The following is a 54725-nucleotide window of genomic DNA, read 5'->3' on the forward strand; positions in this document are numbered from 1 at the left end:
GACAGGGTTTGTTGAGAGGAGGCTAGGGGGGAGGGGAAGAGGAGACAGGGTTTGAGAGGAGGCTAGGGGAGGGGAAGAGGAGACAGGGTTTGAGAGGAGGCTAGGGGAGGGGAAGAGGAGACAGGGTTTGAGATGAGGCTAGGGGGAGGGAAGAGGAGACAGAGTTTGAGAGGAGGGAAGGGGAAGAGGAGACAGGGTTTGAGAGAAGGGAAGGGGAAGAGGAGACAGGGTTTGAGAGGATGTTAGGGGGAGGAGAAGAGGAGACAGGGTTTGAGATGAGGGAAGGGGAAGAGGAGACAGGGTTTGAGATGAGGCTAGGGGGAGGGGAAGAGGAGACAGGGTTTGAGATGTGGCTAGGGGGAGGGGAAGAGGAGACAGGGTTTGAGATGAGGCTAGGGGGAGGGGAAGAGGAGACAGGGTTTGAGATGAGGCTAGAGGGAGGGGAAGAGGAGACAGGGTTTGAGATGAGGCTAGGGGGAGGGGAAGAGGAGACAGGGTTTGAGATGAGGCTAGAGGGAAGGGAAGAGGAGACAGGGTTTGAGATGAGGCTAGAGGGAGGGGAAGAGGAGACAGGGTTTGAGAGGAGGGAAGGGAAGAGGAGACAGGGTTTGAGATGTGGCTAGAGGGAGGGGAAGAGGAGACAGGGTTTGAGAGGAGGGAAGGGAAGAGGAGACAGGGTTTGAGAGGAGGCTAGGGGGAGGGGAAGAGGAGACAGGGTTTGTGTAAACAGCAGTAAGGAGAAGGAGAAGTGAGATGGTGAGCAACTGTTGTTATCAGGACTACTTCCTCATTGTTGCCAGTGGCTCTGTCTGCATCCCAAATGGCACCCTACGGTCAAAAATGAGTGCACTACATAGAGAATGAGGAATAGGGAATATCATGCTTTATAGAATGTACCCTATAGGGAATATTGTGCCTTATAGAATGTACCCTATAGGGAATATCATGCCTTATAGAATGTACCCTATAGGGAATATCGTGCCTTATAGAATGTACCCTATAGGGAATATCGTGCCTTATAGAATGTACCCTATAGGGAATATCATGCCTTATAGAATGTACCCTATAGGGAATATCGTGCCTTATAGAATGTACCCTATAGGGAATATCGTGCCTTATAGAATGTACCCTATAGGGAATATCGTGCCTTATAGAATGTACCCTATAGGGAATATCGTGCCTTATAGAATGTACCCTATAGGGAATATCGTGCCTTATAGAATGTACCCTATAGGGAATATCGTGCCTTATAGAATGTACCCTATAGGGAATATCATGCCTTATAGAATGTACCCTATAGGGAATATCATGCCTTATAGAATGTACCCTATAGGGAATATCATGCCTTATAGAATGTACCCTATAGGGAATATCATGCCTTATAGAATGTACCCTATAGGGAATATCGTGCCTTATAGAATGTACCCTATAGGGAATATCGTGCCTTATAGAATGTACCCTATAGGGAATATCGTGCCTTATAGAATGTACCCTATAGGGAATATCGTGCCTTATAGAATGTACCCTATAGGGAATATCGTGCCTTATAGAATGTACCCTATAGGGAATATCGTGCCTTATAGAATGTACCCTATAGGGAATATCGTGCCTTATAGAATGTACCCTATAGGGAATATCGTGCCTTATAGAATGTACCCTATAGGGAATATCGTGCCTTATAGAATGTACCCTATAGGGAATATCGTGCCTTATAGAATGTACCCTATAGGGAATATCGTGCCTTATAGAATGTACCCTATAGGGAATATCGTGCCTTATAGAATGTACCCTATAGGGAATATCGTGCCTTATAGAATGTACCCTATAGGGAATATCGTGCCTTATAGAATGTACCCTATAGGGAATATCGTGCCTTATAGAATGTACCCTATAGGGAATATCGTGCCTTATAGAATGTACCCTATAGGGAATATCGTGCCTTATAGAATGTACCCTATAGGGAATATCGTGCCTTATAGAATGTACCCTATAGGGAATATCGTGCCTTATAGAATGTACCCTATAGGGAATATCGTGCCTTATAGAATGTACCCTATAAATATCGTGCCTTATAGAATGTACCCTATACTGCCTTATAGAATCTATAGGGAATATTCCTTATAGAATGTACCCTATAGAATGTCATATAGAATACCTATAGGGAATATCGTGCCTTATACCCTAGGGAATATCGTGCCTTATAGAAAATAGGGAATCTATTCCAATTCTTATAGAATGTACCCTATAGGGAATATTGCCTTATAGAATGTACCCTATAGGGAATATCGTGCCTTATAAATACCCTATAGGGAATATCTGCCTTATAGAATACCCTATAGGGAATATCGTGCCTTATAGAATGTACCCTATAGGGAACCTGTCTTATAGAATACCAATAGGGAATATCGTGCCTTATAGAATGTACCCTATTCTACCTGTTAAATCATTCCTTATAGAATTCTACTGGAATATCGTGCCTTATAGAATGTATTCCATTTATCGTGCCTTATAGAATGTCTCGTGCCTTATAGAATGTACCTGTGCCTTATAGAACTAGGGAATGGGCCTTATAGAATGTACCCTATTTTTTCTTATAGAATGTTTATAGAATGTACCCTATAGGGAATATCGTGCCTTATAGAATGTACCCTATAGGGAATATGGTTCTTATAGAATGTACCCTATAGGGAATATCGTGCCTTATAGAATGTACCTATAGGGAATATCGTGCCTTATAGAATGTACCCTATAGGGAATATCGTGCCTTAGAATGAATGAATATCCCTAGAATAGTAGGGAATATCGTGCCTTATAGAATGTACCCTATAGGGAATATCGTGCCTTATAGAATGACGTGCCTTATAGAATGTACCCTATAGGGAATATCGTGCCTTATAGAATGTACCCTATAGGGAATATCTGCCTTATAGAATGTACCCTATAGGGAATATCGTGCCTTATAGAATGTATTAGGGAATACCTTATAGAATGTACCCTATAGGGAATATCTGCCTTATAGAATGTACCCTATAGGGAATTGTGGGTAGTTATTTTCTGTTTAGTGTTTTTTTTGCACCTTACAGAATGTTCATTTGTCTTATAGGTTTGTTGTTTTTGTTCCAGTATTCATCTTTAGAATGTACCCTATAGGGAATATCGTGCCTTATAGAATGTACCCTATAGGGAATATCGTGCCTTATAGAATCTAATTACCCTATAGGGAATATCGTGCCTTATAGAATGTACCCTAGGGAATATCTCCTAGAATGGGAATATTGCCTTATAGAATGTCTACCTGTCAGGGAATATTCTATAGGGAATATCTATGTACCCCTAGGGAATATCATTCCTTATAGAATGTACCTAGGTCATATCATTCCTTATAGAATGTACCCTATAGGGAATATCATTATAGAATGTACCTAGGGAATATCATTATAGAATACCCTTCCCGTGCCTTATAGAATTACCCTATAGGGAATATCGTGCCTGTCATATCATGTACCCTATAGGGAATATCGTCTTATAGAATGTACCCTATAGGGAATATCGTGCCTTATAGAATGTACCCTATAGGGAATATCATGCCTTATAGAATGTACCCTATAGGGAATATCTTATAGAATGTCTATAGGGAATATCGTGCCTTATAGAATGTACCCTATAGGGAATATCGTGCCTTATAGAATGTACCCTGTAGGGAATATGCCTTATAGAATTCCTATAGGGAATATCTACCTGTCAGGGAATCATTCCTTATAGAATCTACCTGTCAATATCATTCCTTATAGAATTCTATATATCTGTCAAAATTCCCTATAGGGAATATCTACCTTATAGAATCATTCCTTATAGAATGTCTATAGGGAACCTGTCAAATCATTCCTATAGGGAATATCTACCTGTCAAATATTCCTTATAGAATGTCTATAGGGAATACCTGTCAAATCATTCCTTATAGAATGTAGCCTATAGGGAACCTGTCCTTATAGAATTCCAGGGAATATCTGCCTTATAGAATGTACCCTATAGGGAATATTGCCTTATATTATAGGGAATATCGTTCTTATAGTCAAATCATTCCAATTCAACCTGTCATTTCATTCCAGTTCTACCTGTTAAATCATTCCAATTAGAATGTACCTGTAGGGAAATCATTCCTTATAGAATGTCAACCTAGGGAATATCATTTCTTATTCCTATAGGGAATATTCTAGAATGTACCCTATAGGGAATATCATTCCTTATAGAATGTACCCCTAGGGTATATGCCTTATAGAATGTACCCTATAGGAATATCGTGTCTTATAGAATGTACCCTATAGGGAATATCGTGCCTTATAGAATGTACCCTATAGGGAATATCGTGTACTTATAGAATGTACCCTATAGGGAATATCGTGCCTTATAGAATGTACCCTATAGGGAATATTGCCTTATCACCCTATAGGGAATATCATTTGCCTTATAGAATGTACCCTATAGGGAATATCGTGCCTTATAGAATGTACCCTATAGGGAATATGTTTACATACACTTAGGAATTGCCTTATAGAATGTACCCATAGGGAAAACTTAGTTTACATAGGGAATACGTGCCTATAGGTTGGAATCATTAAAACTAGTTTACATACCTTAGGTTAGTCATTAAAACTAGTTTAGGGAATACACTATAGAATTGCCTATAGGGAAGTCATTAGGGAAAAACCTTATTTACATACACTTAGGGGAGTATTAAAATAGTCTTATAGAATTAGCCTATAGGGAATATCGTGCCTTATAGAATGTTAGGGAATATCATCCTTATAGAATTACCCTTCAGACTACCATTCAGAAATGTTCTCATAGAATAGCTGCTCCGGAGGTTTCGAGTTTAAAATTTACGTCATTTCTATCTGCAGACTATTAATTGTGGTTAAGAGTCATTAAAACTAGTTCTCAGGCTTTAAACATTTCCATCACGTGTAGCCAATGTTTGGAATAGTCATTTGGTCAAGTTGTAGTTTACTTCCCACACACGATGTTCCAAGTAACTGTTAAATCAGTTTGCCTAGGTCTCCCTGTCAAATCATTAAAACCTGTTTCATTCCAATTCTACCTGTCAAATCATTAAATTCTACCTGTCAAATCACATTCTCCCTGTCAAATCATTCCAATTCTAACTGTCAAATCATTCCATTCTCCCTGTCAAATCATTCCAATTCTACCTGTCAAATCATTCCAATTTAACTGTTAAATCATTCCAATTCTACCTGTCAAATCATTCCAATTTAACTGTCAAATCATTCCAATTTAACTGTTAAATCACAATTCTACCTGTCAAATCATTCATTTAACTGTTAAAACAATTCTACCTGTCAAATCATTCCATTCTAACTAGGTTAAATCATTCCAATTCTACCTGTCAAATCATTCCAATTCTAACTGTTAAACATTAGTCATATTACATTCTAACTGTTAAATCACATTCTAGGTTATGTCATTCCATTTAAAACTAGTTTATTTTTTTCTACTTTAGGTTGGAGTCATTAAAACTGGTTTCAATCAGGGACAGCTGTCTGTAGTTTCTGATTGATAACCAGGTTTAGTCATTAAAACTAGTTTTACATACATGGGGTGGGTAGTTATTTTCAGTGTTTTTTTGCACCTTACAAACTGTTCATTTAGGTCGGTTTGTTGTTTTTGTTCCAGTATTCATCTTTATTAAAATAATTATATACGTTTACCACATTGCACTTTGGTCCTCTTCTCCTTCCCCAACGACAATCCTTACACGGTCAAATCATTCCAAATCTACCTGTCATATCATTCTAATTCTATTCAAAATTCTAGTTTACATCAAATCATTCCAATTCTACCTGTCATTTAAAACTAGTTTCATATCATTTCAATTCTACCTGGAGTCATTCCAAAACTAGTTTATCATTACAATTCTAGGTTCATATCATTCTAAAACTAGTTTCATTCATACACTCATAGGTTCCAATTCAACCTGTAAAACTAGTTTACATATCATTCCAGGTTACCTGATATCATTCATTTACCTGTCAAATCATAGTTTACCATCAAATCATTCCAATTCTACCTGTCAAATCATTCCAAATCTACCTGTCAAATCATTCCAAATCTACCTGTCAAATCATTCCAATTCTTAACTGTCAAAACATTCCAATTCTATCTTTCAAATCATTCCAATTCAACCTGTCATTTCATTCCAGTTCTACCTTGAAATCATTCCAAAACCTGTCAAATTTACATTCAACCTGTCATTTCATTCCAGTTAAACCTGTTAAATCATTCCATTCAAGGTTATCATTCCAAATCTACCTGTTTACAATCTACACTTATATTTAGGTCATTAAAACTTGTTTACATACACTGAGGTTTGAGTCATTAAAACTCATGTTTCAACCACTCCACATATTGCTTGTTAACAAACTATAGTTTTGGCAAGTCAGTTAGGACATCTACTTTATGCATGACACAAGGCATTTTTCCAACAATTGTGTACAGACAGATTATTTCACTTATAATTCACTGTATCACAATTCCAGTGGGTCAGAAGTTTACATACACTAAATTGACTGTGCCTTTAAACAGTTTGGAAAATTCCAGAAAATTATGTCATGGCTTTAGAAGCTTCTGATAGGCTAATTGATATAATTAGAGTCAATTGGAGGTGTACCTGTGGATGTATTTCACGGCTGACCTTCAAACTCAGTGCCTCTTTGCTTGACATCATGGGAAAATCAAAAGAAATCAGCCAAGACCTCAGAAAAAAAAAGTAGACCTCCACAAGTCTGGTTCATCCTTGGGAGCAATTTCCAAGTGCCTGAAGGTACCACGTTCATCTGTATAAACAATAGTACGTAAGTATAAACACCATGGGACCATGCAGCCGTCATACCGCTCAGGAAGGAGATACGTTCTGTCTCCTAGAGATGAACGTACTTTGGTGCGAAAAGTGCAGGTTCAAAAGTATCTATATTCAAAGTAAAACGAGTCCAATATCGACATAACCTGAAAGGCTGCTCAGCAAGGAAGAAGCCACTGCTCCAAAACCGCCATAAAAATCCAGGCAACGGTTTGCAACTGCACATGGGGACAAAGATCGTACTTTTTGGAGAAATGTCCTCTGGTCTGATGAAACAAAAATAGAACTGTTTGGCCATAATGACCATCATTATGTTTGGAGGAAAAAGGGGAACGCTTTCAAGCCGAAGAACACCATCCCAACCGCGAAGCACGGGGGTGGCAGCATCATGTTGTGGGGGTGCTTTGCTGCAGGAGGGCCTGGTGCACTTCACAAAATAGATGGCATCATGAGGTAGGAAAATTATGTGGATATATTGAAGCAGCATCTCAAGACATCAGTCAGGAAGTGAAAGCTTGGTCGCAAATGGGTCTTCCAAATGGACAATGACCCCAAGCATACTTCCAAATGGCTTAAGGACAACAAAGTCGAGGTATTGGAGTCGCCATATATTTTTTGACCCACTGGGAATATGATGAAAGAAATAAAAGCTGAAATAAATTATTTCCTTCTACTATTATTCTGACATTTCACATTCTTCTTAAAGTAAAATGGCGCTGACCCATAACGGATGCAGGCAATGAGGCGGTGATCACTGAGATGTTGGTTGAAAACAGCTATGATACTATGATATCTATGAGGGTGCCCGTGTTTACGGCTTTCAGGTGGTACCTGGTAGGTTCATTGATAATTCTATTTAAGACCGAGAAAGGGGACAGAAGAAGTTAATGGATTGGAGTCTCCGAGGGAACGGTAGCTGAAAGTGTCGGCTGGAGATGACATTCCTGCAGGAAGTTGAGGTCTTCTCTGTTGCCAGGGTAAATCTACACGAGACGCAGACCTTGTATGAAGTAGTTCAAAAATCCAAGATGCAAATATGTATAGGGAAGAAAAAAACAATGATTGGAACCATCAGGATTTTGCATTAAAAATAAAACTGTGCCATGGTTCGTCGGACAAAGGCAATGAGGAAAATGAATGATAAACGCAGAAATTATGTAATAAATACAAAGGCTTCATAATTCATAAAGGTTATGTTAACCAACTGCTATTATCTCATAGAACAAAACATACAATCTCCTCAGCCCGTTTACCTCAGATCAGATCCCCTCAGCCTGTGTTTACCTCAGATCAGATCTCCTCAGCCTGTTTACCTCAGATCAGATCTCCTCAGCCTGTTTACCTCAGATCAGATCCCCTCAGCCTGTTTACCTCAGATCAGATCCCCTCAGCCTGTTTACCTCAGATCTCCTCAGCCTGTTTACCTCAGATCTCCTCAGATCAGATCAGATCCCTCAGCCTGTTTACTCTCAGATCAGATCCCCTCAGCCTGTTTACCTCAGATCAGATCCCTCAGCCTGTTTACCTCAGATCAGATCCCCTCAGCCTGTTTACCTCAGATCAGATCCCCCCCCTCAGCCTGTGTTTACCTCAGATCAGATCCCCTCAGCCTGTGTTTACCTCAGATCAGATCCCCTCAGCCTGTGTTTACCTCAGATCAGATCCCCTCAGCCTGTTTACCTCAGATCAGATCCCCTCAGCCTGTTTACCTCAGATCCCCTCAGCCTGTGTTTACCTCAGATCAGATCCCCTCAGCCTGTTTACCTCAGATCAGATCCCCTCAGCCTGTTTACCTCAGATCCCCTCAGCCTGTGTTTACCTCAGATCAGATCCCCTCAGCCTGTTTACCTCAGATCCCCTCAGCCTGTTTACCTCAGATCAGATCCCCTCAGCCTGTTTACCTCAGATCCCCTCAGCCTGTTTACCTCAGATCCCCTCAGCCTGTTTACCTCAGATCCCCTCAGCCTGTTTACCTCAGATCTCCTCAGCCTGTTTACCTCAGATCTCCTCAGCCTGTTTACCTCAGATCAGATCCCCTCAGCCTGTTTACCTCAGATCAGATCCCCTCAGCCTGTTTACCTCAGATCAGATCTCCTCAGCCTGTGTTTACCTCAGACCTCCCTTTCTGCATTTCTTCCAAAACCCCATTAATTTCCCCCAACGAGCTGTCAGTAAGACTTTGAGAGCTGGTGTAAACCCTAACCCTTGTGTCTGGCATCCTCTGGTAGTCTGGACATGACCTTGAAAGAGGACTTTGGTTGAAAATATTAAGACAATTCTCTTAACGAATTTACTTATCACGATGCATCCTTAAAACCATTCAGAAATAAAACACGACACTTAATTTTGTCAAAACTGTAATGTTTTAATCTTTCTGAACGAAAGATTTTCACAGTATCAAAAGTGAATAATAATCAAAAAAACAGAAAGGCCGACTTGTCTTAGGCCGACATTAACGGTATATTGTACATCTACATTCCACACATTTCAGATCATGTCCTCTAGTTGAATATAAACTGGGATACAAAATTTCAGAAACAGATTTTCTGGAAGGAAAAAAATAAAACGAAAAACAAAGTCACGGAAACTTGAGACGTGTTTTTTTTCATGACCAACTTGGAATCATCGAAGCACCACTTCTATCGGAAACATCACCTAAACTATTGATCGTTTTCTGATCAGAAAACGGAACTCAGAAGAGTGACAGCAAGAGGTTCTTATTGAGATGTAATGACCCCAGAAGAGTCAGAGAGCATTGTGAATTTTTGTACCATGGTTGAAATCCTCACCAAACCTCAGCGAGACCAGGTTATCATTGCGGACTTGTTTAAAATGCCCCCCAAATCACTTTTATGTACAAAAAAATGTTCAAGAGAAAAAAGAAAAAGAAAAACAGTTGTTAAAATGGACAAGTAAGAGTCGTCTGTTATCGTCCATTGGATACCTCATGAATTACAATCCTGTAGGTGAAGGAGTTGAGAGATCAAAACAACAGTATGAGGCAGCCATGGTGTAGCGGCCCAAATAGCACCCTATTCCCTATATAGTACACTACCCTATGGGCCATGGTCACAGGTAGTACACTACCCTATGGGCCATGGTCACAGGTAGTACACTATATAGGGAATAGCGTGCCGTTTGAGAAGCAAAGACTGTTGAGAACATGGCCACAGTATAGAACCATAATCACAGACCACCATAGGGGAAGATATCAGCTCTGATTAGCAGTTACATCAACAACCAATGGGAGATATCAGCTCTGATTAGCAGTTACATCAACAACCAATGGGAGATATCAGCTCTGATTAGCAGTTACATCAACAACCAATGGGAGATATCAGCTCTGATTAGCAGTTACATCAACAACCAATGGGAGATATCAGCTCTGATTAGCAGTTACATCAACAACCAATGGGAGATATGAGCTCTGATTAGCAGTTACATCAACAACCAATGGGAGACATCAGCTCTGATTAGCAGTTACATCAACAACCAATGGGAGATATCAGCTCTGATTAGCAGTTACTTCAACAACCAATGGGAGATATCAGCTCTGATTAGCAGTTACTTCAACAACCAATGGGAGATGTAACTTTGAAGCATAAAGAGAAGTATGGAGGCTCGATATCAGAACATGGCTCGATATCAGAACATGGGGAGGCTCGATATCAGAACATGGGGAGGCTCGATATCAGAACATGGGGAGGCTCGATATCAGAACAGATATCAGAACATGGGGAGGCTCGATATCAGAACATGGGGAGGCTCGATATCAGAACATGGGGAGGCTCGATATCAGAACATGGGGAGGCTGACCACTGAAGATAACCATGACTTATATAGAATATACAGGGGAGAAATCAATCAGGTTTCATTTAACCACATCTTGTGACGATGTGATTCCAAGTGTTAAACACAGTAACCAGATAAATATTTAGTTTATTTAAAAAAAAAAAGATTGAGTTTATATTAGTGTTGTTGATAACTTTCCAAACGTTCATTTTTGTTAAAACACAACCATTTGTCACAATTTCATACAAAATAATAGCATTGTACAAGAGGGGTAAATGAATCTATTGGTCTGTGTCATCCACTGTCGTTGACTCCTACAGTTTGAGGAACATTGATAAACTACACCATAATGACTTACTCAATGGGACTCTATGGTTGCACCCTATTCCCTATATAGTGCACTACTTTTCACTATAGCCCTACGGGGTCCGCTAAGGAGTGCACTACATAACGAATAGGGCACAATCATGAACTCAGACTTGATGTTGAAGCTACAAACCGTTAAATGAACGAACAGTGTTGGTTCAGCCTGTGATGTCATAATGAGGGGTCACGTTGGCACAATCAGAGCGGTACGAGTCGGGGTCATGAGAGCACAATACCAGGATAGATAACCAACCCACACATGGTGAGGGGTGTCCATGACAGTATAGATAACCAACCCACACATGGTGAGGGGTGTCCATGACTGTATAGATAACTAACCCACACATGGTGAGGGGTGTCCATGACTGTATAGATAACCAACCCACACATGGTGTCCATGACAGTATAGATAACCAACCCACACATGGTGTCCATGACAGTATAGATAACCAACCCCACATGGTGTCCATGACAGTATAGATCACATGGTGTCCATGACAGTATAGATAACCAACCCACACATGGTGAGGGGTGTCCATGACAGTATAGATAACCAACCCACACATGGTGTCCATGACAGTATAGATAACCAACCCACACATGGTGAGGGGTGTCCATGACAGGATAGATAACCAACCCACACATGGTGTCCATGACTGTATAGATAACTAACCCACACATGGTGAGGGGTGTCCATGACAGGATAGATAACCAACCCACACATGGTGTCCATGACTGTATAGATAACTAACCCACACATGGTGTCCATGACAGTATAGATCCATGGTGTCCATGACAGTATAGATAACCAACCCACACATGGTGTCCATGACAGTATAGATAACCAACCCACACATGGTGTCCATGACTGTATAGATAACCAACCCACACATGGTGTCCATGACTGTATAGATAACCAACCCACACATGGTGAGGGGTGTCCATGACTGTATAGATAACCAACCCACACATGGTGAGGGGTGTCCATGACAGGATAGATAACCAACCCACACATGGTGTCCATGACTGTATAGATAACCAACCCACACATGGTGAGGGGTGTCCATGACTGTATAGATAACCAACCCACACCTGGTGTCCATGACAGTATAGATAACCAACCCACACATGGTGTCCATGACTGTATAGATAACTAACCCACACATGGTGTCCATGACAGTATAGATAACTAACCCACACATGGTGTCCATGACAGTATAGATAACCAACCCACACATGGTGTCCATGACAGTATAGATAACCAACCCACACATGGTGTCCATGACAGTATAGATAACCAACCCACACATGGTGAGGGGTGTCCATGACAGTATAGATAACCAACCCACACATGGTGAGGGGTGTCCATGACAGTATAGATAACCAACCCACACATGGTGAGGGGTGTCCATGACAGTATAGATAACCAACCCACACATGGTGTCCATGACAGTATAGATAACCAACCCACACATGGTGTCCATGACAGGATAGATAACCAACCCACACATGGTGTCCATGACAGTATAGATAACCAACCCACACATGGTGAGGGGTGTCCATGACTGTATAGATAACTAACCCACACATGGTGTCCATGACAGTATAGATAACCAACCCACACATGGTGAGGGGTGTCCATGACAGTATAGATAACCAACCCACACATGGTGTCCATGACAGTATAGATAACCAACCCACACATGGTGTCCATGACAGTATAGATAACCAACCCACACATGGTGTCCATGACAGTATAGATAACCAACCCACACATGGTGTCCATGACAGTATAGATAACTAACCCACACATGGTGTCCATGACTGTATAGATAACCAACCCACACATGGTGAGGGGTGTCCATGACAGTATAGATAACCAACCCACACATGGTGTCCATGACTGTATAGATAACCAACCCACACATGGTGTCCATGACAGTATAGATAACCAACCCACACATGGTGTCCATGACTGTATAGATAACCAACCCACACATGGTGTCCATGACAGTATAGATAACCAACCCACACATGGTGTCCATGACTGTATAGATAACCAACCCACACATGGTGTCCATGACAGTATAGATAACTAACCCACACATGGTGTCCATGACAGTATAGATAACCAACCCACACATGGTGTCCATGACAGTATAGATAACCAACCCACACATGGTGTCCATGACAGTATAGATAACCAACCCACACATGGTGTCCATGACAGTATAGATAACCAACCCACACATGGTGTCCATGACAGTATAGATAACCAACCCACACATGGTGTCCATGACAGTATAGATAACCAACCCACACATGGTGTCCATGACAGTATAGATAACCAACCCACACATGGTGTCCATGACAGTATAGATAACCAACCCACACATGGTGTCCATGACAGTATAGATAACCAACCCACACATGGTGTCCATGACAGTATAGATAACCAACCCACACATGGTGTCCATGACAGTATAGATAACCAACCCACACATGGTGTCCATGACAGTATAGATAACCAACCCACACATGGTGTCCATGACAGTATAGATAACCAACCCACACATGGTGTCCATGACAGTATAGATAACCAACCCACACATGGTGTCCATGACAGTATAGATAACCAACCCACACATGGTGTCCATGACAGTATAGATAACCAACCCACACATGGTGTCCATGACAGTATAGATAACCAACCCACACATGGTGTCCATGACAGTATAGATAACCAACCCACACATGGTGTCCATGACAGTATAGATAACCAACCCACACATGGTGTCCATGACAGTATAGATAACCAACCCACACATGGTGTCCATGACAGTATAATGTGCGTGAACCTGACATCCCCCATACCATAAGACCTATTCTGATCTTAAAATCAACGTAAAATCCTTTAGAGACGATTGATTATCTAAAAGAGTGCCAATAAACAGAGCGCTGTGTGTTGAGGGAGAGATGGGGGAGATTACCCTAAACTAAAGACAGTAAAAGTTCATTGTGGGTCGTGGGTCAGTACCTTTAGAGACCAGAAGCACCAAATAGAACCAACCAATAACAACCCAAGGTTTCTACAATGTTAAAATGTCCCACAATTACAATAAAAACACATTTTTTATTGTAAAAAAGGTAACTGTTTTCACAGTAGATCTGATCTGACAGACGGAGAACCAACACCTGTCTGTGTCTCACCCTGGATCTCTCATCTCCCTCGTTGTGAAACAGCAAAGAGTCCAGTCCTCAGTCGGGCCCGTGTGTGTGTGAATGATCCCTGGCTGTCAGCCAATAGCATCGCAGTCCTGACCAATGGAAAATGGTGTTGCACCAGGGTTCCTCGGCTTGGTGAGGAAGAAGAGGAAGAGTGGGAATGAGAGAAGGCCTCAGGCCGTCAGGGGTTGTATGGACATAGTTGTGTTGGGGGAGGGGGTTCTGCATTCTAGAACCCGTCAGTTACTGGGCTGGTTCTGCATTCTAGAACCCGTCAGTTACTGGGCTGGTTCTGCATTCTAGAACCCGTCAGTTACTGGGCTGATTCTGCATTCTAGAACCCGTCAGTTACTGGGCTGGTTCTGTATTCTGGAACCCGTCAGTTACTGGGCTGGTTCTGTATTCTGGAACCCGTCAGTTACTGGGCTGGTTCTGTATTCTGGAACCCGTCAGTTACTGGGCTGCGTTGGAAGGAACCTATTTGAGGGTAAAGTTGGACCAGTTTACTGCAACCTTCTGGCGGGTCTGTTTAGCAGAGTCGAGGCAAAACCTACAGAGAGACGAGAGAAATATCACAACATGGTTTTATTACCAGGAGGCTGGTGGTGCCCCCCCCTCCCCAAAAAAAGTCCAGTTTCCCCAGACAAAGACTAAGTCTAGAATCACTTTCAATGGAGAATGTCTGTTTGGTAAAGCGGCCCTAAATGTTTCGGATTGTCACCGAGGCTGAGCGTTACCTTTTGAAATATTCCACCTCACGATCAATCTCATCCATTTCTTTTGGGTCCACGTCTTTAGGGAGAAACACATCGTCTTGGGGAAGAAAGAAACAGGACAGAAACATCACAACCAACGAACGGTCACGCTGTCTGATTGCTTTATCATTCACACTGGCGTCTCCCTTCCTACATGTATAACAACATGTATAACACAAGAGACAGACAACTAGAGGGTTATCTAAACTAACGTACCTGTCTCCTCTCCTACAACATGTATAACACAAGAGACAGTCAACTAGAGGGTTATCTAAACTAACGTACCTGTCTCCTCTCCTACAACATGTATAACACAAGAGACAGTCAACTAGAGGGTTATCTAAACTAACGTACCTGTCTCCTCTCCTACAACATGTATAACACAAGAGACAGACAACTAGAGGGTTATCTAAACTAACGTACCTGTCTCCTCTCCTACAACATGTATAACACAAGAGACAGACAACTAGAGGGTTGTCTAAACTAACGTACCCGTCTCCTCTCCTACAACATGTATAACACAAGAGACAGTCAACTAGAGGGTTATCTAAACTAACGTACCTGTCTCCTCTCCTACAACATGTATAACACAAGAGACAGTCAACTAGAGGGTTATCTAAACCAACGTACCTGTCTCCTCTCCTACAACATGTATAACACAAGAGACAGACAACTAGAGGGTTGTCTAAACTAACGTACCGGTCTCCTCTCCTACAACATGTATAACACAAGAGACAGTCAACTAGAGGGTTGTCTAAACTAACGTACCTGTCTCCTCTCCTACAACATGTATAACACAAGAGACAGACAACTAGAGGGTTGTCTAAACTAACGTACCCGTCTCCTCTCCTACAACATGTATAACACAAGAGACAGACAACTAGAGGGTTGTCTAAACTAACGTACCCGTCTCCTCTCCTACAACATGTATAACACAAGAGACAGACAACTAGAGGGTTATCTAAACTAACGTACCCGTCTCCTCTCCTACAACATGTATAACACAAGAGACAGACAACTAGAGGGTTGTCTAAACTAACGTACCTGTCTCCTCTCCTACAACATGTATAACACAAGAGACAGACAACTAGAGGGTTGTCTAAACTAACGTACCGGTCTCCTCTCCTACAACATGTATAACACAAGAGACAGACAACTAGAGGGTTGTCTAAACTAACGTACCGGTCTCCTCTCCTACAACATGTATAACACAAGAGACAGACAACTAGAGGGTTATCTAAACTAACGTACCCGTCTCCTCTCCTACAACATGTATAACACAAGAGACAGTCAACTAGAGGGTTATCTAAACTAACGTACCGATGTTGCGGCTGGTTTTCTCTCCCTTGTTCTTGTTCTTCTTATTCTTCCCCTTGGGTTGCTGCTGCTGCTGGGCTTGGTTGTGATTGGTTGAGGTGACAGAGTGACCTTTGGCCTCTTGCTCCTCCCCCTTCCCTCTTTGGGTGCTGGGAGCACCGGAGCTACTCGCTGTCCCGTTGGTGGCCTGCTGCCGGGTGGGTCTGGTCTCCTCCGCCCTCCTTGCCCCGGTTCTCTGGCTCTCAGCCGAGTGAGGTGGTGGTTTGGAACCAGAACCAGCCTTAGAACCCACAGCATCAGAACCAGTTTTCTGCGACTCCGCAGCTGCTTTGGATCCGGGTCTGGTCTGGTTCTGTTCTGGAGGCAGCTGGTCCTGACGTTGCTGCTTCTTGCCCTTCTTCAGCTTACCAGCCCCAACATTAACCCCAGACCCAGGAGTAGCAATGTTCTTACCAGCCCCAACATTAACCCCAGACCCAGGAGTAGCAATGTTCTTACCAGCCCCAACATTAACCCCAGACCCAGGAGTAGCCATGTTCTTACCAGCCCCAACATTAACCCCAGGAGTAGGAGTAGTCATGTTCTTAGGCTCTGCTGGGGTCTCCTCTTTAGGCTTAACTACCTTAATAGAGGCCTGGGTCTGGATCGACGCAGGGGCCTGGTGTTTATTCTCAGGCCTAGCAGAGGGGCACCTCTCTGGGGAGCGCACCCGGATCAGCTTGGAGAGGCTGGGGGTGGTGTGGAGCCTGTGAACATCCTTCCCCCCAGTACCAACCCCTGGTCCCCCTACCCCAGGTACAGTAGTACTAGCAGGGGTTGAGATGGGGCCGATGGGGGAGTTGTCCCGGGGATGGGCCTCCTCCCAGCCGCTGACCAGGTCCAGATGGCTCTTGAAGGTACCCAGGGAGAGAGGGGCCAGGTCGAGGTCTATCTGCTGCAGGTCAGAGCAGGAGGAGCCGTTGAGGTGGGAGAGAAGATGGTTGCCCTCCAGAGTAGCAGCCTTCTTCGGGAAGTCATTCACATCCAGGTTGAGGTCGTACATGGAGAACGACGCACGGATAGAGTCCTACAAGGTCGAAGGTCAACGTTGTTATTTTAGAAAAGAGAAGAAAAGCAGCAATAAGTTTAATAAACCAACATTTAAAACAGCTCAACTCCCTTAAATCAGGGTTTCAACTGTTTATCAGATGACCCATAATAGACTCACTGAAACACTGATATTAACAGATTGAGGACTGGTTTCCTGGACACAGATTACGCCTCGCCTGTTTTAGACGGAGACACCATTGAGCTTGATGTTTTTGGTCCAGAACTATGCTTGACTTGTGTCTGAGAAACCGCCCCTAAAAGACCCCAACCCCAGATAACATTGGACGGGGTCGCAATCAACTGGTCGACCTTGAGTTCCTATCCCCCCTTCGTTTAGCGCTGTTGGCGGTAGGTGCACTTGATTCAACAGCCCTAGTGGCCCGGGGAAGACAAAGCGTTCCCTTGCACAGTTTCCTCGAGCCATAGACCGACAAGAATCCCGGAGCGCACAGCAAAGTTGATAACCTTAAATGATGCCAGAGGCAGAAATGATGCAGTGGGACTTGAGGTTACGCCATCAGCTGGAGCGGCGTCCCCTCTCCTCAGCGGAGGGACGGCGTCCCCTCTCCTCAGCGGAGGGACGGCGTCCCCTCTCCTCAGCGGAGGGACGGCGTCCCCTCTCCTCAGCGGAGGGACGGCGTCCCCTCTCCTCAGCGGAGGGACGGCGTCCCCTCTCCTCAGAGGAGGGACGGCGTCCCCTCTCCTCAGAGGAGGGACGGCGTCCCCTCTCCTCAGAGGAGGGACGGCGTCCCCTCTCCTCAGAGGAGGGACGGCGTCCCCTTTCCTCAGCGGAGGGACGGCGTCCCCTTTCCTCAGAGGAGGGACGGCGTCCCCTTTCCTCAGAGGAGGGACGGCGTCCCCTTTCCTCAGCGGAGGGACGGCGTCCCCTTTCCTCAGCGGAGGGACGGCGTCCCCTTTCCTCAGCGGAGGGACGGCGTCCCCTTTCCTCAGCGGAGGGACGGCGTCCCCTTTCCTCAGCGGAGGGACGGCGTCCCCTTTCCTCAGCGGAGGGACGGTGAGTCAGGTGAGAGGCAGCCTCACCACTGATCCCTCCCTCAGACTGAGTATCAGTCGCAGCCCGTCAGTCCAGTAACTCAGCTGGGCCTCACAAGTAATACAACTAATTATCTATTACCACTGTGATAATATAACAATTAAAAATATATATAATTTCTAAATGTTCTGAGAAGAGCAACATATGCATGAATTGCCCTGCCTAGCCAATATGCAGGGATAATGTATTGATCCTATAGCCTACTGAGCATAGCTAATATGCAGGGATAATGTAAATGACTTAAATGTAAATGTAAATAATGTATTGATCCTATAGCTATACACAGTAGAGGCTTTATAGCTAGGGGTTATATGCAGGGATAATGTATTGATCCTACAGCCTACTGAGCATAGACAATATGCAGGGGTAATGTATTGAGCCTATATAGACTATACACAGTAGAGGCTTTATACAGTAGAGGGGTTATATACAGTAGAGAGGCTATATACAGTAGAGAGGCTACATACAGTAGAGGGGCTATATACAGTAGAGAAGCTATATACAGTAGAGGCTATATACAGTAGAGAGGCTATATACAGTAGAGAGGCTATATACAGTAGAGAGGCTATATACAGTAGAGAGGCTATATACAGTAGAGAGGTTATATACAGTAGAGAGGCTATATACAGTAGAGAGGTTATATACAGTAGAGAGGCTATATACAGTAGAGAGGCTATATACAGCTATATACAGAGAGGCTATATACAGTAGAGAGGCTATATACAGTAGAGAGGCTATATACAGTAGAGAGACTATATACAGTAGAGAGACTATATACAGTAGAGAGGTTATATACAGTAGAGAGACTATATACAGTAGAGAGGTTATATACAGTAGAGGCTATATACAGTAGAGAGACTATATACAGTAGAGAGGCTATATACAGTAGAGAGGTTATATACAGTAGAGAGGCTATATACAGTAGAGAGGCTATATACAGTAGAGAGGCTATATACAGTAGAGAGGCTATATACAGTAGAGAGGCTATATACAGTAGAGAGGCTATATACAGTAGAGAGACTATATACAGTAGAGAGACTATATACAGTAGAGAGGTTATATACAGTAGAGAGACTATATACAGTAGAGAGGTTATATACAGTAGAGAGACTATATACAGTAGAGAGGTTATATACAGTAGAGAGGTTATATACAGTAGAGAGACTATATACAGTAGAGAGGTTATATACAGTAGAGAGACTATATACAGTAGAGAGACTATATACAGTAGAGAGGCTATATACAGTAGAGGCTATATACAGTAGAGGCTTTATACAGTAGAGAGGCTATATACTGTAGAGGGGCTATATACAGTAGAGGCTATATACAGTAGAGGCTATATACAGTAGAGGCTATACACAGTAGAGAGGCTATATACAGTAGAGAGGTTATATACAGTAGAGAGGTTATATACAGTAGAGGCTTTATACAGTAGAGAGGCTATATACTGTAGAGAGGCTATATACAGTAGAGAGGCTATATACATACAGTAGAGAGGCTACATACAGTAGAGAGGCTACATACAGTAGAGAGGCTATATACAGTAGAGAGGCTATATACAGTAGAGGTTATATACAGTAGAGAGGCTATATACAGTAGAGGCTATATACAGTAGAGGCTTTATACAGTAGAGAGGCTAAATACAGTAGAGGCTATATACAGTAGAGAGGCTATATACAGTAGAGAGGCTACATACAGTAGAGGGGCTATATACAGTAGAGGCTATATACAGTAGAGAGGCTATATACAGTAGAGAGGTTATATACAGTAGAGGCTATATACAGTAGAGGCTTTATACAGTAGAGGCTTTATACAGTTGAGGCTATATACAGTTGAGGCTATATACAGTTGAGGCTATATACAGTTGAGCCTATATACAGTTGAGCCTATATACAGTTGAGGCTATATACAGTAGAGATGCTATATACAGTAGAGGCTATATACAGTAGAGAGGTTATATACAGTAGAGAAGCTATGTACAGTAGAGAGGCTATATACAGTAGAGAGGCTATATACAGTAGAGGCTATATAGAGTATTTCACAGCGCCCTACGCCCATTTCACAGCGCCCTACGCCTATTTCACAGCGCCCTACGCCTATTTCACAGCGCCCTACGCCCATTTCACAGCGCCCTACGCCCATTTCACAGCGCCCTACGCCCATTTCACAGCGCCCTACGCCCATTTCACAGCGCCCTACGCCCATTTCACAGCGCCCTACGCCCATTTCACAGCGCCCTACGCCCATTTCACAGCGCCCTACGCCCATTTCACAGCGCCCTACGCCCATTTCACAGCGCCCTACGCCCATTTCACAGCGCCCTACGCCCATTTCACAGCGCCCTACGCCTATTTCACAGCGCCCTACGCCTATTTCACAGCGCCCTACGCCTATTTCACAGCGCCCTGCCCTATTTCACAGTGCCCTATTTCACAGTGCCCTATTTCACAGTGCCCTATTTCACAGCGCCCTATTTCACAGTGCCCTACATATGGACAGTGATCAGGCGACTCCCAAATGGCACCCTATTTCCTATATAGTGCACTACCATGGGCCCTGGCCAACAGTAGTGCATAATTTAGGGAATGGGGTGCCTACTTTTAGGGACGCAGCTTTCCTTACCTTGATGGTGTTCTTGATCTCCTCTAGCCGAGAAGTCAGGAAGGAGTTGACCCTCTCTAGTTCCAGCTGGGGCCACTCCAGCAGCCGACTAGCCTCCGGGCCCTCACCATACTCCCCATCCACATCCTCCTCCTCTTCCTCCAGGCTAAGGTGGTCTGGGTCCTCACTGGGCTCTGGAGGGGTGGAGGGGGGGTCGCTACCAGCTCCCTCACCATCACCACTACCCGCCTGAGTCTGCTTCTCCTGATGTGGGGAGAGACAGACGGTCAGGTGGACACGGTCAAACAGACAGACAGATGGTCAGACAGACAGACAGATGGTTAGGGGGTCAGACAAACAGACAGGCGGTCAGACAAACAGACAGGCGGTCAGACAGGCAGACAGATGGTTAGGGGATCAGACAGACAGGCGGTCAGACAGGTAGACAGACGGTTAGGCGGTCAGACAGACAGACAGGCGGTCAGACAAACAGACAGATGGTTAGGCGGTCAGACAAACAGACAGATGTCAGACAGACAGAGACGGTCAGACAGACAGACGGTCAGACAGACAGACGGTCAGACAGACAGACGGTCAGACAGACAGACAGATGGTTGGTCAGACAGACAGACGGTTAGACAGACGGTCAGACAGACAGACGGTCAGACAGACAGACGGTCAGACAGACAGACGGTCAGACAGACAGATGGTTAGACAGACAGATGGTTAGACAGTCAGACAGATGAGTAATGAGACAGACAGACGGTCAGACAGACAGATGGCTAGACAGATGGTCAGGCGGTCAGACAGACGGTCAGACAGACAGACAGACGGTTAGGCGGTCAGACAGACAGACAGACGGTCAGACAGGCAGACAGACGGTTAGGCGGTCAGACAAACGGTCAGACAGACGGTTAAACGGTCAGACAGACGGTCAGACAGACAGACGGTCAGACAGACGGTCAGACAGACGGTCAGACAGACAGATGGTTAGGCGGTCAGACAGACGGTCAGACAGACAGACGGTCAGACAGACAGACGGTCAGACAGATGGTCAGACAGACAGATGGTTAGGCGGTCAGACAGACGGTCAGACAGACAGACGGTCAGACAGACAGACGGTCAGACAGACAGACAGATGGTTAGGCGGTCAGACAGACGGTCAGACAGACGGTTAAACGGTCAGACAGACGGTCAGACAGACAGACGGCCGGACAGACAGATAGACAGACGGTCAGACAGACAGACGGTCAGACAGACAGACAGATGGTTAGGCGGTCAGACAGACAGACGGTCAGACAGACGGTCAGATGAGTAATGAGACAGACAGACGGTCAGACAGACAGATTGTTAGACCGACAGATGAGTACTGAGACAGACAGAAAACATCTAATTACAACTATGAAAATGTGGTTAGTTTCCATTATAAATTAATTATTGGCATAAAAACACAGAGCATCCTGTCCTGGGGGTATCCTGTACATCAGAAACAGGATATAGACTAGTGTCCTGTCCAGGGGGTGTCCTGTACATCAGAAACAGGAGACAGACTAGTGTCCTGTCCTGGTACATCAAGCTGTCTCACTACAGAAACGGGAGACAGACTAGTGTCCTGTCCAGGGGGTGTCCTGTACATCAGAAACAGGAGACAGACTAGTGTCCTGTCCAGGGGGTGTCGTGTACATCAAGCTGTCTCACTACAGAAACAGGAGACAGACTAGTGTCCTGTCCAGGGGGTGTCGTGTACATCAAGCTGTCTGACTACAGAAACAGGAGACAGACTAGTGTCTAGCGCCTCTAGCACTGAGATGCCTTAGACCTCTGAACCAGGGTCTGTAGTGACGCCTCTAGCACTGAGATGCCTTAGACCTCTGAACCAGGGTCTGTAGTGACGCCTCTAGCACTGAGATGCCTTAGACCTCTGAACCAGGGTCTGTAGTGACGCCTCTAGCACTGAGATGTCTTAGACCGCTGAACCAGGGTCTGTAGTGACGCCTCTAGCACTGAGATGTCTTAGACCTCTGAACCAGGGTCTGTAGTGACGCCTCTAGCACTGAGATGTCTAGCACTGAGATGTCTTAGACCGCTGAACCAGGGTCTGTGAGATGTGAACCAGGGTCGCCTCTAGCACTGAGATGCCTTAGACCGCTGAACCATGTCTTAGACCTCTGAACCAGGGTCTGTAGTGACGCCTCTGAGAGCACTGAGATGTCTTAGACCGCTGAACCAGGGTCTGTAGTGACGCCTCTAGCACTGAGATGTCTTAGACCGCTGAACCAGGGTCTGTAGTGACGCCTCTAGCACTGAGATGTCTTAGACCGCTGAACCAGGGTCTGTAGTGACGCCTCTAGCACTGAGATGTCTTAGAACCAGGGTCTTAGTGACGCCTCTAGCACTGAGAAGACCGCTGAATCCAGGGTCTGTAGTGACGCCTCTAGCACTGAGATGCTCTTAGACCTCTGAACCAGGGTCTGTAGTGACTAGCACTGAGATGTCTAGAACCAGGGTCTGTAGTGACGCCTCTAGCACTGAGATGTCTTAGACCTCTGAACCAGGGTCTGTAGTGACGCCTCTAGCACTGAGATGTCTTAGACCTCTGAACCAGGGTCTGTAGTGACGCCTCTAGCACTGAGATGTCTTAGACCGCTGAACCAGGGTCTGTAGTGACGCCTCTAGCACTGAGATGCCTTAGACCGCTGAACCAGGGTCTGTAGTGACGCCTCTAGCACTGAGATGTCTTAGACCTCTGAACCAGGGTCTGTAGTGACGCCTCTAGCACTGAGATGCCTTAGACCTCTGAACCACTCGGGAGACCAAGCTGCCTCACATAACAGAAACAGGCAATTACTACAAATATTAAGTACTTCCACAAATACACACGTAGACGTCCCAAACAAACACCAATACTTTAATATGTATTAACTGATCTGTATTGGTGACTATTCCCACCACGTCATGTGACATCACCTTCTTCTTCTGTTTATGGCGTGCCCGCTTGGCAGCCTTAGCGCTGTTGGCTGGTTTGTGCTCTGAGGAGTTGATGAAGTCCAGCAGCTCGTCCACGTCTCGGTGGTCGATGGAGGTGGACACGGCCGGGTCAGAGTCCCGCCTCTGGGGAAGACACTCCTCCTTGCGACGCGTCAGCCGGGACCGGAGCTTCTCTCGGATCTCTGTGTAGTTACGGCTGGTCGGAGCCGCCGGGGGCTAGAGGGAGGACAGGATATGATCAGAGGAGAGATTATCCTTCAATAGCATGCGTTTCGTTTCCCTTGTTCACTCCCCTTTAGACAACTGTAAAGGTTGGATAGGTGACAGTAACATGGCAGAAACTAGTTGAAGATTACACCTATCCAGCCATCTCAGATGTAGAGGAAGGATGGCAGAAGGGAGGAGAGCATCTTTGTGGATTGAAACCCGAGCCATAATCTCTTTTTGTTGTATGTTTATTGGCTAGAGAGAGAGAGAGACCAAGATGAAAGGTAAGGAGAGAGAGAGAGACCAAGATGAAAGGTAAGGAGAGAGAGAGACCAAGATGAAAGGTAAGGAGAGAGAGAGAGAGAGACCAAGATGAAAGGTAAGGAGAGAGAGAGAGAGAGACCAAGATGAAAGGTAAGGAGAGAGAGAGAGAGACCAAGATGAAAGGTAAGGAGAGAGAGAGAGAGACCAAGATGAAAGGTAAGGAGAGAGAGAGAGAGACCAAGATGAAAGGTAAGGAGAGAGAGAGAGAGACCAAGATGAAAGGTAAGGAGAGAGAGAGAGAGACCAAGATGAAAGGTAAGGAGAGAGAGAGACCAAGATGAAAGGTAAGGAGAGAGAGAGACCAAGATGAAAGGTAAAGAGAGAGAGAGACCAAGATGAAAGGTAAGGAGAGAGAGAGAGACCAAGATGAAAGGTAAGGAGAGAGAGAGAGACCAAGATGAAAGGTAAGGAGAGAGAGAGAGACCAAGATGAAAGGTAAGGAGAGAGAGAGAGACCAAGATGAAAGGTAAGGAGAGAGAGAGACCCAGATGAAAGGTAAGGAGAGAGAGAGAGACCAAGATGAAAGGTAAGGAGAGAGGGAGAGACCAAGATGAAAGGTAAGGAGAGAGAGAGAGACCAAGATGAAAGGTAAGGAGAGAGAGAGAGACCAAGATGAAAGGTAAGGAGAGAGAGAGAGACCAAGATGAAAGGTAAGAGAGAGAGAGAGACCAAGATGAAAGGTAAGGAGAGAGAGAGAGAGACCAAGATGAAAGGTAAGAGAGAGACCAAGATGAAAGGAGAGAGACCAAGATGAAAGGTAAGGAGAGAGAGAGAGACCAAGATGAAAGGTAAGGAGAGAGAGAGAGAGAGACCAAGATGAAAGGTAAGGAGAGAGAGAGAGAGACCAAGATGAAAGGTAAGGAGAGAGAGAGAGAGACCAAGATGAAAGGTAAGGAGAGAGAGAGAGACCAAGATGAAAGGTAAGGAGAGAGAGAGAGACCAAGATGAAAGGTAAGGAGAGAGAGAGAGACCAAGATGAAAGGTAAGAGAGAGAGAGACCAAGATGAAAGGTAAGGAGAGAGAGAGAGACCAAGATGAAAGATGAAAGGTAAGGAGAGAGAGAGAGACCAAGATGAAAGGTAAGAGAGAGAGAGAGAGACCAAGATGAAAGGTAAGGAGAGAGAGAGAGACCAAGATGAAAGGTAAGGAGAGAGAGAGAGAGACCAAGATGAAAGGTAAGGAGAGAGAGAGAGACCAAGATGAAAGGTAAGGAGAGAGAGAGAGAGACCAAGATGAAAGGTAAGGAGAGAGAGAGAGACCAAGATGAAAGGTAAGAGACCAAGATGAAAGGTAAGGAGAGAGAGAGACCAAGATGAAAGGTAAGGAGAGAGAGAGAGACCAAGATGAAAGGTAAGGAGAGAGAGAGACCAAGATGAAAGGTAAGGAGAGAGAGAGAGACCAAGATGAAAGGTAAGGAGAGAGAGAGAGACCAAGATGAAAGGTAAGGAGAGAGAGAGAGACCAAGATGAAAGGTAAGGAGAGAGAGAGAGACCAAGATGAAAGGTAAGGAGAGAGAGAGAGAGACCAAGATGAAAGGTAAGGAGAGAGAGAGAGAAGATGAAAGGTAAGGAGAGAGAGAGAGAGACCAAGATGAAAGGTAAGAGAGAGAGAGAGAGACCAAGATGAAAGGTGAAAGGAGAGAGAGAGAGAGACCAAGATGAAAGGTAAGATGAAAGGTAAGGAGAGAGAGAGACCAAGATGAAAGGTAAGGAGAGAGAGAGAGACCAAGATGAAAGGTAAGGAGAGAGAGAGAGACCAAGATGAAAGGTAAGGAGAGAGAGAGAGACCAAGATGAAAGGTAAGGAGAGAGAGAGAGACCAAGATGAAAGGTAAGGAGAGAGAGAGAGACCAAGATGAAAGGTAAGGAGAGAGAGAGAGAGAGACCAAGATGAAAGGTAAGGAGAGAGAGAGAGACCAAGATGAAAGGTAAGGAGAGAGAGAGAGACCAAGATGAAAGGTAGGAGAGAGAGAGAGAGACCAAGATGAAAGGTAAGATGAGGTAAGGAGAGAGAGAGAGACCAAGATGAAAGGTAAGGAGAGAGAGAGAGACCAAGATGAAAGGTAAGAGAGAGAGAGAGAGACCAAGATGAAAGGTAAGGAGAGAGAGAGAGAGAGACCAAGATGAAAGGTAAGAGAGAGAGAGAGAGAGACCAAGATGAAAGGTAAGGAGAGAGAGAGAGAGACCAAGATGAAAGGTAAGGAGAGAGAGAGAGACCAAGATGAAAGGAGAGAGAGAGAGAGACCAAGATGAAAGGTAAGGAGAGAGAGAGAGACCAAGATGAAAGGTAAGGAGAGAGAGAGAGACCAAGATGAAAGGTAAGAGAGAGAGAGAGACCAAGATGAAAGGTAAGAGAGAGAAGAGACCAAGATGAAAGGTAAGGAGAGAGAGAGAGACCAAGATGAAAGGTAAGGAGAGAGAGAGAGACCAAGATGAAAGGTAAGGAGAGAGAGAGAGAGACCAAGATGAAAGGTAAGGAGAGAGAGAGAGACCAAGATGAAAGGTAAGGAGAGAGAGAGAGACCAAGATGAAAGGTAAGGAGAGAGAGAGAGACCAAGATGAAAGGTAAGGAGAGAGAGAGAGAGACCAAGATGAAAGGTAAGGAGAGAGAGAGAGACCAAGATGAAAGGTAAGAGAGAGAGAGAGAGACCAAGATGAAAGGTAGGAGAGAGAGAGAGAGACCAAGATGAAAGGTAAGGAGAGAGAGACCAAGATGAAAGGTAAGGAGAGAGAGAGAGACCCAGATGAAAGGTAAGGAGAGAGAGAGACCAAGATGAAAGGTAAGAGAGAGAGAGAGACCAAGATGAAAGGTAAGGAGAGAGAGAGAGACCAAGATGACCAAGATGAGAAGAGTACCAAGATGAAAGGAGAGAGACCAAGATGAAAGGTAAGGAGAGAGAGAGAGAGACCAAGATGAAAGGTAAGAGAGAGAGAGAGACCAAGATGAAAGGTAAGGAGAGAGAGAGAGAGACCAAGATGAAAGGTAAGAGAGAGAGAGAGACCAAGATGAAAGGTAAGGAGAGAGAGAGAGAGACCAAGATGAAAGGTAAGGAGAGAGAAGAGAGACCAAGATGAAAGGTAAGGAGAGAGAGAGACCAAGATGAAAGGTAAGGAGAGAGAGAGAGACCAAGATGAAAGGTAAGGAGAGAGAGAGAGAGACCAAGATGAAAGGTAGACCAAGATGAAAGGAGAGAGAGAGACCAAGATGAAAGGTAAGAGAGAGAGAGAGAGACCAAGATGAAAGGTAAGGAGAGAGAGAGAGACCAAGATGAAAGGTAAGGAGAGAGAGAGAGACCAGAGATGAAAGGACCAAGATGAAAGGAGAGAGAGAGAGAGACCAAGATGAAAGGTAAGGAGAGAGAGAGAGAGACCAAGATGAAAGGTAAGAGAGAGAGAGAGACCAAGATGAAAGGTAAGGAGAGAGAGAGAGAGAGACCAAGATGAAAGGTAAGGAGAGAGAGAGAGACCAAGATGAAAGGTAAGGAGAGAGAGAGAGACCAAGATGAAAGGTAAGGAGAGAGAGAGAGACCAAGATGAAAGGTAAGGAGAGAGAGAGAGACCAAGATGAAAGGTAAGGAGAGAGAGAGAGAGACCAAGATGAAAGGTAAGAGAGAGAGAGAGAGACCAAGATGAAAGGTAAGGAGAGAGAGAGAGAGACCAAGATGAAAGGTAAGGAGAGAGAGAGAGAGACCAAGATGAAAGGATGAAAGGTAAGAGAGAGAGAGAGACCAAGATGAAAGGTAAGGAGAGAGAGAGACCAAGATGAAAGGTAAGGAGAGAGAGAGACCAAGATGAAAGGTAAGGAGAGAGAGAGACCAAGATGAAAGGTAAGGAGAGAGAGAGAGACCAAGATGAAAGGTAAGGAGAGAGAGAGAGACCAAGATGAAAGGTAAGGAGAGAGAGAGAGAGAGACCAAGATGAAAGGTAAGGAGAGAGAGAGAGTGTTGCAAGAGCAGTGGGTTGGATTCCGAGCCATGCTGGCAGTGGTACATCGTACATGTGCAACACAGGCAGAGGGTTAAGGCTGTTGGACCACCCGAAGGTCACCCGAAGGTCACATTGAACAACCAAATGGGTTTACATTTGGCCCCAACGTGAACACAATGTTTGCCAAGTGAAAAGCCAAGTGCTCCATACATTCAATCACAATCCATTACTAAAGAGCGGTGTCCAAAGAACTTGGCAGTAGCAGCTACTACTAAACTTACTTTTGTCACTCACTGTTTATACTGTTTATACTGTTCATGCTATTTCAATAAATTACTAAGTGTGCCATACTATAAATTAGGAATGAGAATTGCCAGGGACCTCAATATTCTATATGTATTGCGATTCGGGACTGTGATTTTATTGCGAGTCGAGACTGTGATTTTATTGCGATTCGAGACTGTGATTTTATTGCGATTCGAGACTGTGATTTTATTGCGATTCGAGACTGTGATTTTATTGCGATTCGAGACTGTGATTTTATTGCGATTCGAGACTGTGATTTTATTGCGATTCGAGACTGTGATTTTATTGCGATTCGAGACTGTGATTTTATTGCGATTCGAGACTGTGATTTTATTGCGATTCGAGACTGTGATTTTATTGCGATTCGAGACTGTGATTTTATTGCGATTCGAGACTGTGATTTTATTGCGATTCGAGACTGTGATTTTATTGCGATTCGAGACTGTGATTTTATTGCGATTCGAGACTGTGATTTTTATTGCGATTCGAGACTGTGATTTTTATTGCGATTCGAGACTGTGATTTTATTGCGATTCGACGGCCCAAACATATTGGCCGTGCGGCTGTCTACGAGAACCCGTCGCATGCCTCATCGTTGGAGGGAAAAGCAGTTATATTTTGGTGGAAATTGTGATTTCGGTTGTTTTGGATACTTTAAAACTATTTTCATTATAGTAATTATTTAGCTCAATGTGAAAACGCAAGCTCATACTTCCCTGGGAGAGTGTCGCAGCCGACACAAGAGAACAGGCTACAAATCAATGACGTTTGGCTGGTTTAGACACAGAATAATTAGCTAGCCAGCTAGTAATGTAGTAAGATAATGTCATTCACAATCAACTATTTTTTATTTTGTCTACAGGTAGCCAGCCGTACACCGAAGCCAACGCTCATAAAAAGGGTTGCACTTTCTTCTGACGTTGTTTGATCAGTGCGTAGGCCCACTGATCGGTGTGTAGGCCCATTGATCAGTGTGTAGGCCCATTGATCAGTGTGCAGGCCCATTGATCAGTGTGCAGGCCCATTGATCAGTGTGTAGGCCCATTGATCAGTGTGTAGGCCCATTGATCAGTGTGTAGGCCCATTGATCGGTGCGTAGGCCCATTGATCAGTGTGTAGGCCCATTGATCAGTGCGTAGGCCCATTGATCAGTGCGTAGGCCCATTGATCGGTGCGTAGGCCCATTGATCGGTGCGTAGGCCCATTGATCGGTGCGTAGGCCCATTGATCAGTGTGCAGGCCCATTGATCAGTGTGTAGGCCCATTGATCAGTGTGCAGGCCCATTGATCGGTGTGTAGGCCCATTGATCAGTGTGTAGGCCCATTGATCAGTGTGCAGGCCCATTGATCGGTGTGTAGGCCCATTGATCAGTGTGTAGGCCCATTGATCGGTGTGTACATTTACATTTAAGTCATTTAGCAGACGCTCTTATCCAGAGTGTAGGCCCATTGATTGGTGTGTAGGCCCATTGATCGGTGTGTAGGCCCATTGATCAGTGTGTAGGCCCATTGATCGGTGTGTAGGCCCATTGATCGGTGTGTAGGCCCATTGATCGGTGTGTAGGCCCATTGATCGGTGTGTAGGCCCATTGAACGGTGTGTAGGCCCATTGATCGGTGCGTAGGCCCATTGATCGGTGCGTAGGCCCATTGATCGGTGCGTAGGCCCATTGATCGGTGCGTAGGCCCATTGATCGGTGCGTAGGCCCATTGATCGGTGCGTAGGCCCATTGATCGGTGCGTAGGCCCATTGATCGGTGCGTAGGCCCATTGATCGGTGCGTAGGCCCATTGATCGGTGCGTAGGCCCATTGATCATAGGCCCATTGATCGGTGCGTAGGCCCATTGATCGGTGCGTAGGCCCATTGATCGGTGCGTAGGCCCATTGATCGGTGCGTAGGCCCATTGATCAGTGCGTAGGCCCATTGATCAGTGCGCAGGCCCATTGATCAGTGTGCAGGCCCATTGATCAGTGTGTAGGCCCATTGATCAGTGTGTAGGCCCATTGATCGGTGTGTAGGCCCATTGATCAGAGTGTAGGCCCATTGATCAGTGTGTAGGCCCATTGGACAGGCCCATTGGACAGGCCAGCATGCTGACGGACAGGAGGTCGTGTTTCTAATCAAATTCTAATCAATTAATCAAATTCTAATCAATTATACCTTGATCCAAGTTGGCTGAACTTGAAGTCTAAATATTAGCTGGCAACTCACTAACACGCCCCTCCCACTCACACCAAGCCCCTCCCACTCTCACCAAGCACCTGGCTACTCACTAACACGCCGCTGGCTACTCACTAACACGCCCCTCGCACTCACAACAAGCCCCTCGCACACACACCAAGCCCCTGGCTACTCACTAACACGCCCCTCGCACTCACACCAAGCCCCTCCCACTCACACCAAGCCCCTGGCTACTCACTAACACGCCCCTCCCACTCACACCAAGCCCCTGGCTACTCACTAACACGCCCCTCCCACTCACACCAAGCCCCTCCCACTCACACCAAGCCCCTGGCTACTCACTAACACGCCCCTCCCACTCACACCAAGCCCCTCCCACTCACACCAAGCCCCTGGCTACTCACTAACACGCCCCTCCCACTCACACCAAGCCCCTCCCACTCACACCAAGCCCCTCCCACTCACACCAAGCCCCCCACTCACACCAAGCCCCCCACTCACACCAAGCCCCTCCCACTCACACCAAGCCCCTGGCTACTCACTAACACGTGGGCTTGTTCTTGAGAGACTGTTTATGAGACCGGTGTTCATTTACTATAATGGCTGCTACATTAGTTAATGTGTATTATGCACGATTCAGGTTAAATCTGTAACCAAAAGGTCATTTTTTATAGAAGACCTGAAAGTCAGATCAGGGAATATTGCAAACAATAAAAGGCAGGTACAACTTTTTGATAGAACAATGAAATTATTAGAGGTTCTTATGATTATGGAAGGCATATATTCAGCCTCAGGTCAAATTTACCAAAACCTGAATTCATTAGATTAACCAATAGGCTACCTGCCACCTCTACACTCTAACCAATAGGCTACCTGCCACCTCTACACTCTAACCACTAGGCTACCTGCAGCCTCTACACTCTAACCACTAGGCTACCTGCAGCCTCTACACTCTAACCACTAGGCTACCTGCCACCTCTACACTCTAACCACTAGGCTACCTGCCTCCTCTACACTCTAACCACTAGGCTACCTGCCACCTCTACACTCTAACCACTAGGCTACCCTGCCACCTCTACACTCTAACCACTAGGCTACCTACCTCCTCTACACTCTAACCACTAGGCTACCTACCACCTCTACACTCTAACCACTAGGCTACCTGTCTCCCCTACACTCTAACCACTAGGCTACCTGCCATCTCTACACTCTAACCACTAGGCTACCTGCCATCTCTACACTCTAACCACTAGGCTACCTGCCACCTCTACACTCTAACCACTAGGCTACCTGCCGCCTCTACACTCTAACCACTAGACTACCTACCTCCTCTACACTCTAACCACTAGGCTACCTGCCACCTCTACACTCTAACCACTAGGCTACCTGCCTCCTCTACACTCTAACCACTAGGCTACCTGCCTCCTCTACACTCTAACCACTAGGCTACCTGCCTCCTCTACACTCTAACCACTAGGCTACCCTGCCACCTCTACACTCTAACCACTAGACTACCTGCCTCCTCTACACTCTAACCACTAGGCTACCTGCCTCCTCTACACTCTAACCACTAGGCTACCTGCCTCCTCTACACTCTAACCACTAGGCTACCTGCCACCTCTACACTCTAACCACTAGGCTACCTGCCACCTCTACACTCTAACCACTAGGCTACCTGCCACCTCTACACTCTAACCACTAGGCTACCTGCCTCCTCTACACTCTAACCACTAGGCTACCCTGCCGCCTCTACACTCTAACCACTAGGCTACCCTGCCACCTCTACACTCTAACCACTAGGCTACACTCCAGGCCCTGCCGCCTCTACACTCTAACCACTAGACTACCCTGCCACCTCTACACTCTAACCACTAGACTACCCTGCCTCCTCTACACTCTAACCACTAGGCTACCCTGCCCCCTCTACACTCTAACCACTAGGCTACCCTGCCTCCTCTACACTCTAACCACTAGGCTACCCTGCCACCTCTACACTCTAACCACTAGGCTACCCTGCCGCCTCTACACTCTAACCACTAGGCTACCCTGCCACCTCTACACTCTAACCACTAGGCTACCCTGCCACCTCTACACTCTAACCACTAGGCTACCCTGCCACCTCTACACTCTAACCACTAGGCTACCTGCCACCTCTACACTCTAACCACTAGGCTACCTGCCACCTCTACACTCTAACCACTAGGCTACCTGTCTCCCCTACACTCTAACCACTAGGCTACCTGCCATCTCTACACTCTAACCACTAGGCTACCTGCCATCTCTACACTCTAACCACTAGGCTACCTGCCACCTCTACACTCTAACCACTAGGTTACCTGCCTCCTCTACACTCTAACCACTAGGCTACCTGCCACCTCTACACTCTAACCACTAGGCTACCTGCCACCTCTACACTCTAACCACTAGGCTACCCTGCCCCCTCTACACTCTAACCACTAGGCTACCTGCCGCCTCTACACTCTAACCACTAGGCTACCCTGCCCCCTCTACACTCTAACCACTAGGCTACCCTGCCTCCTCTACACTCTAACCACTAGGCTACCTGCCACCTCTACACTCTAACCACCTCTCTAAAATTGACCTGAATTCAGTAGATTCTTGCTGAATGGTTTAAATGTATTTGATCGCTAATTCTTTCATGATTTCATTTTTTTAGGGATTTGTTGTTGACAGCTCATAAATCTGACTGAAATGTATTATTTATGCTCTCGATATGTATCTGTTATTTTAACAATATAATCTTTAGTTCTAGTAATGATTATTAAATGCATCAATTCCAGCAGTTATTGTTTTAATAATAATAATAATAATAATACTACATCTCTTCTGAAACAAGCCGTTTTCTCTCAGGCCTCATTAGAAAACAATATCACACATCTTCCCTGTTTTATGGGTTTTAACTTTGTGGCTTTACTTTAAAAGCTCATAACTCAGGTTCTGATAAATAAATCTGTGATTTAAAAAATAAAAAATACAAAATTTAATCTGGATTTGAAACCGTTTGTAGTTTTCAGAACTATATATATATATATAAAAATAGAACCGTCACTTTGACGATGTCACGTGTGACTGCTGCAGAACAACAAGCCTCGTGTTTTAGATATAAAGAGTTTTTAAAGTGAGTTTTGGTTTTGATCAGTCTTGGAAATCAAAGTGCTGGAAACAAATTGCCTCGCTATTTAAAAAGAAGACGAAGGACAAGCTATGAAGGGAAAATACTGGAGTTTTGGTGTAGGTATAGCAGACTAGCGCAAAAATAATATTGCCATATTGTCAAAAATATTGTAACAGTGCATTTGTAAAGTATTCAGACCTCTTGACTTTTTCCACATCGTTACGGTACAGCCTTGTTCTAAAATGGATTAAAATAGTTTTTTCCCCCTCATCAATCTACACACAACACCCCATAATGACATCACAACACCCCTCCATCACTACTATACATCACACCACCCCATAATGACATCACAACACCCCATAATGACATCACAACACCCCATAATGACATCACAACACCCCTCCATCACTACTATACATCAAAACACCCCATAATGACATCACAACACCCCTCCATCACTACTATACATCACAACACCCCACAATGACATCACAACACCCCTCCATCACTACTATACATCACAACACCCCATAATGACATCACAACACCCCTCCATCACTACTATACATCACAACACCCCATAATGACATCACAACACCCCTCCATCACTACTATACATCAAAACACCCCATAATGACATCACAACACCCCTCCATCACTACTATACATCACAACACCCCATAATGACATCACAACACCCCTCCATCACTACTATACATCACAACACCCCACAATGACATCACAACACCCCTCCATCACTACTATACATCAAAACACCCCATAATGACATCACAACACCCCTCCATCACTACTATACATCAAAACACCCCATAATGACATCACAACACCCCTCCATCACTACTATACATCACAACACCCCACAATGACATCACAACACCCCTCCATCACTACTATACATCAAAACACCCCATAATGACATCACAACACCCCTCCATCACTACTATACATCAAAACACCCCATAATGACATCACAACACCCTCCATCACTACTATACATCAAAACACCCCATAATGACATCACAACACCCCATAATGACATCACAACACCCCTCCATCACTACTATACATACCGCGTTGTGTCCGAAGAACTCACAGTAGCAGCAGTCACAGTACTTCCCATCCTTCTGGTTGTTTGAGGAGGAAGCACAGGAGCTCCTCTCAGAACTAGAGTCCGCCGTCCTCCCCCCTCCCTCCAGCTGCAGAGAACAGGGGTGACACAACCCCCGCCCCGTTAGACAGCTTATGTCCTTTACAGTGACGCCTGGTCCCTGGAGCATGGACAGGGATGCAGAGAACAGACAGTCAGATGTAGAGACAGAGAGAGACAGAAACCATGTTGACTTTTAGAAGAATTCAGCAGTGATGACAGGTAGAACCATGTCTCATCACTAGATTCTAGAGCAGTGATGACAGGTAGAACCATGTCTCATCACTAGATTCTAGAGCAGTGATGACAGGTAGAACCATGTCTCATCACTAGATTCTAGAGCAGTGATGACAGGTAGAACCATGTCTCATCACTAGATTCTAGAGCAGTGATGACAGGTAGAACCATGTCTCATCACTAGATTCTAGAGCAGTGATGACAGGTAGAACCATGTCTCATCACTAGATTCTAGAGCAGCAGACAGGTAGAACCATGTCTCATCACTAGATTCTAGAGCAGTGATGACAGGTAGAACCATGTCTCATCACTAGATTCTAGAGCAGTGATGACAGGTAGAACCATGTCTCATCACTAGATTCTAGAGCAGTGATGACAGGTAGAACCATGTCTCATCACTAGATTCTAGAGCAGTGATGACAGGTAGAACCATGTCTCATCACTAGATTCCAGGGAGGTCATCTGAAATAATGACTGTGTTCCAGTATCTCATGCAAATCGTTTAGTGTCCTCGCATGTTAGCGTGAAATGTACGACTGCATTTAATAAAATGTCTCTGCATTAGGGCAACACTCCCCAAACAAACACATCAAAGAGTTTGACATTTAGTCAGTGGTTTTCAATTTAACCAGCTAAATAGTATTAGCAATCTGTTTGCAATCGAGCAATACATTTGATGGACCTACAGTGGCAAGAAACAGTATGTGAACCCTTTGGAATTACCTGGACTTCTGCATACATTGGTCATAGATGAAGATCAGATCAAATTTGAAGTCACAGCAATAGACAAACACAGTCTGCTTAAACTAATAACACACAATTATATGTTTTCATGTCTTTATTGAACACACCGTGTAAACACTCGCAGTGCAGGGTGGGAAAAGAATGTGAACCCTTGGATTTAATAACTGGTTGACCCTCCTTCGGCAGCAATAACCTCAACCAAACGTTTTCTGTAGTTGCGGATCAGACCTGCACAACGGTCAGGAGGAATTTTGGACCATTCCTCTTTACAAAACTGTTTGAGTTCAGCAATATTCTTGGGATGTCTGGTGTGAACTGCTCTCTTGAGGTCATGCTACAGCATCTCAATCTGGTTGAGGTCAGGACTCTGACTGGGCCACTCCAGAAGGTCAGGACTCTGACTGGGCCGCCCCAGAAGGTCAGGACTCTGACTGGGCCGTACCAGAAGGTCAGGACTCTGACTGGGCCGCCCCAGAAGGTCAGGACTCTGACTGGGCCGCCCCAGAAGGTCAGGACTCTGACTGGGCCGCCCCAGAAGGTCAGGACTCTGACTGGGCCGCCCCAGAAGGTCAGGACTCTGACTGGGCCGCCCCAGAAGGTCAGGACTCTGAGGACTCTGGGCCGCCCCAGAAGGTCAGGACTCTGACTGGGCCGCCCCAGAAGGTCAGGACTCTGACTGGGCCGCCCCAGAAGGTCAGGACTCTGACTGGGCCGCCCCAGAAGGTCAGGACTCTGACTGGGCCGCCCCAGAAGGTCAGGACTCTGACTGGGCCGCCCCAGAAGGTCAGGACTCTGACTGGGCCGCCCCAGAAGGTCAGGACTCTGACTGGGCCGCCCCAGAAGGTCAGGACTCTGACTGGGCCGCTCAGAAGGTCAGGACTCTGACTGGGCCGCTCCAGAAGGTCAGGACTCTGACTGGGCCACTCCAGAAGGTCAGGACTCTGACTGAGCCACTCCAGAAGGTCAGGACTCTGACTGAGCCACTCCAGAAGGTCAGGACTCTGACTGGGCCACTCAGGTTGAGGTCAGGACTCTGACTGGGCCACTCCAGAAGTTCAGGACTCTGACTGGGCCACTCCAGAAGTTCAGGACTCTGACTGGGCCACTCCAGAAGGTCAGGACTCTGACTGGGCCACTCCAGAAGTTCAGGACTCTGACTGGGCCACTCCAGAAGGTCAGGACTCTGACTGGGCCACTCCAGAAGGCGTATTTTCTTCTGTTGAAGCCATTCTGTTGTTGATTTCCTTCTGTGTTTTGGGTCGTTGTCCTTTTGCGTCACCCAACTTCTGTTGAGCTTCAATTGGCGAACAGATAGCCTAACGTTCTCCTGCAAAACGTCTTGATGAACTTCTGGTTGAATTCATTTTCCCGTCGATGATAGCAAGCTGTCCAGGTCCTGAGGCAGCAAAGCAGATTCAAACCATGATGCTCTCTCCACCATACCTTACAGTTGGGTTTGGTGTTGGTCTTCTGTGCTGTGCCTTTTTTCTCCACACATAGTGTTGTGTACCTTCCCAACAACTCAACTGTAGTTTCATCTGTCCACAGAATATCTTTGCCAGTAGAGCTGTGGAACATCCAGGTGCACTTTTGCAGATTTTAGAAGTGCAGCAATGTTTTTTTTGGACAGCAGTGGCTTCTTCCGAGTGGCTTCTTCCGTGGTGTCCTCCCATGAACACCATTAGTGTTTTACGTATCGTAGACTCGTCAACAGAGATGTTAGCATGTTCCAGAGATTTCTGTAAGTCTTTAGCGGACATTCTAGGATTCTTCTAAACCTCATTGAGCATTCTGCGCTGTTCTCTTACAGTCATCTTTGCAGGACGGCCACTCCTAGGGAGAGCAGCAACAGTGCTGAACATTTCTCCATTTATAGACAATGTGTCTTACCCTGGACTGTTGAACGTCAAGTCTTTTAGAGATACTTTTGTAACTCTTTCCAGCTTTATGCAAGTCAACAATTATTAATCTTAGGTCTTCTGAGATCTCTTTTGTTCGAGGCATGGTTCACATCAGGCAATGCTTCTTGTGAATAGCAAACTCAAATGTTGTGAGTGTTTTTTCTGGGGCAAGGCAGCTCTTACCAACATCTCCAATCTCGTCTTATTGATTGATTGGACTCCAGGTTAGCGGCCTCCTGACTCCAATTATCTTTTGGAGAAGTCATTAGCCTTGGGGGGGTTCACATACATTCACAACCTACACTGGGAATGTTTAAATGACACATTCAATATAGACAAGAAAATTACAATAATTAGTGTGTTATTAGTTTAAGCAGACTGGGTTTGTCTGGATTTAGATGATTTAGATGAAGATCAGATCACATTTTATGACCAATTTATGCAGAAGTCCAGGTCATTCCAAAGGGTTCACATACTGTTTCTTGCCATTGTACATCGTTCTCCCATCTAATTCCTGTGAAACTATCTACAAAACTACCAACCTGCAGGCGCCAGCGGTCAGGTGTCCCACGTTGGGAGAGGGCAGCGCCCCCCCACTGTGGCCATTACAGGGGTGGTTACAGCCCATCTGGGAGGGGCCCAGTTTGCTGTGCTGGCCGTTCACGGGAGGAATGTGTGAGTTCTTACATGCCAAGGGCTTATGGAGGGCCGCTGCTGAGCAGTCAGGGCCACCCAGGGCCCCCAGCTTGGCCCCTGTTGGGCAGTCAGGGCCACCCAGGGCCCCCAGCTTGGCCCCTGCTGGGCAGTCAGGGCCACCCAGGGCCCCCAGCTGCTGGCCCCTGCTGGGCAGTCAGGGCCACCCAGGGCCCCCAGCTTGGCCCCTGCTGGGCAGTCAGGGCCACCCAGGGCCCCCAGCTTGGCCCCTGCTGGGCAGTCAGGGCCACCCAGGGCCCCCAGCTTGGCCCCTGCCACGGGACGTGAAGGTTTGGTACCAGCGGGGAGAAGGGGCGTGAGCAGCTAGACCGGGAGAGGAGGAGGAGGATGTGACATGGCCGTGCTGCTGCCCTCCGGAGCTCTGCTTGAGGGGCAGGAGAGAGGAATGCTGAGAGGAGGAGGAGGAGAGGCCAGTGGGGCTGTTGGGGGGGACAGACAGGTCTGAGTGTTGGTGGTGGTCGCTGGGGTGGAATGCTTCCCCTGGAGGACAGAGGAGAGACAAGTGTTGAGTGGAATATTGGACAAACATAGTTGTGATTCCCAGTGGTTACAGATGTCTGTTTGTCTCTAGAAGTGTAACCCATGGGCCATATCTCTGCATGTCTCTAGATTAATAATCTATGGGCCATATCTCTGCTTCTCTCTAGAGGTGTAATCTATGGGCCATAACTCTGCTTCTCTCTAGATTAATAATCTATGGGCCATATCTCTGCTTCTCTCTAGATTAATAATCTATGGGCCATATCTCTGCTTCTCTCTAGATTAATAATCTATGGGCCATATCTCTGCTTCTCTCTAGAGGTCTAATCCATGGGCCATATCTCTGCTTCTCTCTAGATTAATAATCTATGGGCCATAACTCTGCTTCTCTCTAGATTAATAATCTATGGGCCATATCTCTGCTTCTCTCTAGATTAATAATCTATGGGCCATATCTCTGCTTCTCTCTAGAGGTGTAATCTATGGGCCATATCTCTGCTTCTCTCTAGATTAATAATCTATGGGCCATATCTCTGCTTCTCTCTAGATTAATAATCTATGGGCCATATCTCTGCTTCTCTCTAGATTAATAATCTATGGGCCATAACTCTGCTTCTCTCTAGATTAATAATCTATGGGCCATATCTCTGCTTCTCTCTAGATTAATAATCTATGGGCCATATCTCTGCTTCTCTCTAGAGGTGTAATCTATGGGCCATATCTCTGCTTCTCTCTAGATTAATAATCTATGGGCCATATCTCTGCTTCTCTCTAGATTAATAATCTATGGGCCATAACTCTGCTTCTCTCTAGATTAATAATCTATGGGCCATATCTCTGCTTCTCTCTAGATTAATAATCTATGGGCCATATCTCTGCTTCTCTCTAGAGGTGTAATCTATGGGCCATATCTCTGCTTCTCTCTAGAGGTGTAATCTATGGGCCATATCTCTGCTTCTCTCTAGATTAATAATCTATGGGCCATATCTCTGCTTCTCTCTAGATTAATAATATATGGGCCACATCTCTGCTTCTCTCTAGAGGTGTAATCTATGGGCCATAACTCTGCTTCTCTCTAGATTAATAATCTATGGGCCATATCTCTGCTTCTCTCTAGATTAATAATCTATGGGCCATATCTCTGCTTCTCTCTCTAGAGGTGTAATCTATGCGCCATAACTCTGCTTCTCTCTCTAGAGGTGTAATCTATGGGCACAATCCTTCCCTGAGATTTGTGTGTGTATGCATTAATAATGCGCCATTGTCAACAGGACACGTGAACAGTAATTCAGGTTAGATGCCGGTATGTCTTGAATTTTCTGTGTCCTAAAAAGTGTGGAGAAAGAGAAATCTCACCAGGCGGTGTTGGTCGTCGGCACATGGTCTTGAAGTGCTTTGGGGTGGTCTTACAGAGGTCCCCGGAGGTAGAGAGCGGGTTCCCGGGGGAAGAACCACTGGAATTCTGGGAAGGGTGGCTGTAGGGGCACACTTTGGCCCCAGGCGTTTTAGCAGATTTCCCAGGAGCCTCGTGAGAGACTCGCTTCTCATGACACGCTGGTCCCCCTGTTCCTATTGGACCAGAGGAGGAGGGATAATGAAGAGGAGAGAAGGAAGAAGGTTTTACTCAGAGGAGTAACAGGTTGTGTTTCTGTAGTCAGCTGAAGTCGTTCCCCTCCATTTTGTCAGTGTAAATGTCGGCAAACGCTACAATTTTGTTAAAGTAAATGAATTGAAAACCACCTGCCAAATAATGAAATGTCTAAATTAGTTAGCATCTGTTTACGACTTAACCTTGAGAGATCTGAGCAGAGAGAGAGAGAGAGAAAGAGAGCGAGAGGAGCGAGGCAGAGAGCGAGAGAAGAGAGGCAGAGAGCGAGAGGAGCGAGAGCAGAGAGAGAGACAGAGAGAGACAGAGAGACAGAGACAGAGAGAGAGAGGAGAGGCAGAGAGCGAGAGAGAGAGACAGAGACAGAGAGAGAGAGGAGAGGCAGAGAGCGAGACAGAGAGACAGAGACAGAGAGACAGAGACAGAGAGAGAGAGAGAGAAGAGAGGCAGAGAGAGAGAGAGAGAGAGACAGAGAGAGAGCGAGAGAGATGTGAGGTCAAGGTGTGTTTACCTTGCTGTGCGTGCGAGGCAGTGCTGTGGTTGCAGTGGATCCCTCCATTGTTGTGAGCCGAGTTCCAGAGACCAGAGAGCTTGTGGGCTGAGAGGAAGGAGGATGGGTCCCAGTCTACCGAGCTCTGCTCTGGGTAACCTTCACTACAGCTCTGAGCCCTACACAACGATGAGTGGGACAACGGAACCTGGGGGAGGGGGGATGCTAGTTCAGGACATGGTTGATGGGTACAGCCCCCCCACTAACATTTGATGCTGTAGCTATGTGCTCTAAAGCAGTATTCAGATCCATAGGATGTAGTGATCACAATATAGTAGCCATATCTAGGAAAACCAAAGGCTGGAACTAATATAGTGTATAAGAGGTCATATCTAGGAAAACCAAAGGCTGGAACTAATATAGTGTATAAGAGGTCATATCTAGGAAAACCACAGTTCCAAAGCTTTGGGGCTTTTCATCTTCAATTAAATGTTGGGCGCAAAAAGGCTCTGCGCCACCATTCATTGAATCAGATTCGTCACTAAACCCACTGATATTGACAAATACTTTAATGATTTAAAAAAAAATGTATTGGCAAGATTAGCAAACGTAGGGATGACATGCCAGCAACAAACACTAAATATTTATTTATTTTACCTTTATTTAACCAGGCAAGTCAGTTAAGAACAAATTCTTATTTTCAATGACGGCCTAGGAACAGTGGGTTAACTGCCTGTTCAGGGGCAGAACGACAGATTTGTACCTTGTCAGCTCGGGGAGTCAAACTTGCAACCTTCCGGTTACTAGTCCAACGCTCTAACCACTAGGCTACCCTGCCTGATCAAATTATTAAAAGACAAGCATTGTTACCAACCCATAGTAAATTTCTGGGGAAAAATGGTGTTTGCCCAAATACACTGCTATTTCACAGTAAACAAATTGACAACATAATTTCAGCACGCTGATAGGGAAGGACACTCAACAAGCACAGCACTTACACAAATGACAGATGATTGGCTGAGAGAAATTGATGATAAAAAAAGGTTGTGGGAGGCTGTTTTGTTAGACTTCAGTGGGGCTTGTGACATTATGGATCATAGTCTGCTGCTGGAAAAACGTATGGCTTTACACCCCCTGCTATAATGTGGATAAAGAGTTACCTGTCTAACAGAACACAGAGGGTGGTATGGCTTTACACCCCCTGCTATAATGTGGATAAAGAGTTACCTGTCTAACAGAACACAGAGGGTGTTATGGCTTTACACCCCCTGCTATAATGTGGATAAAGAGTTACCTGTCTAACAGAACACAGAGGGTGTTATGGCTTTACACCCCCTGCTATAATGTGGATAAAGAGTTACCTGTCTAACAGAACACAGAGGGTGGTATGGCTTTACACCCCCTGCTATAATGTGGATAAAGAGTTACCTGTCTAACAGAACACAGAGGGTGGTATGGCTTTACACCCCTGCTATAATGTGGATAAAGAGTTACCTGTCTAACAGAACACAGAGGGTGTTATGGCTTTACACCCCCTGCTATAATGTGGATAAAGAGTTACCTGTCTAACAGAACACAGAGGGTGTTCTGTAACCTTTATTTAAACAAACTGGGAAAGTCAGTTAAGAACAAATTATTATTTATATTGCCGGCCTACCGGGGAACAGTGGGTTAACTGCCTTGTCCAGGGGAACAGTGGGTTAACTGCCTTGTCCAGGGGAACAGTGGGTTAACTGCCTTGTTCAGGGGAACAGTGGGTTAACTGCCTTGATCAGGGGAACAGTGGGTTAACTGCCTTGATCAGGGGAACAGTGGGTTAACTGCCTTGATCAGGGGAACAGTGGGTTAACTGCCTTGTTCAGGGGAACAGTGGGTTAATTGCCTTGTTCAGGGGAACAGTGGGTTAATTGCCTTGTTCAGGGGAACAGTGGGTTAACTGCCTTGATCAGGGGAACAGTGGGTTAACTGCCTTGATCAGGGGAACAGTGGGTTAACTGCCTGTTCAGGGGAACAGTGGGTTAACTGCCTTGTACAGGGGAACAGTGGGTTAACTGCCTTGATCAGGGGAACAGTGGGTTAACTGCCTTGATCAGGGGAACAGTGGGTTAACTGCCTGTTCAGGGGAACAGTTGGTTAACTGCCTTGTTCAGGGGAACAGTGGGTTAACTGCCTTGTTCAGGGGAATAGTGGGTTAACTGCCTTGTTCAGGGGAACAATGGGTTAACTGCCTTGTTCAGGGGAACAGTGGGTTTAACATGAATAATGTGCTCCCCCGTTTAACATGAATAATGTGCTCCCCCGTTTAACATGAATAATGTGCTCCCCGTTTAACATGAATAATGTGCTCCCCGTTTAACATGAATAATGTGCTCCCCGTTTAACATGAATAATGTTAACTGCCCCGTTTAACATGAATAATGTGCTCCCCCGTTTAACATGAATAATGTGCTCCCCGTTTAACATGAATAATGTGCTCCCCGTTTAACATGAATAATGTGCTCCCCTTTTAACATGAATAATGTGCTCCCCGTTTAACATGAATAATGTGCTCCCCTGTTTAACATGAATAATGTGCTCCCCGTTTAACATGAATAATGTGCTCCCCGTTTAACGTGAATAATGTGCTCCCCGTTTAACATGAATAATGTTTTTATTCTCCTTTAAACTACTACTACTAGTAGTATGATTAATGGTTGAAGCTATTCAGGGAAATTGTCCCATGAACAATCACACCTATTATCAAACTTATTTCATTTCAAAACTTGACATTTCTCTAGTATAGAGCAAGATCAGCAAAATGCCTGTGATAAGTGACCGGTCGGTGGCGATCCTTTTAGGTTTATCATCCCAGCTCTACTCCAACCTCATGGGTCTGTCTGGGTCTTACACGACTAGTTACTCTACATGACCAAAAGTATGTGGACACCTGCTTGTTGAACATCTCATTACAAAATCATAGGAATTAAAATGGAGTTGGTCCCCTTATTTGCTGCTATAACAGCCTCCACTCTTCTGGGAAGGCTTTCCATTAGATGTTGGAACATTGCTGCTATAACAGCCTCCACTCTTCTGGGAAGGCTTTCCATTAGATGTTGGAACATTGCTTGCTTAAGAGCCTCCACTCTTCTGGGAAGGCTAGATGTTGGAACATTGCTGCTATAACAGCCTCCACTCTTCTGGGAAGGCTTTCCACTAGATGTTGGAACATTGCTGCTATAACAGCCTCCACTCTTCTGGGAAGGCTTTCCACTAGATGTTGGAACATTGCTGCTATAATAGCCTCCACTCTTCTGGAAAGGCTTTCCACTAGATGTTGGAACATTGCTGCTATAACAGCCTCCACTCTTCTGGGAAGGCTTTCCACTAGATGTAGGAACATTGCTGCTATAACAGCCTCCACTCTTCTGGGAAGGCTTTCCACTAGATGTTGGAACATTGCTGCTATAACAACCTCCACTCTTCTGGGAAGGCTAGATGTTGGAACATTGCTGCTATAACAGCCTCCACTCTTCTGGGAAGGCTAGATGTTGGAACATTGCTGCTATAACAGCCTCCACTCTTCTGGGAAGGCTTTCCACTAGATGTTGGAACATTGCTGCTATAACAGCCTACACTCTTCTGGGAAGGCCTTCCACTAGATGTTGGAACATTGCTGCTATAACAGCCTCCACTCTTCTGGGAAGGCTTTCCACTAGATGTTGGAACATTGCTGCCATAACAGCCTCCACTCTTCTGGGAAGGCCTTCCACTAGATGTTGGAACATTGCTGCTATAACAGCCTACACTCTTCTGGGAAGGCCTTCCACTAGATGTTGGAACATTGCTGCTATAACAGCCTCCACTCTTCTGGGAAGGCTTTCCACTAGATGTTGGAACATTGCTGCCATAACAGCCTCCACTCTTCTGGAAAGGCTTTCCACTAGATGTTGGATCATTGCTGCGGGGCCACAAGAGCATTAGTGAGGTCGGTCACTGATGTTGGGGGTGATTAGGCCTGGCTCACAGACGTTCCAATTCATCCCAAAGCTTTTCGATGGGGTTGAGGTCAGGGCTCTGTGCAGGCCAGTCAAGTTATTCCACACACCGATCTCGACAAACCATTACTGTATGGACCTCACTTTGTGCCTGGGGCATTGTCATGCTGAAACAGGAAAGGGCCTGACCCCCAATTGGTGGAGGGATTCATCACTCCAGAGAACACCTTTCCACTGCTCCAGAGTCCAATGGCGGCGAGCTTTACACCACTCCAGCTGACGCTTGGCATTGTGCACGGTGATCTTAGGCTTGTGTGTGGCTGCCCTGCCATGGAAACCCATTTCACGAAGCTCCCAACGAACAGTTGTTGTGCTGACGTTGCTTCCAGAGGCAGTTTGGAACTCGGTAGTGAGGGTTGCTTCCAGAGGCAGTATGGAACTCGGTAGTGAGGGTTGCTTCCAGAGGCAGTATGGAACTCGGTAGTGAGGGTTGCTTCCAGAGGCAGTTTGGAACTCGGTAGTGAGGGTTGCTTCCAGAGGCAGTATGGAACTCGGTAGTGAGTGTTACTTCCAGAGGCAGTATGGAACTCGGTAGTGAGTGTTACTTCCAGAGGCAGTTTGGAACTTGGTAGTGAGTGTTACTTCCAGAGGCAGTATGGAACTCGGTAGTGAGTGTTACTTCCAGAGGCAGTATGGAACTCGGTAGTGAGTGTTACTTCCAGAGGCAGTATGGAACTCGGTAGTGAGTGTTACTTCCAGAGGCAGTATGGAACTCGGTAGTGAGTGTTACTTCCAGAGGCAGTATGGAACTCGGTAGTGAGTGTTACTTCCAGAGGCAGTTTGGAACTCGGTAGTGAGTGTTACTTCCAGAGGCAGTATGGAACTCGGTAGTGAGGGTTGCTTCCAGAGGCAGTATGGAACTCGGTAGTGAGTGTTACTTCCAGAGGCAGTTTGGAACTCGGTAGTGAGGGTTGCTTCCAGAGGCAGTATGGAACTCTGTAGTGAGTGTTACTTCCAGAGGCAGTTTGGAACTCGGTAGTGAGGGTTGCTTCCAGAGGCAGTATGGAACTCGGTAGTGAGGGTTGCAACCCGAGAACAGATGATTTTTAATGCGCTAAAACACATTCAGCACATGTGCATTGCATTTAAATACGTAAAGTGTTTATGTAAAAACGCCTCTAAGACAGAAAGTATATTTTCTCAAGAATCCACATGAATAACACTACCTCAGTGCCTCAGTGCTTTGTGAAGAGAGAAGTCTGACAGAGAACAAACAGCTTCCAAAGAGACAGGATTCTTAGATGTGGTATTCATTTAGCCATGCAGAATGGAGCACTGTAACACCACAAACAGCCACAGGATAGCAGTACTGACACTGCCCGTATCCATCCACAGTACTGACACTGCCCGTATCCATCCACAGTACTGACACTGCCCGTATCCATCCACAGTACTGACACTGCCCGTATCCATCCACAGTACTGACACTGCCCGTATCCATCCACAGTACTGACACTGCCCGTATCCATCCACAGTACTGACACTGCCCGTATCCATCCACAGTACTGACACTGCCCTTATCCATCCACAGTACTGACACTGCCTGTATCCATCCACAGTACTGACACTGCCCGTATCCCATCCCAGCACTCAGACACTGCCTGTATCCATCCACAGTCCCTCACTCTTACCGGTGCAGGTGTCTCCTGGGCACTCAGTCTCTCCTCCTCCTCTCCCTCCCTCTCTTACCGGTGCAGGTGTCTCCTGGGCACTCAGTCTCTCCTCCTCCCTCTCTTACCGGTACAGGCGTCTCCTGGGCACTCCATCTCTCCTCCTCCTCCTCTCCATCCCTCTCTTACCGGTGCAGCCGTTTCCTGTGCGCTCCGTCTCTCCTCCTCCTCCCTTCCTCCTCCTCTCCATCCCTCTCTTACCGGTGCAGGTGTCTCCTGGGCACTCAGTCTCTCCTCCTCCTCCCTTCATCCTCCTCTCCATCCCTCTCTTACCGGTGCAGGTGTCTCCTGGGCACTCAGTCTCACCTCCTCCTCCTCTCCCTCCCTCTCTTACCGGTGCAGGTGTCTCCTGGGCACTCAGTCTCTCCTCCTCCCTCTCTTACCGGTACAGGCGTCTCCTGGGCACTCCATCTCTCCTCCTCCTCCTCTCCATCCCTCTCTTACCGGTGCAGCCGTTTCCTGTGCGCTCCGTCTCTCCTCCTCCTCCCTTCCTCCTCCTCTCCATCCCTCTCTTACCGGTGCAGGTGTCTCCTGGGCACTCAGTCTCTCCTCCTCCTCCTCTCCATCCCTCTCTTACCGGTGCAGGTGTCTCCTGGGCACTCAGGTCCTCCTCCTCTCCCTCCTTCCTCCCTCTCTACCGATGCAGGTGTCTCTGGGCACTCAGTCCTCCTCCTCCCTCTCTTACCGATGCAGGTGTCTCCTGGGCACTCAGTCTCTCCTCCTCCCTCTCTTACCGGTACAGGTGTCTCGTGGGCACTCAGTCTCTCCTCCTCCTCCTCCTCCTCCTCCTCTCCATCCCTCTCTTACCGGTGCAGCCGTTTCCTGTGCGCTCCGTCTCTCCTCCTCCCTTCCTCCTCCTCTCCATCCCTCTCTTACCGGTGCAGGTGTCTCCTGGGCACTCCGTCTCTCCTCCTCCTCCCTTCCTCCTCCTCTCCATCCCTCTCTTACCGGTGCAGGTGTCTCCTGGGCACTCAGTCTCTCCTCCTCCTCCCTTCCTCCTCCTCTCCATCCCTCTCTTACCGGTGCAGGTGTCTCCTGGGCACTCAGTCTCTCCTCCTCCTCTCCTTCCCTCTCTTACCGGTGCAGGTGTCTCCTGGGCACTCAGTCTCTCCTCCTCCTCTCCATCCCCCTCTTACCGGTGCAGCCGTGTCCTGTGCGCTCCGTCTCTCCTCCTCCCTTCCTCCCCTCCTCCTCCTCCTCCTCTCCCTCCCTCTCTTACCGGTGCAGCCGTTTCCTGTGCGCTCCGTCTCTCCTCCTCCTCAACGCTCTTCCGACAGCTCTGGCAGATCCAGAGTGGCACCTCTCCCAGTAGAGACTGGCTTAGCGAAGGCACGGTGTCGGACAGCTTCTGGCCCGGCACCTCTCTGAGCAGGGCCTGGGACAGGGCTGGGACAGCGTCAGCTAGCTTCGCCCCGTGGCCCCCAGGCAGACCGTTGGCTGAGCTCGCCCCCCAGTCCTTAAACTCACGGTGACACAGGAGGCAGCAGGTGTGCATTGGCTGGGGGAGGGCGAAAGAGAGGTGAGCCAGTGACATTAGGAATGCAGTGGAGAGGAGAGAGAGGTCAATCATCTAGGTGAAGGACAGGTGGAAGATGGGAGGAGAAGAGAGGAGGAGGATGGGGAGGAGAAGAGAGGAGGAGGATGGGGAGGAGAAGAGAGGAGGAGGATGGGGAGGAGAAGAGAGGAGGAGGATGGAGGAAGAAGAGAGGAGGAGGATGGGGAGGAGAAGAGAGGAGGAGGATGGGGAGGAGAAGAGAGGAGGAGGATGGGGAGGAGAAGAGAGGAAGAGTATGGGGAGGAGAAGAGAGGAGGAGAAAAACTAGGAGAATAGAGAAAAGGGGAGGATGGAAGAGGGTTGGAGGAGAGCAGAGAGGAGGATGTTTTAGGTCAAGATCGGGGTGGAGGAGAAAATGGGGTCTGAGGAGAGGTGGATGTTAGTGAGATTGACATGGAGCATGATTGAAGTTGTCCTCTGGACACTGATCTAAGGTCAGGTTTTTAACACAGAGATTAGAATTTCACGAGTAATATCTGACCATGTTGACAATGATCACAACAATATTTTGTATTGCAAAGAGGAAGTAAAAGTTGGCCATGGCGCCAGCTTGGCACATGTAGTGGTTTCTTAGAACAAACAGTGGCTAAAATGTAGTGATTTCATGTGTCCCATGTCCACACTAGCTAGTGGTCTGCTGGTACAGTAAGCTTTGTTTACTACCACAATAACCCATTCACCTACAAGGCCGTCCATGTAATGTTTCGGTTAAAACTGCGACGCATACATATATATATGACACTTGAGATGGGCAGAGAAAATGCTAACTTCACAAAAGCAAAGCCATGCAATGGTGCAATGGTGCTAGTCAAACGTTCACACTATTTACAGCTAAAGTCAGTCAGAAGACTACTACCCCTCGGGGATGTGGTTTGTTAGTCAACGAGCACGTGTAGTTACAGTACCGGCGCACGGTATATATGGTGTACCAGCATGTCAGTAAACTTTCCATATGGGGCGGCAAGGTAGCCTAGTGGTTAGAGCGTTGGACTAGTAACCGGAAGGTTGCGAGTTCAAACCCCTGAGCTGACAAGGTACAAATCTGTCGTTCTGCTCCTGAACAGGCAGTTAACCCACTGTTCCCAGGCCGTCATTAAAAATAAAAATATGTTCTTAACTGACTTGCCTGGTTAAATAAAGTTAAAAATGGTCACTAGGAGCTAACAAACTAGATACAATTTTAACAGCAACAATGTCAATCTTGCGGCTGACACTAACTACCATTAAAATGCAGACTGGTATATCTTTAGCCTAGTTGACTAAAACTAATGTGAATGTGTGTATTTATTGATGGCTGGCACAATTTACAACGCTGGCTAATTTTGAATGATTTATTAAAAAGCGAGTGGAGCGAAATAGATTTGTAAATGAACAACAACAAAAAAAAATACAATCCCTGGAGCACTAGTTAGTTATGCAACTTAATCACCACCCAAACACAGAAGGAATTAACGTTAACAGAAATACAAGGTATGGCCCTAACCTTAACCTCTTTAGTTAGCCCACTAGTTATTTGTATTTATTGCGCTTAACTAACGTTACCTGGTTCGCCCTGGCCGCCAGTCTATCCAGCCCTGCATCCCCGCCAGCTGCATCTCCGGGAGAAACGGGGCTCTTCGATATGCTCTGTTGTCCGGACACCAGCTCCTTGCTCCCGACTCCTTGTTGTTTGCTTTTCTTCCTCGCCATCACGCAGATCTCGGATATATCCTTGGGTCAAGGTAGCACTAGTTTAGAGATGTTAAAAAAGCACGGTTTCGATTTGTTCTAGGATCACAAATGGTCACCCTATCTTCTCCAGTCGAGACAACAGTCAATATGGCGGAGCGCTGCCACACTCTGGGGGTTCATAGGTCAAAGATAGTGCTGGCAAAATGGCTTCACCGTGATGAAGCTAAGCAGTCGCCATGTTGAGTGAGGGCAACGGTTCCAAGGAAAATCACACAGTATAACGTTTTGTAAAAAATAAAATAAAAAATCTCTGGTGTACAAGCTACAAAATTGGTGCATTTAACATTTTGCATTTATTGGCATTATGAATATTTCCACCTGAACTATTATATAATGATAATAGTCTATCTATGACTGGCTACCACACCATTCAACGTCATGTTATTACACACAGCGTCATGGTATTACACACAGCGTCATGGTATTACACACAGCGTCATGGTATTACACACAGCGTGGTGTTATTACACACGTATTATATGACTTGCATTATATGTCTAAGATCTAAATGTAAACGAACAAATAACATCATGCAGATTGATGCAGCCATTTCCACATGCTGTTCAATATTCCATATTACAGTGTAATATATATATGAAATGTTCAAACTATAGAGTTGGGACCATGTCTATGTTCTCTGGGCCCTATGTTCCCTGGGCCCTATGTTCCCTGGGCCCTATGTTCCCTGGGCCCTATGTTCCCTGGGCCCTATGTTCCCTGGGCCCTGTGTTCCCTGGACCCTGTGTTCCCTGGGCCCTATGTTCTCTGGGCCCTATGTTCCCTGGACCCTGTGTTCCCTGGGCCCTATGTTCTCTGGGCCCTATGTTCCCTGGACCCTGTGTTTCCTGGGCCCTATGTTCTCTGGACCCTGTGTTCCCTGGACCCTGTGTTTCCTGGGCCCTATGTTCCCAGTGAACATAGAGCTGAGGGAACATTGATTGAGGGAACATAGGGCGGAGGGAAGATAGGGCTGAGGGGAACATTGATTGAGGGAACATAGGGCGGAGGGAAGATAGGGCTGAGGGGAACATTGATTGAGGGAACATAGGGCGGAGGGAAGATAGGGCTGAGGGGAACATAGAGCTGATGGAACATTGATTGAGGGAAGATAGGGCTGAGGGGAATATTTCAAGTTCCTTGGTGTCCACATCACCAACAAACTATCATGGTCCAAACACACCAAGACAGTCGTGAAGAGGGCACGACATTGCCTATTCTCCCTCAGGAGACTGAAAAGATTTGGCATGGGTCCTCAAATCCTCAAAATGTTATACAGCTGCACCATCTAGAGCATCCTGACCGGTTTCATCACCACCTGGTATGGCAACTGCTCGGCATCTGACCCTAAGGCGCGACAGAGGGTAGTGTGTACGGCCCAGTACATAAACAGGGACAAGCTTCCTGCCATCTAGGACCTATATACTAGGCGGTGTCAGAGGAAGGCCCAAACAATTATCAAAGACTCTAGTTACCCAAGTTATAGACCGTTCTCTCTGCTTCTGCACGGTAAGCGGTACCCGAGCGCCAAGTCTAGGTCCAAGAGGCTCCTTAACAGCTGCGGGAACGATTTATCAAATGGCCACCCGGACTATTTACATTGACCCCCCCACCTTTGTTTTATACTGCTGCTACTCGCTTATTATCTATGCGTAGTCACTTTACAAACCACCTCGACTAAGCTGTACCCCCCCCGCATGTTGACTCTGTCCCGGTATATGTGTATATAGCCTCATTATTGTTATGTAGTTTTCTTGTGTTACTTTTTGATTTGATTCAATTTTTTAAAACTTTACCTTATTAAGTTAAGTAAATATTTTCTTAACTCTATTTCTTGAACAGCATTGTTCGTTAAGGGCTCGTAAATACGAACATAGAGTTGAGGGAACATAGGGCTGAGGGAACATACTGTAGGGCTGAGGGAACATACTGTAGGGTTGAGGGAACATACTGTAGGGCTGAGGGAACATACTGTAGGGCTGAGGGAACATACTGTAGGGCTGAGGGACTGAGGGAACATACTGTAGGGTTGAGGGAACATAGGGCTGAGGGAACATACTGTAGGGCTGAGGGAACATAGGGCTGAGGGAACTTAGGGCTGAGGGAACATAATGTAGGGCTGAGGGAACATACTGTAGGGCTGAGGGAACATACTGTAGGGCTGAGGGAACATACTGTAGGGCTGAGGGAACATACTGTAGGGCTGAGGGAACATACTGTAGGGTTGAGGGAACATACTGTAGGGCTGAGGGAACATAGGGCTGAAGGAAAATACTGTAGGGTTGAGGGAACATACTGTAGGGCTGAGGGAACATACTGTAGGGCTGAGGGAACATACTGTAGGGCTGAGGGAACATACTGTAGGGCTGAGGGAACATACTGTAGGGACTGAGGGAACATACTGTAGGGACTGAGGGAACATACTGAGGGAACATAGGGCTGAGGGAACATAGGGCTGAGGGAACATACTGTAGGGCTGAGGGAACATACTGTAGGGTTGAGGGAACATACTGTAGGGCTGAGGGAACATACTGTAGGGTTGAGGGAACATACTGTAGGGCTGAGGGAACATACTGTAGGGCTGAGGGAACATACTGTAGGGCTGAGGGAACATACTGTAGGGCTGAGGGAACATACTGTAGGGCTGAGGGAACATACTGTAGGGCTGAGGGAACATACTGTAGGGCTGAGGGAACATACTGAGGGAACATACTGTAGGGCTGAGGGAACATACTGTAGGGCTGAGGGAACATACTGTAGGGTTGAGGGAACATACTGTAGGGCTGAGGGAACATACTGTAGGGCTGAGGGAACATACTGTAGGGTTGAGGGAACATACTGTAGGGCTGAGGGAACATACTGTAGGGTTGAGGGAACATACTGTAGGGCTGAGGGAACATACTGTTGAGGGCTGAGGGCTGGGAACATAGGGCTGAGGGAACATAGGGCTGAGGGAACATAGGGCTGAGGGACTTTAGGGCTGAGGGAACATAGGGCTGAGGGAACATAGGGCTGAGGGACTTTAGGGCTGAGGGAACATACTGTAGGGCTGAGGGAACATAGGGCTGAGGGAACATAGGGCTGAGGGAACATAGGGCTGAGGGAACATACTGTAGGGCTGAGGGAACATAGGGCTGAGGGAACATAGGGCTGAGGGAACATAGGGCTGAGGGAACATACTGTAGGGCTGAGGGAACATAGGGCTGAGGGAACATAGGGCTGAGGGAACATAGGGCTGAGGGACTTTAGGGCTGAGGGAACATAGGGCTGAGGGAACATAGGGCTGAGGGACTTTAGGGCTGAGGGAACATACTGTAGGGCTGAGGGAACATAGGGCTGAGGGAACATAGGGCTGAGGGAACATAGGGCTGAGGGAACATACTGTAGGGCTGAGGGAACATAGGGCTGAGGGAACATAGGGCTGAGGGAACATAGGGCTGAGGGAACATACTGTAGGGCTGAGGGAACATAGGGCTGAGGGAACATAGGGCTGAGGGAACATAGGGCTGAGGGAACATAGGGCTGAGGGAACATAGGGCTGAGGGAACATAGGGCTGAGGGAACATAGGGCTGAGGGAACATACTGTAGGGCTGAGGGAACATAGGGCTGAGGGAACATAGGGCTGAGGGAACATAGGGCTGAGGGAACATAGGGCTGAGGGAACATAGGGCTGAGGGAACATAGGGCTGAGGGAACATAGGGCTGAGGGAACATAGGGCTGAGGGAACATAGGGCTGAGGGACTTTAGGGCTGAGGGAACATAGGGTGGACCTAAAGTTCATACAATTTTGCATTTTCAGAACATTTTGTAGCAGGCTATTGAATTCAGTGTACAATGAAATAGTTTGTATTGTCTTTGCAATAATGCACAGTTCTGTGTGTCCTTTGGATGACCATGGAAGCCCCAGAGGAGGGTTCCCCAACTGAAACGAGTTTACGATCCCTGCCCTAGACTATTGTGGAATGATTAAAAAATATACAGACACAACCCTCTTGAACACACAAAAACAGAAGAAGACAAAACGACTGACGGCATAAGAACTTTCTCACTTTAAGTTGTTTTCAGTTTCAACGTACTTGGAGGAACGTCGCATTATAAAAAAATATATAAATAAAAACATTGAAAACGTATTTTTTAGATGTCAATACAACATGTTCTGGATTTAAAAAAATATATATAATCGTTTGTCATATTTCGAGAAAATGTGTCGACCTGTTGTTCTGTTCTATTATTAGGCTGTTCATATTTCAAA

The 54725-nt window shown here is 46.2% G+C and overlaps 1 pseudogene; it reads right to left on the minus strand.

Moving 5' to 3' along the window:
- Window positions 1-13740: 13740 nt before the first annotated feature.
- LOC124011688 lies at window positions 13741-50564 on the minus strand (annotated as a pseudogene).
- Window positions 50565-54725: the final 4161 nt, after the last annotated feature.

This window comes from Oncorhynchus gorbuscha, linkage group LG23, assembly GCF_021184085.1.
Source record: "Oncorhynchus gorbuscha isolate QuinsamMale2020 ecotype Even-year linkage group LG23, OgorEven_v1.0, whole genome shotgun sequence".
Lineage (NCBI taxonomy): Eukaryota > Metazoa > Chordata > Actinopteri > Salmoniformes > Salmonidae > Oncorhynchus > Oncorhynchus gorbuscha.